Here is a 72,089-nt window from a genome sequence, read left to right on the forward strand (position 1 = left end):
AACTATGGAATAAGTAGAAGACATTATTCTGAATCGCTATCATAAAAGTTTAATTGATATTAAATGGTTATAGGCCGCAATAAAGTATGAACACTCAATCCACGTCCTTGTCAATACAGAAAAAACAGCAAAGAAAGGTAACAAAGTCACCTTTATTGATTAGAAATGTATGGAATTTTTAGAATTTTTAATCTAACACCTTAAAAGGTCGAATGATTTTTCACATGCCTTCATGTTCCATAAATACCTGAAGCAATTCTTTATAAAGTAAAGAGTGCAGAATGTATGTCAGTGTATAGTCTACATGCCGTGGTAGCTGAAGTGGAGAGGACTGGAAGTCATGCCTGCAGAGCTGCAGAGGGAGGGTGTTATTCCCTCAGACCTTTGGTATTAGCATTGACTTCCTTGTTCAAAGCCTTTACAAGAGGAAACAGTCATTTGGGGGAGAAGAGATCAGAGCTCTGGGTACCAAACCTCAGGAGGTGTGGGTTCATATCTCAGGTGAAGCACCCTGGACCAAAGCCATGGAGTCACTGTACATCAGGGGTGCCCAGCCTTTTTAATGTAATGTTACAGTATGATCTACTGTACTTTTTCACTTGCCAGTCCAACGCGATCTACCAGTGTGAATTTGAAGCTCTGATTTAGGAAAAACAGACTGTGGGCACATCAGTACAATAACACTGTCCATCACTAAAATGACAGCAAATAAAAGTATGTGACTCATGTACAGTAAACCAGTAATGTTCCCCATTTTAGAAAAAAGAGGATTGGCACTGAGAAGCTTACTTGAGAACACTTTTTGGGCGGAACGTGTAATTTTGGGGGGAGACTGATTATGTCGATGACTTAATTTTGTCCCTGCAGCTCGACAGTTAGCTCATTTAGCAGTTCAGTCAAGTCTGTAAGGAATGCTAAATCCAGTCATCTTCTAATTGGGCATATTTACGATGCTTAGACAACTTGAGAAACTCTTTGATTTCAGGCAACAGCTGTCTGAACCTTGCCAAAAATGTTTGTTTATGAAATCTCCAAACAGCAAGTCAGCAGCCTCAACAAAACCCTTTTCTATTACTTCTGGATCCCTGAATGACTTTTTGTGTTGAGCCAGGACGTGGATCACACGGAGCGATGCGATGATTGCCACTTTCCCTCTTGTATTAGGCCTTGTGAAAACCCAACTGCTGCTAGTTGAGATTTTAATTTTTCCACTTTTCCTTTCCTTACTTACTTTTATTTACACTTACTTTTATCGGGAAGTCCACATCATATGTTTTGTGTGCAGGATTGAAATGTTGTTCTATATTTCCCTTTTCGCATAGATGCTAGCATTGCAGATTTGAATGCAAAAGTAACAAAAATAATCATACTCCCATTCCTTGCGGTAACAGTAAGTTTTCAGTCTCTTTGCTTCATCATTTTCACTCAAACACTACAATTATCAAACGGGCAATCAAACTTATCAAAGGGTTGGTGAATTTATAATAATAATAATTATTATTATTATATTAATTATTATTATATTATTATATAATATACTAATATATTGTTATTATGATATAATATAATTATTATTATTATATAATATTATTATTATATTGGTGAATTTGTCACGGCCAGTCTGTTTCGCTCCACTATGCACTGTAGCAAATGTGGGATTCGTGTGGCAATAACCAAGAGAACGTTCTTGGGTAGCACATACAACACTCTCTATTTATGAAGCTCCTGTAGCCTTTTTTTAGCGTCAGCCAGCACTCTTGGAAAAGACTTTGACAACCCATTCAACAAAGGTTAAACACACATAAGGGCAGTAAAACATGTGACTTTACGTTTGACATTACAGACACAGATCTGAAAAAAGCACTCAAATAGCCCATTTATTTTTTGCCAAATATTCTTGCAATCAACTGCCAAGCACTCCAAGACTGACTGGTTGATTGTGATCGACTGGTTGTGCACCCCTGCTGTACATAGTTTGAGATAACTAATCTAGCTGTGCTTGTGCAGAAGGTGGAAGTACAGTAAAACATAAACAAACAGCACCTAAAAAAAACAATCAGAGGGTATCCTAAAATATGAAGAACAATCTAAATTATACAGTATGTTAAAGCAAAAGTTAAATAATGTTTGGTGCATAACAGTCTTTTAATAGTTGCATTATGGTTGTAAGAGCTAGAAAATGCTGCTTACTGTACATGTACAGTATTTCTGGTGATTTATTTTTGTGTTTCTGTATTATTTTGTTATTGTGGAGGAAAGGATGAGGAAAGAAGGTGCAGTCAAAAGCTCTTTTATTGAATTCCCATAATAATAAAGACAGAAATGCATGAATAATACCAGTATAAATCCAGCCACAGAAGGTAAGAGGCACAGCGCAGAGTCTTTATTAAATTGGGCTACTCCTCTCAGCTTATTTCAAAGCTGAAGCATCTCTAAACTTTCAAACAGAAACCTGACGCTCGCATACATATTTTAGGTGCAACAAAATAAAACAAAGTAAAATGTTGCACAGAATCCTACTGTTCTGATCATACATTTTGAGCTTTATTTCTTGGTCAAACTCAGTTCAGTCTTCTTGCAGAAGTAATGCAGTCTTTACATGGACGTAATGCATGCACACAATCTAATGCAGTAAAGCACAGTCTATACATGAGGTAAATGCATATACACAATCTACTGCACTCACGCACAATTTATACGTGCAGTCAGTGCATGTACACAATCTACTGCACTTATTCATAGTATGTACATGGGGTGTGTACACACTCTACTGCAGTTACTGTATACACAGTCTATACAAGGACTCGATGCATGCACACAGTCTATTGCAGTAATACAGTATACACTTACACATGGGATCAATTCATACATACATTCTACTGCAGTAATGCACACTCTATACATGGAATCAATGCATGCACACAGTCTGCAGCAGGTGCATCATGAGGTTACTGTTAGGGGATCTGCAGAGTTCTGCAATCCAGGGCATGGTTAATGGTTTACGTTGTGATTGTGTACTGCTCCAATATTATTCACAAGAGAGTACCACTGGACCTGATGCTGTATATTTTATGACTGTACCAGTGTTGATTACATACTGTACATAGACTGGTGTAAATGTATTATTTACACTCCAAGATCTTAACTGAGAGCTGAACTGTACATTTGCATAAACACAAAAGTATTTACACAGGGAAAAGCAGTTTATTATTGTTTGTTTGGATTAAATTATTATTTAAACTAATTTAAAGCTGAAAACACAATCTGATATCATTGATATAATTCTGAAATCTGTTTGGTACAGTTATTTATTAAGACTTCAAATTTTGCCCATTCAGTGTCTTCCAGTATGAATGATAGTGGCAACCAACAATATTGTGAAATCAATCAATTAAGGTCTACCATTGCAACTTAAAAGTGCATTTGAGTTCACTAAAACAACAATAAAGCTGATAAATTAACTGATAAATTAGGCTGATTCGTTACTTAAGTATGCTATATGTATTGTATTAGGTACAGAATACAAAATGCATTTAACAAATGTTTTGCTCTCTCATAAATGTTTGGTGACACAGGAACACTTAACTCATGCCTTTGTAAATTCCTCTTGGTTAAACACCCTTCTCAATCACAATGTGATAACATTACAATATTTATGAGTTTTCACATTGTTTCTTGATATGCTAAATTCAGGAAAACTTAATGTAATGACTGGATCTTTTAGAATTTTGCCACTGTGTTGCTCGGCATTTGGCAATTCCAGTTCCTGCTTGTCGAAATTGTATCTGTGTCTGTAGAGTTAAGAGGCTTATCAGCTCACACTCCTATGCTGGGACTTTACTCAGAGCTCTGTCCTCTGCTCCATGCTCCCATGACAGGATCATATACAGCATTACAATGTCATTATGCAACAGCTTGCCAATACCACATTTAACAAATGTAAACAAAAATTCTTTCACTGGGTTCTGTGTGATGAAATACACAGGACTTTCCTATTGTGTTCATGAAGACCACACCCATGCAATGGGAAAGACATAATTTACTTGGTTCATACAGCACTGCAAAGCAAATTTTCCTTTAAATTACAAACAAGGAAAACATTTAGTTTTGCATTTCTTGTTCCAAAAACAGGTTTCACAATAACAATGGTCTGAGGTTTGTGATGACACGAGGCAAATGCAGTCTACCCCTTTGACAAAGAGAGCTGTTAGAGGTAGATCGCCTATGACAGGGCATGAGAAGCAGTATACGCTGTGGATTAGACTTTTATTTCTTATTTATTTACTGAATTATAAAACTGGCTTAGGCCTTGGTTATAGTAATAATAAATATCAGTTCACCAATGGTGTTTTTTTCCACCACTGTATAATAATTACATAAATATGTTGTTCCCATCCTGGAGATCATAACGTGGTTACAAAGGTTACTTAATGCATGTTTTTAACTGTTCACTAGTTGCTCTACAAGATGGAGTCAGTTGTAAATAAAGCTCTTTCAGCTTACTTCAGCCATAAAAGCATTCATTTTAAGCTTGCAAGGTTTGAATGAAAACATTCACTTTAAAACAAATGTGTATGCGATTTCTATATTTAACGATATGAGGCCTCAATGGAAGGGGGTGAGTACTTTTGCAAGGCACTGTACATATATACTGTAATTTAGCACAAATAAAAAGCACAAATTCAGAGGGGTTTTTCATTCGACTAGTGCTGTTTTCTATTCAGAGTGCCTGTTTCTTTTGGCATGCCAGACAGAGAACTCTGCACCTTCAGGGTCTACAGTATGTGGTATATCAAACTTAATTTAAAAAATCTCACATTAGCAGACTATATTTAAAACCAGTTGGACTGAGTCATACAAACTGCAATGGATATTAAATGTCAGCAAAACTGCAATTTGAAAATGTTGACACTGGCATCTGACTTTCGTCACTGGTGTATTGAATGAACAGATCAGCACTTGGTGTAATACCTCATCTTGCCAATTTTGAGCAGTATTATGACATGCAAAATGGCAAGATGGCTACATTAAATCTCCCTTTAAATTCTTTGATCCATCAGATATCTTTTAAAATGAGCATACACCACTTGTTAATCACAAGATAAGGTTACCTGACTTTTACCTTATCATCAGTACTTGCGTTGATTTCAATACCAATCACCATTTAGAGGGAAAGTTTCTCATGGCAGTCAAGAGACTGATCAAAAGAGAGCCCCTGTTAACTTCCCACAAAGAAGATTAACAACACTCAGTTGTGCTTGGGTGGCTCTGCTCTATGAATTAAATTTCTACATTTCTTCAATATAAAAATACTTCAGTCTACAGTAGGGTGTGTGTGTTGGGTACACAATCAGTAAAGAAGTTAACCTGCAAGCATTTGCTGTCAAAGTGTATTCAATCTGTGATGCTTTTCCCAATCAAAAGTGTTTACAACCTGAAACATAAAACAAGGTTAAAAAAGGACAAAATTTGTGTGTGAATTGAGTCTGATGACAATTGTGTTCTATAGCAACATCTTCAGGAGGTTCCAGCTTTAAATCATAGCAATCTTGCTATCAATGTTGGCTGCAGTTAAACTGAAGGATTGTCACTTCCATCCAAGAAGAACCCCAAGATTGAAAGACACCAAAAATAGCTGACAGACGAATGCTGAGTACGAATGTGAGACAGCTGCTGAAGAATCTAGATGACAGTGAAATCACCGGCTCAGAGACACGCCATCTCTATTCCACTTCCTCTACTGTATGTGCTTTCTAAATGTGGAGGAGACTCTAATTCTCCTGTTTCAGTCGGTCCCCTCCCTTTCTCCCTGGCATGCCAATCCCATGACATCAGGATAATGTTTCTTTCCATTGCTGCACACACACGCTGCCGGCTCATCTCCATTTTCTAGGGCCGCTGAAATTGTCTCCGTCTGTTTGTGTTGTAAGTGACCCCTAACTCTGGATCTCTCTTCCTGCTGGGCTCTAATGTCTTTATACAACTGGAGCAGCCCATTCCAACAACAGACGCACTGGGATCAGATAGCTAATCCTAGTGCACATGGTGCCCAAGACCTTTTTTCTCCTTTACTTTTTTCCTCTTCCAAGGAGAAATTACTACCCTCTCTGCAAGTATCGAGTCCCAGGTGGCTCATTTTTAGTTATTGAAAGCAGAGGCAGTAGCAGCTGATGATTGAACCCCTGACCCGCCATACCAAAGGTATCTGCACTAACTACAATGTCACCGAGTCGTCACATGTCACTTTGGCTACTCTAGGCTGCCTTCTGCTCAGGCACAGCCTGTGGCAGGTACGAAGCACAAGGAAATATAACCCCTTCCCCCAGTAAAGAGCCCATTCATTTTATTGATGTGGTGCTAATTTTATTATGTGTTTCAAGTTATTAAACAGATCTCCCATGACACTTCCTTGCAGTCCCAAGATGAGGAACCACTACAAGTGATAGATGTTGATATGTGTACAATATCTCATATGTAGTGTCAGACAAAATTATTGGCAACCCCAGAGCGAAATGTCTTAAGTCATCTGTATTCTGTACAGTAATGATTGTATTTGATAAACTAATTTATATATGTATACGAATAGCTTATTACATAAGTTTCAGTAGAAAGGTCACGGTCATTTTGTTGAAATGCAGGAAACAACCCTAAGAAAAAGATCCATAAAAATCACTTTCCTTATTTCCTCTAAAGGTGGTATTCGTATATCAGTAAGAGAGCAGTTACTGTTTAAAAATAAAAACAATATGGATTTTTTTTTTACTTTTGGAGAGAGAGCTAATAAGAATTTTTAAAAAGGAGGCAGAATTCTAGCCAGTCAAAATGTCTCTTCCAAGATTACACAGCTTTATCTCGCCCTGTAATAGCTTATTACCAAGGGAAAGAAACCTCAGAATACTGTTCCCATGATCCTCCTTGACCTGAAGGGAAAACGGCGGATAGATTTTCAGTCCTTTCCTGAAGCAAACATCTACTTTATGTTCCTATTTCCACTCTAGTTCTTCATCTCAAGTGCCCTGGAACGGCAGCACCGCGCCGCGTGTCTAATCGCCGTGAGAAGGCGATGCAGTTATGTCAAGCTGCAAGGAAAGGATGACATTTGATGTGAAAAATTGAGGCAATGCAATGGCTTAGGCAACCAGCCGGCACACCGGATCCAGCACCAAATTAGATATTGATAGAAATATATTGGGGATCAATAGCGTTTCAGATGATTGATATGAGCCTGTGGCTTCACAATATTTGTTTCCACATCTAGAAAAAGGAGCGGGAACAGGGGCTTGAAATGATCAAAACCTGACTATCACTGAATGTGTATCAGCTCCCTCAAACCAGGGTAAACTTCTGACTTCAGTACTAAAGAAGACCTCAATCACAGTGCCTCAGTGGTTTAGTTACCTTGCATGTGCAGTTTCACTTGTGCCAAGTACCTGCTTATATCTTCCTGCAGAATCCTACCTTTTTTGATGTTCTGTAGTGTACATAATTATTTAACTGCTATAGAAAATAAATCTCACTCAGCTGGTCTTCTCTAAACCTTTCTCTCTATATCTCTTACATGTCAGGATGATTTCTACATGGCACCACATTAGGAAAAATGCAGTAAAATGGAAGCAACAATGCAAAAAATGAGCAAGTCTGTTTGGGATTTACAACATGAAGTATACTACTGTATACAGAAAAAAAATAGAAAATGTGTGAGGAAAAAAAACAGATTTGATGGTTAATACTACAGTACAGCATGTTTCAATTGTAAGGCTTTTATGCATGTAAACGGACATTGAATTAAACAGGACATTGTACAGTAGAACATAATCCTTTTTGGGAACATTGTTATTTGAACATCAATGAAATCCTTGGATCGATAAGACTTTACCTCCAGCTAACTACCTACCAGGTTGGATGGTCCAAATGGCTTCCTCTCATTTGTTTCTGCTACTTAAGCATTTTAGAGGAAAAGAATAAATAAAGGAAGAGAAAGGAGTAAAGGAATCTCTTTGCAAAAAGAATATGCATAATCAAACAGTGCAGGACAGAGATGTAAGCAAAAAGAAACAAGATCAAATGTTACAGTATTGAGTTTTCAATTTCAGGAACAACTGAGGTCCACCCTCAAATATCAGCTATAATATACAGTATATTCTTTTGTTTCTCCAACATATATACAGTAAGAGAAAGGAGAATTGTCTATAAGGTTTTTACAATTTTGGAAAACAGGAGAGTGGGAATTCAGTGTCTTCTGTGATTTCACGAATCTTTTCATGAAACGACAAGTTGCAATTAAGTTTGAAATGATGGGTATATAACACAATCTACAATGCCCAAGGGAATGCCAGTATAAATTAAATCTTGAAGCGCAAAGGAAGAGACCAGACTTTCTTCAAGTGGATGCCAAGGTACATGAATGTCAGAATTAAACCAAATGTTTAAATTAAACTTGAAGCTGAACTAGAAACCCCACAGATCTTTTATGCTGCAGAATGGAAAATATTAATATGCAATAAATGGCCTTTCTGTTTAAATTTAGAAATTCTAGAGTGTAATCTCCACCAGTAGCCTAATGGGGGAGATATAACAGAACTAAAATTTTAAATAAGGAAGCAGTTTTAATTTTATTATGGAGATGTGACATGGGAAAGAGATTCAGTAAAATAAGTCTGCGTGTCGAAGTATAAACTGTATAACTAACTTTATAAAAAAATTGTTAAAGTCGTGTACTTTGATATAATATACTAGAAAATAACATTTCTTAGTGCAATAAATGCCAGTGACCGGGCATTAATTTCCAATGACTTCATAATCTGTCAAGTAGATGATTCATGACAGCATTCATACCTGTACCTACACCCAGAATCGCATCAACAGTGGTATGGTCAAGATACTGCTTTTTAGAAAAATCTAGTTCAAATATCTTAGAAGCAGAAAGTGAAACAAAGCAATTTTTCACCTGAAATATTAGTTTTTGAATATACCAGTCTATCCTCAGGTAGTTCATCATCTCTTGAGTCCAGTACAGAAATTAGGAGGTTCTTTTACCACCCTATTAAAACCCCTTCTGATGTGTTCTCTGCAGAAGAGGCAGCTGCTACTAAGTTATGTGTATTACAAAATCTAAACATCTACAAATATCAAATTGTTTCAGATGAGACTCTTGTATCATTGCATCGTCTACAGCATGTTCTTCCTTTGAAGCAAATTTGAACAACTAGGACACTTGGTAAGAAAATGTAACCTACATATATGTCTGGAAAAAATAGAAAAATTAGTCATGGATATCAAAGACAAACAGCCAATGTAACAGAGGGGCAAAGGATGCCCTAAGTGAAAAAAAAAGAAATACAGAGTATCTGCTAGGCAAAATTGGGCATGAAATCCAATCTGATGAAGCTAGTCTTTCAGATCTAATGAATTCCTCTGTTTCTTGCGCCCATGAATGCTGCCTGCCAGAATGGAGGACTTTGAACTTCACTCCTGCACTTCTCATCTATGGAAGTCACTGGGCATGCAGAGCAAGCTGGGCTGGTTCTGCTGTTTCCTTTCAGAAGTTGCCAAAACTGAAATCCACACTAGGATTGTTTGTTTCAAGAGCCCCATTGGATCACCTCGCTGAGGTCCCTCTGTCTGGCCCATCCAATGCTTGACATCCGAGAGTCTATTTCCTCATCTATTGCCATGAGCTCCAAGCCTCCACCTCACTTTTAACCGCCACAGGAAGCAACAAAACCAATAAACAGGGCAGCAGGCAGCTGGAGCTCTAGCTCTGGGCTGGTATATCAGTCTCACTTCTTGAAAAAAATAGTCCTGGCAAATTGTCAGTGGGAATGTCTAAGCATGACACAGACACGGATAATAATACAATGCAAACTGTTTTACTGGCGGTGACTGAACTGGGTTGCATACAGGCAGAAGGATCTCTTCTTCTGCTTTTATTTCAGATCAAGTACTTTTTGAATATCAGTGGACAAAATACTAGCCTCAGCATTTCTGCAGGAGATGTATAACCATAAAAATAGCACAAAAGAGAAAAACAAACTCAGTTTCTATGGCAATGTGTACCTTTCAAGCTTCCTTTTGAATATTTCATGTCATATAATTCACAAAAACTACCTTATGACACCTTTGGGTTCTGGGCCTGATGCCACAAATTGTTTGCTCCCCTTGTAAAAGAAACTCTGATTCAATAATGACTCATGAAACAGTGAAAATGAACAAAAAGGGTCATACATATTAAACTGCTACAAAAAAAACACAATTACCAGACATTTATTTTATTGAGTAGCACAATAGCCTACACAGCCTATCATTATTCACAATAATAATTTTACAACAATAATTCACTCATGGCTGGAAATATGACTGAATGACCTCCTCCCATTGGTAATGTTTTTTATGTTCTTATGGATGAAATATGTTAGGTACATTATTAAAATGCATTCGTATCCACCCATTATCAGAAAGTCTCCAATTTTGAGGCTTGAGGAAACAGGATGCAGAGGATATAAGGCAGGAATAGAGCCCGGTCAGAACTCCAGTCCATTGCAGGGAACACCTGCACCTGGGAGACACCAGTTCACCTAACCAGTGTGCCTCTGGTACATGGGAGGAAATCGGAAAGAACCAGAGAAAACCCACACAGAAGGCTGTGAGACAGCAGGACTGATCATCACACCACTTAGGTTTTATATCAACTGAAGAATAGTTATGCTCACCTCCCATTCCAGGTTCTTATTACTTGTAGTGCAGATTCTAGAGCATACAGCTACATTGTTTGGAAAACATTTTATTTTAGATACATCAGCAGTTCATAAATTGGCTTTTCCAGGATGCAGTGATCTCATAAATCTGTATAAAAACGTAGATCGATATCAAGGAGGCAATGTTGACTCTTTTTAGTGCCTGTAATGCAATGTCAATATAATTAATAGCTTCCATTGCTGATTTAATACCTGCAAACATGTAAAACTAAAAGTCCTGCCTCCTGTAAATGTTGCACAGTGCAGAAGAAACTTGATGTAATTATTAGCTGTCTACTTGTGCTCCCGCTGAAAAAAGCCATTATTAAATGTGCCATTTTGCATCATGACACTCCTGTTTCATTGCAGAGTTTAGCATTAATGCTGTAATAAATGTCCTACTATAAGTTCGCTTTTATATAAAGCCTTGCTGTATAGAGGACACACACTTAGAAATTGTATTAGCAATACATATAGCAGTCTTTCATAGTATGGTCCTGTTCGGTATGAGTTTACTTTCAATAAAGGATTGTGGCACGTGTGTAACTCAAAAGGTGCAAAATACTTCAAAAACTGTATTGATGACAATCTCTTATAGTAATATTTACTGTATTGTTACTTTTGAGCACCTTTGAGTTTGACTCATTTTGTAGGCATGAGTAATGGTTTAGCCAACTGCTGATTAGCACACAACACCATTCTGTAAATGTCAAGGAAGGATATTTTTCCAAATTACCTTAAACTATCATGCCCTGCTGTGCTTGAGTTTACGTCCACCTGCATCTTGGATCAGTCTTTCAGGAGGAGGGAAGGACATCTGCTCTGTTGCCCTGCCCAGGGGTTTTTGCTGGTCAGACTTGAGCTACTTTGAGGAGAGGGGCACCTTGAAAACTAATGCCAAAGACCAAATATTTCACTGAACCAGGGAATAACCACATGTCACATTGGAGCATGTAAATTGTACAGACTGATAAATGACCATGGTAACAATGATAGCAACAAGGTCACTGTTATACAGTAATTGTTTTTATTTTTTGGATTTTGCACATATTGGTCAATACTGCATGTTTTCAATGTATCATTGTTTTTTGTAGTACACATTTACACGGAGTAATACAACTTCAACAGAATAGTATTGATTCTGATTGTTTAATTGATTTATAATGAGATTTTATAGTTAAATCAATATAACTAAACGACAATATTTTTGACCACTTTAAATTTTGGCTCCAGAGATTACTTACTGTACGAAGAGTACTATGAAGCACATTGTCATTATATAAATCAAAAGTGACTTCATAACATTGAATAATAGTGCATTTTCAACAAATTGGAGGTTGACTATTTAAACTCAAGGATTTCTTAAAATGACATGCATGTGATTTTACTTCTTTGACTTTACTGATATGTGATCTGAATGGCTTGAGAAATTGACTTGGGTCATATGATCAAGCACAGATATTATCTGGCCACCCATTTTCTAACTGCTGTATCCAGTTCAGGGTCCTGGGGAAGATGGGGAGTGCCAGAGCATTTCCCAGCTCTGGGCACACCCTGGATAGGATACCAGTCCATCACAGTGCACACACAGACACAGACACGTACAGTATACACTCTCACACACTGACACTAGGGCCAACTTTCCCAGAAGCCAATTAACCTACCAGGATGTCTTTTGACTGTGGGAGAGTGCCCAGAGAAAACCTATGCAAACATGGGAAGAATATACAAGCTCCACCCAGATAGCACACCAGGAATGGAATTGAACCTAGGGCACCAGCAATGCTAACCACTGCATCAACTTGCCAGATATCTTGTAGCATTATTTACATCAGCAGCTTTCACTGATATAGGGTTTTGACTTGAAAGTAATACAACATAACTTATTTTACTTGAAATAAGTGTAGTGTTTTGATAAAACAGTGCTTAAACATTCCAAGATGTAGAATTCCTCCAATTAACCCAGATTAAGGCCTAAAGCAGAGCAATTTGTCAGATTCGAAGACTGAGAGAGCTCTAAATGGGCATTAAGGTCTTAAAACCATCGAGGTGGATGCTACACATTGGTGGTGGTGGAGGGGAGTCCCCATTACCTGTAAAGCACTTTGAGTGGAGTGTCCAGAAAAGCGCTATAAACAGTAAGTGTAAGCAATTATTATTATTATATAAACACAGCAGACATACTCACTCCAATGACCTCCAAATCCTCAAACCCCCACAGGAACCCCTGTAGAAGTCAAGAAGATGACACAAAGGGAACACACCCTCACCTCTCTCCCTTAGCCCTACTACACACCTCTCACCATAACCCCTTTCATCTCGCTTTGCTCTGTATCTCAGCATCCTGCAGGTACAGCCCTGAGCATGAAACAAGAAGCCAGAACCAACATGCTTGCTCACTCTATCACTTACAAAGACGTTTTGTGGACAGGATTTTGCCGTGCTTTTTGAAGCATCTTGAGGCTGCTGCCCACTGATAAACCATTACCTGCAATAAAGTTTCCTGCTCCCCGGATCTTTTTTTTCCTTGTTCTTGCACTGCCACTTTCAGAAATGAAAAAAGCATTTGCTCATCTCATCTCATTCCAGAAGAGTAGAGTTTGCAAAATGCAAATATATTCCAGACACACCACACATATACATTATAAGATTTTTTTTTGTTTCATTCTATTATTCCCAGCCTGTAGTCATTTGGAACCTGCAACTCCGGTGTACTTTCTGCTCACTCTTGATATCCCACAGAGGTTATAATGGTCCAGTCAGGGTCAAAGATGTAGACCATTACTTCCTCTGCTGGAAGCTCTCTTTGTAATTAAATAAAACTGTAAATTATACATGAAACGGGAAAGGAGGAAAATAGGACTACAGACTTGAGGTAGCCTTGCTGCTATGTAATGATGTATCAATTGGAGTCCTACTGCTTCCTAATGCATTTAGCTCATGTCATTTGGAGGGTTTCAGGGAGATCTGAGTGGCACATAATTCACGCTGGAATTTTGATGAGCTGCTAGGTATATACTTAACAGCTCTGCTTCAGAGTTTCGTTACTTAACAGCTCTGCTTCAGAGTTTCATTTTTCTCTTGAACTCTTTTTCAACTTTGATGTGAAGTACTGTCTGAAAAAAGGGGTTAAGACACAGTTTTGAGAAAGGAACAGTTCAAAGTTAACAACGTTAAGACCAAGTGGCAGTGTAGCTGACTTTTCGCACAAAACAAATGAATCCTGAGACGCTTTATTTTTAATCCTATAAATTCCACCCTATGTATTTTGACCCCCCACTACAATTTGTACAAACTAAAGCATTGAAGTGAGTCTGGACATCAGGAGGGCTTAAGTGCAGGAAAGGGTGCTGAAAAGGTCAGAACTGAGAGTGCAGGGGCAGCTCATCAAGACATCAAAAGAAGAAACTGTGTGACACAGCAGACCCGAAGACTAGCACAGCATAAAATGTCTGAAATGGAAAATGAGAATATAAAAACTAGAAAATAATAAACATTCGAAGAAAGGCCTTTCTCTGAGTCCCAGAAGAATTAGTAGATCCTAGAAAGCTGTTTTTGGTGTGTTTTTTGCCTTCCATTTTTTGTGTTCCATCCAGAATTTATATATAATTTAATACACAGGAAATGTGTTTCCAAACCTTTTTGTATATCTTGAAAACAAACACCTCGCTATTGATTTCTTTTTTTTTTTTAGAAATACCTGAAGGTATTCTTATTCTACAGGATTGCGTCAATAAAGACGAACAAACAAAAACACAATTTTGAAAGCATCCAAGTAGGATCCATTGGCATTAATTTCTACAGCCATGTAAAGTGGAAGTAATTGTTTTATAAAGTCAATCTTAACAGCGAATGAAATGTGCCACCTTGCCTTCTCAGTTACGTAGGTTTCTATTTTATTGGCATGTTCCACCAAGTGTGCAGGATGACATTTGCATGTTTTGAAGTCGACCTTTTATATGGTGTCAGATCACAAGTTGTTTGACTGGAATGTTCAGAATTCAATAGTGCAAATGGCCAGTGGGAATAGGAGCTTATATTGGTTTACCCAGGATTACCACTATTATACATATGGGTACTGGAACCCCCATCAGAATACAATATGCAATGACATTTTCATTAAGACTATACCTATAAAATCTGGACTCAACAGACTAGAAAGAATTTGACAGTAGTCGAAGGCGGTAGTAGGCAGTCTAAGGTACAACATTATTACTATTATTATTATTATTATTATTATTATTATTATTATTATTATTATTATTATTATTGTTGTTGTTATTATTATTATTATTATGTTGTTGTTGTTGTTGTTGTTGTTGTTGTTGTTGTTGTTGTTATTATAACCACTTCACAAACTGATTTATGAACAGCATACTGTAGGAAGGAACCCCCTTCATCTAAAACTGAAGTACAGCTGTGGTGATACACAGTGGATCAAATGGAGAAATGAGGGATTAAGACAGGGTGCCTTTGTAACGAACCCTCGTGTTTATGAGCAGAATCTTTATGCTCAAGCAGTCTGTATCTCAGTTTAATGTACCTACCCAATAATGACACCCTCTACTATACTGTGTCTCCAGTCACCTTCTTGAGAAAAGCACCACCTAATGGTACACCACAATCACATACAACAGCAACCTAATTTTCCTTGGAAGTCTCCAATCCCTGTTCTGGCCAGGCCCAACCATGTTTATCTTATGATCAGGCTCCAAGGTGGTGTCGGAATCCTGGTTAATACAAGAACTGTCATTATAGTAGTATTTACTAAGTCTGGAGTTAATTGGCCTAACAGAATGGGTTGGCGCTAAATTCTGCAAATTCACAGGGATCACATGGCCATCTTGTTTGACACAGGAAATACATCTACTGTACATATGTTCATAATGTCAGGTTTCATAGCACAGTTTGCATTATGGGCCACATCTCATAAAGGGGAACAAGATTGTGTTGTGTGCAGAAGTTTCTAAGAAGAAAATATCAAAAAGATTATTTTGAATAAGTGGGTCAAACAATTATTTTTATTGATGCAGAACACCATTGCAAAGATTGAATAGCCTGTATGTCCCAAAATACCTGCTGAGTATAAAGGTGTTTGGCTACATGGAATTATCCTTACAAGTACTGTAGATATCCACTGCTAGGAAGACAAAAATACCTTAGACTGGCATAATAACATTTATTGAAAAAGAAACAATGCCAAACAACCTTCATTCCCATAGTCCTCTTAGTAACAAAAAAGTATGTTCCTGTATGTTTTACACTGGTTTATCAGAAGAAAATGCCATCTCGGCACATACTTTATTAAAACAAATAGAAAAAACAACAACATTTGAGTCCTTTATCCAAGGCACTGTGAGTAAAACTACTGAAGCAAACTATCAAAAGCAATGTTAGCTGTACCGTATCATGTAATAAAAAACTCCAAGGAGACAAAAGTACATTATGAATTTTATTGAACTTTTTTTTATAAACCCTCTGCTGAGCTGGACCACAGGAAGCTTATACAGACCTACCTTCAGCACTCCATTTTGGCAAGGCAGGGGAGATCAGCTGCCTAGAACTGATACAGTCACCACATGGTGCCCATAGGAACCTTACACTCAAGCCTCCATGACATTCCCCCACCGTCTCCTTTAAGAGCAGTATTCCCTGGCTCTCCCATCCCAGGAGACTGGTGTAACTACAGATCAATGTCTGCTACACAACAGCCCTTCACATACAGTACAACTATATTCACCACATTGTTGGTTATCCAGACTGGGATTAGGTGGTGGATGGATATGAAATATGTAACTGGTAATAATGGCCTTTTATTTTATGGCATGCTTTACGATTACTTATAACTGCACTATTTTATCATAACATGTCAATTCACAGTGGTGTGTGTGAAGATAAAAATAAATCCTTGTTCTCTGAAATTGTCCAACAGCACTACTACAGGAAGCAAATGACCTTGTAATCATCAATTTCAAGAGGCAGCACACCGTGTTGTGATGTATAAAATAGTTACGCATGTAACAGTGCACATCGTTTGTCCATAGGAGCTCTAAGGTACAGCAGCTGTTCTTGGAGATCAGAATATGTTTTTTCTCTGAATTCACACATAGCTGCCTTTCACACATCCTCTTGGGTCTCGTGTCACTGTTCCTTCACCTGAAACTCTGGCTATCCTCATCTTTCCTCCTCCACCCTTCTGCTTCTCATTCCTATCGTTCTGTAGATGCTTCAGGAAGGTTCTGGTGCTAAAATACTGTTTTACTTTCTTTTCCCTTTATAACATGGAATTTGCCTTTACATTTTCCTTCACAGTCTTGAAACAAAAGGTATTTGGTTTCTTCATGAGACATAATGTTTACAAATCGATTTCTCAGTAGATGTTTGTGTTCATAATGTTAATTTTCTCAGTGCATTTTGTACTGAAGCTACTTAGTCATATAATAAGTGTCAGAGCCAAAATCCATTGCAAGGACTGATACCGTGGAGATCTTGATGTACCAAAAAAAAATCAGAAATGACGCTGTGTCGCAGGGAGAATGTTATTTAAAGCTGTTGTGCAGGCAGAGTTCCACCTTTTCTTCTTTAAAATGTGTTGCTCTAACAAAGTGATTTAGTTCATTAACAGGCATTTTCTTCTTCACTTCACCCTTATCCCAGTGAAGTTGGGGTCAGCTTAGACTCACACACTTCAAAGCCTTACAGTGCCACTGCCTATACTGCACCAAACTCCGCTATATCACACAGATGTGACAGAATTACATCATGTCAACATTTCAAGGGGGTGACATCACCCTCTGTTGAGGGCTCAGTACACTGTTAACACTTTAACAAGTCAATGGAAGTTAATGAAAAATGCTTCACAATAAAAAATCCTTTTTGAAAATAAAATAATGAGATATCTAAAATATGTAAGGGAAGGAATGTGTCAATTCGTGGGAAAAATCAACCTCAACCCATCCCTCTTCATGAATTACAGTAAGTGAAATAGGTTAGATCTTCAAATATGATATTATTAATACAATATTTCCAATATAAAACAACAGAATATGTCGACTATATGCCTCTAGGTGCTGGTCTAAACACAAATCAGATCAAACCTGGAATTCCAAAAAGCTGCAATTCAATTTATGTATTTTGTATTGTTTGCATTAACAAGAACTTTTTTAAAACTTTCACAATGATTTCACATTTACCTATTTACCTACTTACAAATTCTTGCACTGACTGCACATTGGTGTAATAGAATAGGTATAAACTTTCTTTTGTACAGAATACATGTACTGTACATCAGTGAAGAAAATGCATCAGAAAAGATGCTTATTTTGTCTGAGGGGAATTAAGGACTGCCCAGAAACTTCTTAACAAAAAAGAAGAATGTGACCAAAAAAACTGTTTATGCTAGAACTAAATGTACTGTAACGCAGCACAAGTAGGGTATTGATCTGATTCAAATTCTTTTTGCTACCCCGGTACTTCAGACACCAACACACATGGAAAGATTAGCAGTAGCGTTAGCCGTCTCTCTATTAAAATAGCTTCTATGTCTTTTAATTGCATGTGTGACAGCTATCTAGTTGTAAGGCTGAGGTTGACATTGTTTAATAATCTTCACTCTTAAGGAAAGATAAAAATGTCAAGCACAAATTTTGCAGTATTTCTTAAACTAGTCTGGCTACTGTCTACCTGTCATTCCTGGATGTCTGCTTTATAAATTATACATATGCTATTCAAAACCCTTATTATGAAAATAAAAAACCCAAAATAGAAAACAAATTAATGCAGAAATACTTCAGAGAGTTCATTAGCATTTGCTGTAAAAATGTGCTATTTAAAGTACATCTGTGGTTACAGAGCAATTAACTTATTACATGTTTCTGTGCATCATTTAAGGGAGAAAAGAGTAAAAGCTCTTTCAAGTCAAGTTATGAAAACAACTGATTTTGTTCTATATTTTACTAACTCACTTGCATGTGTCTATTTTCTACTGAGATGCACAAAAGATATTTAAAGAAGTGCTGAATGTACCAAATGATCCACTCTCATTTCTGACCACTCTCAAGTTCTGATGCAGGGGAAAATCAGCAAATTAGGCACACTGATCTCCTGCACCCCAGTCCAGTCCCTCAAGGTGAGACTGAATTATTTTCTCATGGCTCGAAGGAGGCACAGTTCTTGAGGTGGATGACTTTGCATCCTGGCATATCCAGTCTCTAACAAGCATGGAACCCTTGGCTCATCAGAGAAATGATGAGAGTGACTGGATGCTGCCAGTTTTTTCAGTAATAATCTGCACTGTGGAAATATCTAATGGTTCTGTAATGGATCTAATGTGGTGTTACTTATGCAAGATTAGGGTATTCACAACATCCAACCCATGTGAAGTGATTTTAAGGCAGAGATCCCAGTATCCTTCTGTCTAAGCATTGTAAGTGGAACTCCTTAGAGTCAAAGATGTCTTCGGTATTTTTATTTGGTAACATGCAGCATATACACGCCACAATTTGCACAAAATGATTTGAGTGTTGTTCTCAGAATCAGAAACTGAAACACAGGATGTCCTTTAGTGACATTGCGGTTACTGCAGCCAAATCAGAAGACTAGCCAATTTTAGGGGCAAAGGAGATTAAGCCACAGCCAATATAATTGTTTAATAAGATGCCAGCTTTTATTACAAAGCTTACAATTTAAATATCATATAGACAAAATATGTCATTATGATCTCTGAGGCATAAGTTGCCTAAATGGAATGTAGAATACATGTGGAGAGTACCTTGAGTCTTTATTTTTAGTTCTTAATTTCCTGTTTGAAACTAGATATTCAAAAATTTGATTTTCTTTCACAATCTGCAGCTTCTCTGGATCACACAATGCAGAGAGAGCAAAAGGATTGGATCCAGCTGAGATAAACACTGTAAATATTTTCAGTACATTTTTTCAACAGTATTCACTTTGTTGTGCCACACAAGGTCAATGATTTTACTGATTCATGTTCCTCTGCACGATGGGGGGGGAACTGTTCTGCGACATGACTGAAAGTTTGTCGCCCTGCAATCACTGTAAAACATTTCTGTTCCTATTGAAAGAAATCACAACTAGGTTGGCACTTAGGTTTTCAAAGTATGATGTTTTTTTCTGATAGCAGTCTTGAAATTAACAGCAGTTCCTTATGAAGTCCACTTCATATACTGTACACTTGATATACTGTACAAAGAGGAAATGTTTGATCAGGCAGTCGGAGGGTTTGAAGGGAAATCCACTGAGATATCATGGTTTTTCAAAGACTCTCAAGATAGCAACAAAAAGTCCAAGTCATCAACAATCAGCAAAATTTGCTACAAGCAGAGAATAATTACAAACACATATAATTAGTCAGTGACAAAATTTAATGATTGTTGCAAAACATTAATTAAACCCTGGCTCTTTGTGCCAGCACACATTACACCTGCTAAGACAAATTAATTTTTTTGTTTTCCTAACAGAATACATGTTATTTAACTTTTCCTGAGTAATTGGTTTTATGTGAATTTGGTTGGATGTCAACTGCAGAGAGAAATACGCCAGTACAACGTCTGAATGGTTGCATTCAGCTTCCCAGAGGGAATGTCTGGAGGACACCTGCAGTAATTGTGATCCAATAACGAACGGGCCAGGGCTCAGTTTGCAGCAGGTTAGCATTTGAAGAGCACAGCATCAGAAAACACAAGCACAACACATGGGCAAAAAATCTAAATCACCCGCTGTGATATTGAAGCTTGGTGCGGTGCAGATCATTTTTCATTACTGTAAAAATCTCTGCACCAGGCAGACCATGCAATTTGATTCAAGCACGAAAAGGTGCTATCTAGTGTATTTATCTCTTTCCTCAGGTGTAGAGCACTTAACGAATTCCACACGGCACTATAATGATTGTATTCCCTGACTCTAATGTTAATTCTAATCCAAACCTGGCATTAGATATTAAAGATGTGATCAACAGCAGAGTAAATTACTCCTGTGGTTCTGTTACAAAGTGTGCTTCCTTCCTGTTTAAAAATGAAGAAATGTAGTTAGGAAGCAAATATAGTGGTGATCATTTCCATGTAAATTTAATATTGACATGAACTAAATTTGTAAATCTCATATTGTGAAACGATATTTGAAGAATAAACTCATTTATATGCAAGCAAAAGCTGTACTGTGTGTGGTGGGGATATATTGTATCATGTCTGAATTAAATTTAAATTAAGATGGCGCAGGCAACCGTAGTTATGAAAAAGAACCCCGCTAGTGGGAAAAAAAGCTATAGAAAAACCTTCCCATGAACAGAATAGAAAATAAACATATGTGGGGCTCTTAATGACTAGCAACAATTAAGACATTGAGACAAGAGGGCTGATGACCGAAAAGAATTCACATGTAAGAAAGAGAAATTATAACTACATATACAGTATACTTTCTTATTTAGAGAATTCTTAAGCCAGGCACAAACACTTCACTCCCTTAGTTGTACTTGTTTCTGCTCTTCTCTAATTTAAACAGCAAACTTGGTACAAACCCCCAATCTGTATGTAATTATAATCACTCAGATGCTTTCAACAGCGAGGAACAAAAGCTGATTTTTCAGAGTTTTCAGTCCGCACGAGCACTCAAGAGTCAGGGCAACGGGACATGTTCAGGATTAAAGTCTAAGGTTTCTGGATTTCCAACTGTCAGGCTCATTTAAATAGATCCTGTCTGAAATACCTTCAGCCATGCTCCTGCAGGGCTCACAAGCTCAGAGCCCCAGTGGCGCTCATGATAAATGAAGATCCCACAACTCCAGGGCAGCTGTGAGGAGGAGTAGGTAGGGGTGGATGAATTCTGCCTTTCAGGAGGGCAGATTGGAGGTTGCATATCCTTAAGGATATGATGAACTGTACCATACACAGCGGCTGCCCTGCTTTCTATAAGTCAAAATTCAAGGTTGCCTGCTTACTTATTCCATCGCTAAATATCTCTGAACAACTCCCACAGTCTATGTAATAATTAAAACTTGATATACATTATATAGAAAATATGACAAATCACCCCAAGGCATTTTGTTGGACTAAGATAATAATAAAGAATACTATTAAAAAGTCTTTTTTAAAGATCTGAAGTGATAAGATTGATTTTCTGTTTGCAGGGAAAATGTTTTGTGTTCTATATTGTTGTGTTTATGGTTTCAGTAATTTAATATAGAATTCTGGTATGAAATACATCCCTGTGTCTACGTGGGTTTTCACTGTTTACTACAGTTTCCTCCCACTACCCAACACGGAACACGATGGCTGTGTTAACAGGCATCTTGAAATTGTCCTTGTGTGCTTGTGTTTGTGTTAGTATGTTTGCCCTGCAATTGGCTTTGAGGTTCTGTGACCCCTGTCTGCCTTGAGTAGCTTTCTGGATGGATGATTTCCGGCAGTGTTTCTTGTTTTTCAGTAAGTACACATACAATTTCAACTACGCGGGCGAGAACACTGGGTTAGATTCAGTGGGTTCCATAATTTTTCCTTAAGACATTTTGCTCAAGCCAAATAAAAACTAACCCTCAACATTCCTGGGTTTACACAGATTGACATTTTCTACAGGAAAACCCACTTATCTCCCAATGTCACACTAACAATGAGGAAATCGATGATATGATACATCTTTTAGTCACGCACCGCATACAATGTTGCAAGAGGTGTGAAATCCTGAAAATTTGGTTTCCACGCACAGAAAACATGTACACTTGAGAAACTCAACAGGAAGCCTACAGTTACTAGGTGACATCATGCTGGAGTTCAGCTGTTTAAGGCAAAGTGCTTTGGAACAGTCACATGTCTGTTTAGTGATTAAGTGCACTTGCTTAAGTTGTTTTTCAAATGTGATGGGGTTCATAACAAAAGTTCAGGGCGAGGACAAGCCTCCCGCCATTCTCTGGTTCTAGGCAGGAAGTGTGGGTCACTAGACCACCATTTCCTGGCTTTTGTTACACTACACCCCTCCTCTGCCAGGGCAGCAGCCTCTTGTTTTATAGAGTGGGGGAGCCACGGTCCTTGTCCACAAGGCCATGGGCTTGGGCTATCATCTTCTGAATTGAGTTTATTTCCTTGCTTATTAAATGAAGACCCTAACCCCAAAACACTAATCTTGCCTGAGAGAGGTAGACTGTGGCTGCACTGACGAGCTAAATGACAAACGGCAGTCAGGTCATGGAAACATGAAACGCTACAGGTCAGATCTGATGTAAGATCAGAGCACTCGCAAAAACTAAATAAAAGAGGTCTGCAAATTCTGGTGAATTGAACCATTAAGTTCTTTTTAAAATATCCAAATTCAATTAGGAATAAGGGCACCCTCAAGAATTAAATGCATTAAATGATATTTTTTGAGTCTATAGCTAGAGTGACATTTGACTTAACCCGCTTGGCTGAGGGCCAGACCCCTGGCCACAGGACGAGAAGGCCAGGATCCCCCTGTAGAGCGAGGAGTGAACCAAGAGGCAGCAGCACAGGTGGAGATTCAATGGAGGAGGGGTGCAGGAGGCGAAATGCGAAAAGAGAGGGGTAAGTGTAAGATATATGTTTATAGTTTTGAGAAATGACATCTGAAACTGTATTGATTTAGAACAGCTGTGCAAAAGAGGCTTGGTTGTCATCACCCCTCCTGAACGTTAGGTAAGAACTTCCATTTAAATTGAGTATGGTTTGTGCTGATACAATGTGCTTTACGTTTTAGGTAGTGAAATGCAGTTTTTCAAAAATAGAGAGCAGATTTGTTTGCCACCATAGTAGCCTCTTGCAAAATTTCCATTTTTCAAATCTTAAAATTATAAACAGAACAAAATTATACAGTGGAGAAAAAGGCTTTGAAATTCTGCAGGTCTTCAAGTTTAAAATATTGACTGTCTTTAATGTTTAAGCCAGCATCACACTACATAACTCAACACGACTTCTAGTCGGAGAGCATGTCAAATTTAATGACTGCAGTTGCTGAATCTCGCTGCCCTTTCTGTCCTAGAGGGTGTCAAATTATATGACTAGAAATCACAGGGGCTGACTAATTACAAGATTCCTTTACGACTTTTCATGATGGTTTCCAATCTTGTATTGCACTGCGAAAGTACAGCGAGGTGGCCTCCTTTTGGCAGCCAATCAACGAGGTGTCAATCTCGTAAACCCCTCCTCTTAAGGACGCTCCAGCCCTTCCTTGTTTTGTACTCATCTCCTGCACCTGCCTCAGGTTCCAGCCCCCTGTGCTATAAAATAGCAATCAATCTGGGCTCAGCTTTGGAAGATGGACGCCCGGAAGCCCGCTTATCCACGAGTCCAGGAGCGACTCGGCGGCATCAGCTTCAATGGTGTCCTGACCTTCTGAGTCCAGGATTAGGGAGCATCTGGTTCCGTGTCCCCCCTTTTATTTCCCCAACCCTCCGCCGGATCCCACTTCAGCTTTTAACTCTTTTTGTCTGTCAGGATGGATCTCCCGGTTTTGAACATTGGAACATACTCAGATTTGCCTCAGACTCCTTCTGACTGTTTGCCTTGGACACAACCCCCTGAACACCAGCGCACCTAGAACACACCCCCTGTTTTCCTTCCAGCCCCCTTTGCATGCTTTTTTCCTCATGTTTTCCTTACTCCTTCCCGGATTGTGCTGTCTGCATAGGGTCCTGAAAGTACGCTTCATGACACGAGTAGCAGCACTGGAATAAGATGAGGAGCACTGGACGAAAGTAAATAAACAACACGTAAAGATTTTGAAAAATGTAACACAGGCATTGTTTTTCACAAAATAAACATCTTCAAAGGCATAATTCTTCTTTATAAATATAGAACAAATTTACAAAACTAAAACGCAGTTAAAAATATAAAACACCTTTAAAACAAATATTGTAAACAAATGAATATTGCGCTATAATGTGTAATATAATGCGCACATTATCTCATGAGTACACATCTGGCTCTCTGCCCACCCCTACGACTTGTGACTGGGTACGAGAAAGTCGAACCAGTTTGATTTTGTCGTAGCGAGTTGCAGAGAGTCGTAGGGGCTGTTAAGAGCACTATGACTGAGTCACTGGGGGTGACACACTACACAACTGACAATAACAGCCGCGCGCAGCGACTCTACAACTGTCTGTGATTTTCTTAGATTATGTAAATGAAGGCTACGACTGAAAATCCTAGGAAAAGTCATGTAGTGTGATGCCGGCATTGACGAATTCATGCTGCTACTGCTGTTTACGAATCATAACCAAAACATAGAAGACCAATGCACAGAACTAAAAGTAAAAACAAGATAAAATTGTTAAAATGTACATAGAAATGAATGTGATTAATATACAGTACATTATATTTTACAAAAACACTTACAGTATGTGTTTACTTATAAACATGTGTTTACTTATTTTCAAACATACTAATTTTTCTAAAATTGGATATCTAGAACCACACCTCTGATTATCATAAATAAAATATTTTAAAATATTATGTATTTAAAAAGTCAGTATTTAAACACATTTTAACTTGTACTGTATGTCCAAATTGCATTAATTCAAAGCCTCTAACAGACACTAGGAGACATACAATAGCATCCCTTTTAATATTTTTATTTATTCTGCTTTATGTTCAGTTTATGACTTCACAATGGGTTTTGGAAATTATTGATCTGCAATATCATATTTATGAAGTGGCTGTACCTAGAGCCCAGACATTTTATAAAGCCTGTTTGAAATATATTGTAACGCAACAGGGGCTCAGGCGGGCGCCCTTGCCGCATTAGGTCAGCCCCCCACCGTCGGGGGCTCGAACCCGGGACTCCCGCGTCTCTCTGCAGGGACCCAGCCCGGTGAGCCAAAGAGAGATCTCTCTACAGCCCAGTAGCTGTAGTCCTGCTATCACAGGGAAGGGCGGTGACGTCACCTGCTCTGGTACGCCGACTCTTACACAGTGCCTGCCGGCCGTAAGCATTACAATATTAATTCTAAATTGACCAGGAAGATATTATTTAAAGTAAAACTGCCCTGTTTTAGTCTTTAAAATCAAAGTCACAAAAACTATTGAAATTAAAAAGTACAGTAGATTAATTACATGAAAATGTTATTTAAATAAAAAGAAATAGTTCTGTAAAATATCACTGGCAGATTTAATTTGATTTTGTCTCAGTGTAAGTATTAAAGTAATAATTCTGATTTTACAGTGATATTCAAAAAATCTTTCTTGTTAACTCCCTTGTGGGAATTTAAAAATACTTTTAAATATTATGTCCTTTAAAGAAGGTCAATTAAAACCCCATATTTTATATGTCCTCAGCAACACTTCCATTTCCAAAGCAATTAGCTTCAGATGATGTAGTTGACAGACAGACTTCGGTCAGGTGCCTTGATGGAATCACTGACCAAGCATTAGAATGTAGTCAAAGTCCTGCTCTCATTGGACAGCCATTTTGTCAGCTGATTGGGCTGTGCCTTACCCTTGTTAAAAGCCAGACTACAAGAGTATTAGTGTCATTCAGCTGGTACTATTAAGAGATGAGTTGACTGTGTAGTGTGTGTGTGTGTGTGTGTGTGTGTGTGTGTGTGTTTTTTTTGTCATGCTTCTATCTGTTATTTTGAGCTCCTGTGCTTTTTTTTTTTGGTATTTTGTTGTACTCAATTTCAAAGAAGCCAGTGTCTGTTTACCACTATTGCAACCTTGCCTTTTCATTTCAAAATACATCTTTGTTTTCAGCCCTGAGCTTCTTTTCAGACTTGCTTGCCTGTCCACTAGCTATTATCTAAGGGTAGAGCTGGCTAAGAACAAATGTTTTGTGTGCTGTAATTGTATTTCTTCATATAAATATTATTCTCCAGGAGACATAGTTATAGAGGATGATATATCCTGGTAGAGTCAGGAATAGTCTAAATTTAGACAACAACAGAAGCTGTCATTATAAACAAGTAAAAAAAACAGAACATTTTGCATAACTTCAAAGACCAATGTTTTGCATTTATGGTATAGTGAAATAGTTGGTAGTTTGGTGTGATTTTGGAATGAATGTACTGTGAAGAGGATACACTAGGAAACAAACAAAAACATCCACTCCAACACTAAACTCATGTTAAAAAAGTCCCTTGGTAGTATACTGAGAGCAAGCTCTATTATTTATTTCTTAGCATGGGGTGCTTCTGTTGGGAAGAATGTTCTCAGTCTTGGTGGTAATGAGGAATAAGAGGCAAGAAAGCTTTGCTTCACACAATGACAAATGTGACACATCTGTTGTGTCTTGACTTTGATCTACACCTCTAGCTCATGCAGGTGTGTAGCATGAGCAGCCACTTCCCACAGAAGAACTATGCAGATGTACTGTATGGTGTTGAAATGTCTTATACAGCTCAGATGCAAAAGAACTGGTATGCTCAGAGCCCCAGCCATCTAGACCTGGGGATCCCACATCTGCTGGTTTTTATTCCACTTTTGTCTCTTATATAACTGAACCATTAATTGAAGTAACGAGGTTAATTGTTTTCAATTCCTAAGCAGGTTCCATTATACTGTAACTATTGTTTCATAAGTTTCTTAAGATCTTCAACTTTTGAGAAAACAAAAACATCTTTCAGAGGTTCCAATAAAACTGTCGATTGTTAGTTCAATTAAGGATTTCATTACATGAAGAGACCAGTGGCAACAAAAAAGTATACCCTGCCCAATTTTGCTAGTTTTAATGCAACTCAGTTTCCAAACACTGAGCACCTGGTGTTCTTTAATTAAGTTACACAAGTTGAGCTTAGTTTTTTTTAATTCAAAGAAACCATACAACTCAAAAACACATCACACAAATCCGTTCACTATGTCAATAACATATGTCCAGTGAGGTACTGATAGAAAACTTGGATTGTTGCATCATAAGAATGCTAGAAAGGTTGCAAACAAAAGGAGGCCATTTGGTGCATTTAGCTCATTTGGTAACTAATTGATCCCAGGATCTCATCCAGTGGTTTCCTGAAACAAGCCAGACAATAAGGCAGCACAGCTTGTTCCTTACTCCCACGACATTATGGGTGAAGAAGTGCCTTCTGTTCTTGGTTTTAAGTGCAGATAAGTGTAGTTTTTACTTTCATTCTGAAGAAGTCCACTGCATTGACTTTGTCAGTGTTTCTGGGGATTTTACAAATTGTCCTGGTAGCTTTCTCCACTCAGGTATTCAGCCTGTCTCTGTAAGACATTCCTTTAAAGGGGAACTGCAATTTCAATTTCTCCGACCAGTTATTTAAATTCGGCAGTAATCATTTATGGTATAGAAAAGTTTTACAAATTTCAAATTAAGCACAGAATGATGAACTTTGTGAAAGTACTGTATGGTTGCCATGTTGCCATAGGCAAGAGTGAGAAATCACGAGAATTGTGATGTAAAGCAGCCCTACCTGCTCATTAGTCACTGTAATGACAAATGAAATGTGATGTATGAGCAAATAATAACAGGTTGTGCAGCAGACATTTCACCACAGAAATGTTGAAATGTGAACTGCATGCAGAGTTAACAAGTATTTGTCTGCAAAACCACCTCAAAGACGAGAGCAATATTTCTATTGGATTAAAAGAGATGTATTTCACAAGCCAATTTGTTTAGAATGAAATAAGGCCACTTCGTGTCACCTGGAGCTTTGTTGCCTTGTTGTGCATTGCATGGCTCTGTGTATACCTGGAAATTTAATCTATTGTGCGATGTAAATTGGAGGTTCTACAAGTTACTGTGTACACTTTACTTTTACTTTTATTGGGGTTTGTAATGCACTCATCTACTGTATGGTGATTCTTTCTAACACCAAAATATAAAAATAGCATTGCAGTTCCCCTTTAATCCCCCACATGCATCTGCTTGCTCTTCATTGAACTGATTCCTGAGCTGCAATATCTATTCCATAACACGGCGACAAAATTGTTCCCGATGTTCCAAATGACCCTTTGCTAGAACATTGTACAATTTTAACAGAACATCCTTTGATTAAAATGCTTCGATGTCACGGATTTCACTGACCAGACACAAGCCCAGACTGTTTCCTGCAAACGCCAACGCACATCTTAATTATCCCACTACGTGCCTCGGAGTGCACCACGCCTCCCGACAACCGCTATTTAAGGGCTACTCACCTACACTCCCACGCTCAGTATTGAGTTAACCCTCACTGAGCTACCTTCTCTTCGACTTCTACGTCTAAGAAATCCATCGTCTTGTGCATCTGGCTTCTCGACCCACGCTTGCTCTCGACCACGAATATAGACTACGTGACTGGAATAAGTAAACCCGGCTCTGCTCCACTTAAACCCTTGTTTCCCCTGCTCAATCTTCAGCTAGTACCCCATAGGGTCCTGCCTAATTTTTTGTGACTAGCTATTTCTAACATTCGAATGATAAATTATAACATTTTCTTTGGCCTTTATAATTCCTTCCCCATATTGTTTAAAGCATAAACAAGCAGTCTTTTCTAAACACTTTCAAAAGTATTTACCCTTTTGCATTGAGAGTTGTTTTTTACTAATTGCATTAAAAACTCTGCACTTGTCTACAGTATATGTCATTTGAGTAGATTTTTTTTATTTAATATGCTGCTTCTACAGTGTTTGCCAATCCTTTTAATTTGATATCACCTGCAAATGACTAGTTTAATAATTATACCACAATTTAGATTATAGGTATGTAGTAATTTTGAGGAGCACTGGTCCTAGTACAGTTCCATGTTGTACTCCATCAAATACATCACCCCAATTCAAGAATTCACTCTTTATCTGTACATTGCTTTTTATTCTACAACCAATTCTCAACTTAAGCAAATACATTTCTTAAGTCTTATGCCCCGTAATGTGAGAATTAATGGTTTATGAAGTACTTAATCAAACATGTTCTACAAACCTAGATATCGTATCATACCCATGATTATTTTATTTGTTAAAATGACTTTAACTTTGTTAGACATGTCTTACCATTCCTAAATCCATGCAGTGTATGTGACCTTATAATTCAGCTCAAATAAATATAATTATAATAATTAAGCACAAATATTTCCTGAATGGATACATGTGTGAAATACTTATTAAGTACATCAGTAAATTTCCTATCATTGTCTAGATGCTTGTTTCATGTGATTCATAATTAAAACATACTATATGATATGCATATAGAAATGCAATGTGTTCATGCTATTTTTGTTTTTTCTTTAAGTTTAATATGATTCTGCTTTGGATTACACTGAAAATGTCTTCTTTCTTACATTTTATAAAGTGCCAAATGCTTTTATCTTTTACGTCATGTATTTTATCTTACTCTTCTACTTGAAAAAGTAAGAGTAATAAAATACATTATAGCCTTTGCAAAATTAAGTCCATATGGCCTTACAGACTCTCACATCTGTGTGGTGAGAGATTGCTGTTATGAGCTAGACATATAAATACATGATAAAAGATCACAGTATAGCATGATAAACATCTCAAACATCATTGCTCTGTGTGATTTTTTCTTATAATTATGTGATAATTGACTCATAAAAAGGAAAAATGTCTCCATCCTATACTTAAAAGCAAATAATTTCTGTTCTAAATGTATGGTACAGAAAGTCTGCCTGCCTTCTCAATTACAGTATGTTTAAAATAAGTTGTTGCATGTTTCAAAATGAAAAGCATTCTTGATAAATAATAGTAAAAATTATTATCTTGAATCAGGGTTATTGAGCTACACTATGTTAAAGCCATTCGATAATTTCCCGATTTTCCTGATTCAAGTGAATAAAAACAGTTACAAAGTGCATGTTTGCAGTTTTTTAATATATTTTTAAGTTCCGTAGCATAAATGAATAAAAATCTCAAAATCTCAACACTGCTATGCACTGATGGGTGTTTGTGGTGGCTAAAAGCAAAGGCAGAAGCAGCTCAGTTTCTGAAACAAGCAGGGTCTTCAATGACCATTGTCATCGTCACGCCCTGATCAAATCAATTCAATATGCCAGAAGAAGTAATAATAATCTTATTTTGGGTAAAAGTGACATCTATGATGATGTTTAGGTTCAGACCTAATACTGTATGTCCTGTAACTTACACAAAGTGTGATTTACTGAAAATGGAAAATGGTCAAACAACAATCACCACAATGTTTCCATAAATAACTGCACAGTCTTCATCCTGCTTAATCTTGCATTCAGGCTTTTCTTCACAGTGTGTTTAGTATCTGTTTTAGAATGACATTCAAAATCACACAGTCACAGAATATTGTACTGATGAGCACCCCATGACAGTGAATATTGTCCAGTGTTGGAATAACTGTGTAGACTTGGCTGTTGCTTCCTTGAATGTTCAACAACAGACACAACAGGAGACTGTACATTAACTGGACACACACAAATAGTTCACAGGTAGCTCAGTTCAAACAAAAAAAGTGTTTCTTTACTCAGAACTGTACTTAATACTGGTAAAATCCAATTGGTGCTGATATTTTGTGATGCCATGGCCATGTTCAATCACAGAGCTGCCATGGCATGGCCTGGAGATGGTGATTCTCTTTGATACTATTTTCCAATTACTTATAGTTTTTGGACTCCCTCGCAGTGTGCCAGGACCCAGCAGAAAGTTTCAAGACAGACAATCTGATTCACACAGCTTTCTGTAGCCACAAAGATGCACCACAAAGTGTTGAGATCTTTTCTTTGTTGGTGGTGTTACACAGGAGTGTTACAGCTGTGGCGCCTGTGCTCTCATTTTCAGTACTCTGAAAACTTGGATGTCTGTCCTGTATGTTTTGGAGACAGCGTGCAGCACATGTCACTACAGGCAGCTTGAAAGGAATAAGGAATGTCCCATCCTGTTTTGAATGGGGTTCTTCTAATACTGCCACACATTTTACATTTTGTTCTTAACATTTTTTTTAGTCATGTCAATTGAAAAATAGTTCTCATTTGCAACAAAGATCTGTAGAGTACCCATTTTTCAAACAAGATATGTGCTGGAGCAATTGGAGTGAAGTTCCTTGCTTTCAGATACACCAGCAGCTTCCAAAACAGGATTTGAACCCATACTGATCTAGAGCCCCAATCACTACTCCATGCTTCTGCCCCTTATCTCAACTCCTGCATCTACCCTTTGCTCTGTCTTCTCTTGAGGACTTATTATCAGACAGCTTTTCCACCACTGTACTGTAGTTTTCAGCCGAAATTCCTATAATCTATTTTCATATCAAAGATTAAATAGACTGGCAAGATTAAAACTGTATAATAATTTTGAGAAAGGCAGCATTTTATTTCATTTCTTAAAGTTGTCCCTTCATAGATTAGTCTTATCTTATTATTTTCTTGTGATATCTTTTTGAGGAATGTTTACACTATTCTGCAGAAATCTCACAAAGAACATATAGATAAGAGATTTAGTTTGGGTTTTTTTTACCAGGAACTGTTGTTTTCTATAATTCAATATCCAGAACTTTCAAGGACTTGAAACAAGACTTCGATTAGAGTTGTTTGATTATTTTGTGTGAGGACCCATGCAAAAATTAGTAAAAGACTTCAAATTACAGACCACAGACTCTGTGAAGTAAGGCATTTAATACAAAGTTTTCCCTGAAATGAGTTACATTTTAATAACAGATTGCAAAAGACAAGGGAATCAAAAATCGTTTCGAGCATGAACAGCTCCTAAGCTTTCTAAATGGCAATAATTCATTTACTCAAACAAGCAGGGGAAAGGAAATAAACACCATTAAGCTCCAAAGCGTGGGTACCAAAATTAATGTACTAATGCATTTTGATTTTCCTAGTGTGATACTCAATAAACTTTTATCATTTTGAAAGGCAGAATCAATTTCTAAAGCAATGATGCATTGTAATCAAAAGAATACAGTTTAGCCCCTTGTTATGAGGCCCCGTTATTGCAAACGCCCTACAACAGGATGATATGCTCTCTGAAGTACACTTCAAAGGCAAATTGAGATGTGACCCTTAGAAAGATCACATTGGCACACTCCGCGATTGAAGATTTTCTGTGTAGCCAAGGTCTTACTTTGGAAATGAGTTAACAGGAATAGAGCCGTCTCATGTTTGCATTCTGTTTGAAGCACAGTTCATTCGAAATATCTGAATGTGAGGGGAAATGAGGAGAAGGAAAATGCCATTTATATTTGTGTAAAATGACAAAGCACACACTACCACACTGTAAGCACCTGCAGATCAGAGGTCAGCCAAACAGTGATTTCCATATGATTTGATGTTCTCCTGCAGCATTTAGGCCTCTCATTACTGTATGTTCTGCTTCTTTTGTATCTTACTTCAACAAGGACTATTTCTTGTAAAGCACCTTAAGATTCTCTATCATGAAAGTCACTATATCCGAAAAGGAAATGGAATTGTAAGAAGAGCAATAAACTTACCATTTAGACTGGTTAAATACATTTAATTATCACATTCAGGAGTGAGATTCTGCTGTGGCAGAATCTCACCTTTGGAATAAAGCTGTTTGAACTCAAACTGTACAAGCATAAAGTATATTATATATACAGTATATATTTGAATGTAGATATTATGGTAACTCTCTTAGATGTTATTTTGTTTTAATGCAACTTAGAATGTAGAAATGTTACAACAACACCCATAAACATATATGACAATTTGGTTTGTTGACAAGATGGTTCACAGGTATAGAACCATATAAACTCTCTCCAAACGTACTTATTCTAAATTGTAACAGTGGAACTTTCTTAGGCAGTCTGTGTGTATAATTTTCCTAGGAAGGGCTCAGATGTTATTTTCTTTGTCACCTTACTTAACACTGGGGAATCCCAAGGAGATATTGCTGAGGCTTCTTAGGAAGCTACTTGGGCAAGCTCACAGTAGAATCAACAAATTGGTGGTCCAGTTCGGTTGAAGGCTCTGTGATTTCATTCACCTCAAAAATGTGTGAGCACCCATCCATTGGTATACACAGCCAGGCCTTATTGTAACTCTAGACCTTTGATACTCAGTCTTGATTCTTAAAACAGTTATTGTCTTCAAACTGCAGGGGGTATGGTTATCTGTATGTGCCTTGGAAGATTTTAAATAGGCAGATCAGTGACATGACAGCATTTGATTTTTCTGTCTATCGAACTGAAAGATGCTAGAGTCAACAGAAAGACAGTATTATTTTTAACATTAGCGCAGCACAGTGATCAGACTGAGCAAAAGCAGCAGTACATTAGGGCCTGAGAAGTTAAGAAACTGGAAAGCTAAAGTTAAAATCTACACTTGTGTTTAGATCTGAAAACTTTGTCATGTTTTAAGACTCAGACCGATCTCTTTAAGATGCATTGATTTACATTTCTTAACAAGTCATTTTATTTTGTCTCAGACTGTTATTTTCTTGTCCCTTGGAAGTCGCCTCCAATACTTACAAACCCTGAAATGTCAACGTAACAATGTTTTAAATATGTACTGACGTGCTGGTAGATAAAAGAAGTGACAGCAGCCTCTGTATTAGTTTCTTGCACATCAAGCGTTGTAGGCTCTTCTTTTGCACCGTATAATCACAAGACATATTTCTTTTAATCAATTATAGACCAGCAGAATACTGCACTACAAATTGCTTCTGGCACAGCCCACAGCCTCAGTCCCCTCATCCCTCAGACAGCCATTAGTGAGCAGAAATAAAAGCAGTAGCCCTTCTCCTCTCAAAGAGGGGGAACACAAGAAAGGCCCACTGGGACTGTTGAGAATCATTAAATTGTCGACATAGTGCTGACTGCTGGTCCTAATCTAACACATGTTAATACTAACATGCTCCTAATTACTGAAACAGAGGAAGGGGGAGAGATTTGTAAAGAAAACAAAGCAGTTTGTTCTGAGGAGTCTGTAGGCCAGCAGGTTGACATCTGTGAGTTTATGCAAATGCCGCATCCCCAGTAACAGACCCTGGTTTGTAGAAAGAGTTCTGTCTATGTAGCCACTATTAAAGTTGCAATTACAGTACGTTCTCCCAGAGCACTGCTTAAGGGAGGCTACTCTGTTGTGGGGGATATCTAGTTTGAAATGTATAGAAAGAGAACAGTGCTGATGCAGCGGACATTTACATTTCCCTCATTAAGGAGAGGGAGAAAAACCTTTCAGGCATGGAGAAGGGGAACAATATGCTACAAAACTCCACCAGGCATGGGGGTTACAGCTCTGAGTGGGGTACCCCACAGGTAATGAGCTATAACTACCGTTATGTCAGTGGAAAGAATATGCACTTTATATTTCTTTCAAAGCTCTCAGAAAGGTGTATGTAATAAGCATGGCAAAGTAGAACTCGTGTCTCTCTGCAGATTAGTAAAAAGAAAATGGTACTGATAAAATAGTTTTTAGCTTTTCTTTGACTCATTAATAGTACATAGCACAGACTTTATGCAGGAGGGTAGATACATTTGTATTCAGGTGTACAGTAATCCAAATTGAACAGAATTACCTTTGTGTGTAATTTACATTAAAACATTTAAAGGGGGGTTGACTTTGTATTCAGGAAATTGTTTCTTAGAAATGAATTGGTAAACTAAAGAAAAAAATACAGTATATACTTTTGAGGTGCAAATTTAAAATGAAAGGAAAACAATCATGCTTATATATGTTGTGCTTATACTGTATATGTTCCTTATTATTCACTGAGAGAATAGTATCTTCCTAAAAACATTGCCCTAAAGAATAGTTTGACCATTTGAAAAGATATGCAAAAGCTGTCAAATGATGTTATAAACTTTAAACAACAGAGATACCATCTTTCTCTTGAAGATGATGCTAAACATATTTAATTGTCGGCATTTTATGAAATACTCCATCTTTTCTTTAAGACAGCCTCTCATACTGGGGTGCGGAAGTTCATTACTTTAAATTTCAAGCGATGGCATTTCAGATGCAGAAAAAAAAGGGATGAAGTCTGTTGGCTCCTACACTTCACAGAGTTTTCATTGACACTTTGTTTCATGCAACTACCATTGCCTCAAACACAGCAAGAGATGAGGCCAGGAGGGTGCTGCTCTCTGTCAGGCTGATTAATGGTATCCCTCGAACCCCTGGGCTTGCATCTGCATGGAGGGAATGCAAGCGATGGCAGAGCAAGGAGCCTGTCAGCCCACAGTCAGGGTTCTCTCTGATTTACAGCTTTTAATTTGTAAACTTCAAGAGCAGGAGCTATTACTTTTACAATGGAAGCCCATGTTAGACATGATTTCGTTAACTTTTAATGCTTTCTGCTAAAAAAAGGGCAATAAAGTAGAGGATCATTTTGCAACCGATGTTAGTTAGACTTCCACAATAGTATTCCGAAATGGATATACCTGTGGCATACTCACAACAACTTACAAGTTGTACTGCATTTGTAGACATGATCATAAAATTAGCTTGCAGTGTGAAGTTAATTTTATTTTAGGGAAGATGTATCGGCACGGAGAGAGAGAGAGAGAGAGAGATAGATACTTGTATTAGGAGTTTGTCTTTTTGCATATCCCAACTTGCTCTCCATGAGACACATAGACACAGAGAGCCTGGGGTCAGAGCACAGGGTCAGCCATTTATACAGCACCCCTGGAGCACTTGGGGTTAAGGGCCTTGCACAGGGGCCCAACAGAGTAGGATTCCTTTGCCAGCCACAGGATATAAACCGGCAACCTACCAGCCAGAGGTGCAGAGCTCTAGCCACAGAGCCACTGCACCACCCATATTCTGATTATTCTACATTATATACAGTATATACACTGCTGAGCAAAGGCCATGGATATTTTGAACTGTCCTACTCATTTAAATATGATTAGTACTGTACATGTATGAATTAGTTATTACAACACTTTGCACTGGCTGCTCAGGTAAGTATCTCCTGGATTTTGATGATTCTAATCAATGTGAAACAGAGGTAAAGTTTTGTTTCTTTGCACCCCAACAGAGCTGCATTAATAATGCTAAAAGTTGTTCAAGTTCTAAAAGCCACCAGAGCAGTCTGATGAGCAAATTATTGACTCCCACAGCATACAGAATGCTATATACTGTATAAATAGTAATTCATGCCTTGTGGACAGCTGTGTACACAGTGAAATGACCACATACAGTATACTAGAAGTCAAAATTACCACAAATCGTCATCTGGGCAATTAAATTTCAAAGTAACATTTACCTTCTCACAAGAATGTTTGTAAGAGGATGTTCTATTATTTTACTTTATTAACTTCCTTTCAATCATAATTATCACACCAGCACATGCTCTGGACATCCTGTATTACTTGTTCACTAGTGAGTCCTCATCCACTCAGTCCTAATCCTCGGGATACCAGAGCGGATTTGATCAGATTTACTACAGCACCAGGATACTACCCTCTTACACTGTATGGTGTTTAAAGAGTGTTTTCAATGAAACAGAGAGTTACAAGGTTTTATAAGGGGCGTGTAAAGTTATTTAGTTAAGACTAGCAGAGGATTAATTATGCATTATTCTGCATAGTAGCATACAAATGATTGGAGGTTAATGTAAAGGAAATTCAATGATGTTCATGTGACTTGAGATGGGGCTCATGAGTGAAATGAGAATAAACTACCTAAAACAACAGTTCATCCTGATCTCCCTGCACACCCTGAGGAGTCGGACTCTCAGACTCGTCTCCCCCTCACAAGCTCATCTTTCACTCTGAAACTCTGTCTCACTTAGAACCTGTCTTTTGGTCTGAGCTTCACAAAGTTCACTGTTCACTGTTACCCTCTGGACAAGCTGATCCTTTAACGTTTCAGCATGTGCTCGGTGATCGACTGGAGAGATACACTGATGTCACTGCACTGGACTGCAGAGAGCTCTTGGGTTGGTCTTCTGGCAGAGAGGACTTGCCTGAGGCCTTCTTGGGCTGTGGATGTCGGGCAATCTGAGAGACAGCTGGTCACAGCTGGGTTGTGACCTTGAAGGCTAGTCACAAGCCTCTCAATTTCAGAGCTTGAAGTTTCTCTCTTATTTGACTCACTTATTTTTAACCGAGTCTTATGGGTCACTAACATATTGACTAACCCAGTCATCAGTCGTGTTGCAGAAGATATTACCTTTCTAAACCCACCTATTTTTTTATAGAGTCAGCAGCTGGCTGTCACGGACGTCCAAAGGGACTAACCGTGGGGAGCAGGAGAGCGGAAAAAGACCCATATGCGTAGCGGGTAGATGGGAAAAATGCCCGGGCTCATTAGTGCAAAGAGTTCAGGAATGCCGTATAGAAACCTATGCCCTCAGGGAGCGGACGTGGGGCGCCCTGGTGCTAGGCGGGTCTCAGGACATCAGAACGTCAATGCTGAGCGAGGACAGAGTGCAAGACCCGGAAATATATAGCCCAAGGGAAAGAGAGGGACAGGAAGGACAGCAGACTAGAAACTAGGGACAGGACAGAGAAGGAGCGCCCTCTGGCAGCAGAGGGCGTGACACTGGCACAGTGGCCAAGCTACCGCGAGTCTTAGAGTTATCACTTCCAGTGTAGACAGAATGTTGAATGTTCAGTATAGAAAATGCAACACAAAGATGATACAGAAACACAACACCTTGACGACTGAAATTGTGCTGTGACCTTGCAAACCATTGAAAGAGACTTTTTGATGGGGTCTGGTTGCTATGACGGCAGCAATTAACTGGATGAACAAAATAATTCAGGATTAAACCACATGTTTAGGTTAATCAGATGCATTTCTCATTTTATGTAGTAATTATTGCTTATTTCCCAAAGAAATTTCATGATCCTTCTAAAACTGATAATCTGCAGACAACCATCAGATTTAAAAGTTCATAGTTTGACAAAGAAGAGCTGTATCACCATGTATTACTCTGAGAAACATAACATAATTAAGAAGAAATCCCTCCCAGACACAGTAACCTTGGGATTTGCAAACACACACCACGAAAACTGCCAATAGGGACCCAGCTAAAAACAAAGTGTTTATTTATTTAAAATCTTTCTCAATGTAATCATAAATGTGGTTTCAATGGATAGAATTGGTTTAGACTGTTTTCGGAGAGAATTCTATTGTGCATGTTGCCGGGTTCTAAGATTCATTAAACTGCAAGACTGGTCCATTTTCTTGAGCTGCTGAATTAAAAATCTTACAAGCAACCTTCCAGAATCTAAAGTTTAGCATTGTAGAACATTTCGTTCACCGTCATCAACTGACTTTCATACCTGAGAGGGTGTACTGTAACTGACAACAACTGAGCAATCTGTCTTTCACAGGAGATTTTCTAAATTTGATTGGTTTATTTGTTTTCCCTCATCTACTATATTTTAGTTAATTTTAACAGGTTCATTTTGGTAGCCTAAGAGGTTGTAATTCCATATAAAAAAATATGTCATTTGATAACATGCTTGTTAATGCCACTTGAAATATCCTACATCGAAACAAAATGTCTCCACTGAGAAGATAATAAAATCTCATGCCACTTTATAAATGCATTTGACAGAAGCAGTATGTCTGTGACACATGTGTCTGAAATAAGTACATGACCACGAATAACTCTTAAGGTTACATTAAAGACATTTTATCTCTTTGAATTGTACAACCCAGCAATGAATACAGCTTTCCAAAACAAGATGGCATTCATCCATTCAGAACCAAAACTTCACATAAAACAAGAGGCACTCCTTTACCCAGAGAATTGTGGGAGTAAGGAAAAGCTACCATCCAAGCTGTTGAAGCCGATATCCTGTTTTCAAGAAATGGATGGATGAGATCCCTGGATCAATTAACTGCAAGCTATCAAATGGACTAGAAGGGCTATATGGCTTCCTCTCATTTGTAAACTTTATGCTCTTGTAGCAAATGAAATAGAATAAAAAGTTAAATTAAAATAATTCTGTCTGCGTGGAAAAAGAAATTGCAAGGCACCTCACAGCTACACGAATAAAATCATATCCCATTACATGGTACAAATCGGTAATGGGAGGTGTGTGAAATATATATTCCATCACTCTTTTCACCTGATATTAAATTTGACAAAAGGCGGTGATTTACTCTGTTTCATCTATTAAATTGATGGTGCTTTTGTCATGCATAATTTAACACAAATTAAACTACATATTAACACAATGTTCATGAAGTCATTAATTACACTGATGACAAAAGGCAGTTAAAAAAGTTAGGATCATTCAAGAACTAGTTTTGCATTTTGATAATGCTATGTATTCAAGTTCCACCAAGACTAGAATCAATAGAGAACAGAATTGGGTTTCTAGTCATTGCAGTCATAGATATTTTTTAGAATCCTTAAAAAAAAATTTTCACAGATATAAGAAGAGGTGTACAGAGCTTTTTCTTGTTTTGTTGGGTATTTTGTTTCACGGGAAAAAATTAAAAAAATTAAAAAAAAATGTTGAACTGTCTCAATAATCATACAGTATATTCTGGCTCAAACATGTCTTAATCTGTATTAAAATAATGTTTTTTTAAAAAAGGCAAGCAGAATACATCACATGAAGTGAACTGACCCAAATAAATCAATATTGTTATGGATTTTAATGAAGCCAGCTGTATTATAACTGCAGTTATTCCTGAATGTGTTTCTGTGAACTTGCAGGATTTAGGACATCACAATAATTAAGCCAAAGACTTCTTGACATAGAATTTATGGCAGACTTACAATAAATATTATTTTGACATATATGTAAAAAACACAGATCACATAAACCACTCCTCCCACCAAGATGTGTTTTGAGAATACAGAATCCAAAACACACAGCTTCTCTTCATAGAGTCATTTTTTGTCCTAAGAAAATAGTTCAGAATACCAGAATACTGGGGTTCAGTCAATCTATTCAAAAGTGAAGACCTAATCACTGAAGATACTTGTCTCTTGTGACTTTTTACTCTATCTTACCAACTTTTCAAAATATACTTACAGTATACAACATGTTGAATTTAGCACGTTTAAAATGTAAAAATAGAGGACATTTTCCCTCTAGTGCTGTATTCTTTTCATTCAGCTCCTTTACCTACCTACAAAATCTAAAGATTATAAATACAAAGATACTGAACAACATTCATCTTTTATTTTGAAAAAATTAATATATATACAGTATTACATGACAAATAACTCCATCATTCAAGGAAGCCGCATGGTCCTGAGTTCCACTGTACTAAACTGAAAATGAAACAAGTGCGACACGAGCTACTGCTTCATAACTTACTAATCTTACTGTTGATTTTAATATTTTGGAAAAAGGTTTTCTTGCTAACATTTATTTGATTTTATTTGATCTCAGTAAATAGGAGAAGGAAGAGGCTCTTTCTGGTGCCCCTACCCAAACCTGTTGACCTACTGGAACCTTGGTCTTTCTCGGTACACAATTCAGATTTCAGAGAGGGGTTGAAACAGTACTGCTGGGGGAATATTAATCTTCCCCCAGAAATATTTATCTTTCCCTTTCATTGAAATGCTTTTGTCTGGGAACATTGATGTTTCCGCACATTTTTGCAGCAGTCATTTTCACATCTAACACTATCTGCAGGTGTTATAAAAGGAGCAAAGTTTGTCACTTTGATTTAAGTGTTTTCGTATTTACCCCCATAGCTTTTTGCTGCCTGGCATCCTGCAGTTTTACTTCTTTGACCTTAAATATTCGGTATTTCAAAAATCAGAGTGAGTTAGTTTCAATACTCAATCATGTGAGTGGCAGGGGGTCTTTAGCTTGGTAGTACTATGAATTATGTCATTCCAGTGTTCTAAAGGAAGGACAGACTGTTACCCTGAGCCCACATTTCAAGTCTGTATCGAAGGAGAACTCTGTTGTGCTTTCATCCTGATCTCAGAAGGTGGTTGAGGCAGATATTCAGAAGTCTCTGACTCATCGTTTGAACCAAACACTTGAACCAGAACCAAGCACAACCAGCCTGTGATCATCTGTGCTGCACTGAACATTTACTCATTTGGCCATTTGCTGCTGTAATCTTCAGTTTGAGTGAAGGTCATGTACCAAAAGATAAAGACAAAAAAGTAAAGGGACTTTTCACCAGATTGTTTCACATTTTTTTAGGTAAAGAAGTAGCTTTGAAGTGCTCTAGTTAATTGCAAGGCTTTATTATGAATCTGTGATATTAAAACCCAGTCTCAGAAATGTATGATTGAAAAAAATATTTTTAAAACCCTCTGGGAAACTCCAGAACATTTTTTTATCAATTAATTTGTTTGTTTTATAAGCAAACTATTATAATTACCTGCCACTAGAATGCATTTCACATTTAATAGTAATTATAATGTATGTGGTTTAATAGTACCTTGTGCAATATTTCAAGCTCATTGAAGTGCAAATTACAAAATTTAGTCAAACATTTAACATTAAAAATGCAATCTTTCATGCCCGTTGCCTTGCATTTCTAAGTACTTATTTGATTATCTTGGAAAGATGATGAAATTCAAAACCCTCCCTAAGTAAATGAGGGAATGGCTTCTAAATTAAATGTTCCATATATTTCAGCTGTGACCTTATTTTATGAATAGTTTGATTTTCAGGCCCTTACATTCACTGATTATTAAAGATTTTTCAGCACTTAAAATAAATGAGCAAAAACTTCATATCAGTTCAATTCTGGTGCCAGATCTTGGATGTGCTTTATTTCAAAACTAATCTAATAATTTTTTTCATGGTATGACTATTTCAGTTTTCAGCCAACCAACAAGGAGTCAAACTTTCTTCAGTGAGAAAAGCAGTTACTCAACAGGATTGCTAATAAAAAGGTTCTCAAAAAACAACTATTTTGCTGTGCACAAAGAGAAATGTTTTATACATTTTCCTGTCTAGTAAAAGAGTTTCTTTCTCTCATGAAAAGTCTGTATCCAAAGTAACAGAGAAACAAGTTCTGAAAACCAGACCCTGAAGGCCTGTATCAGGGTCTGTTAGATAAATGATATACAGTGTAAACTATAAAGTTTAAATCTGAGCTCCTGAGAGACTCAGCCAGTAAAGGTGTTTGATGGAGCACAGGCTGAGCTCTCTGACCCATGACTTGTGACCAGACTGTGGTATGTAGTCCACTGTGCCCAGGATACTCCGAACAGAAGCACGCAAACAACCACTGGGAATGGGTGGGAGCTAATTGACCACTGTTGTCTTGACTCTCAGATCCAGTACCGCCTGCAGCTTTCCAAGGTGTAGGTTTCCAGTGGCGTCAGTGAGAGACCAACTGCTGTTGCAAATGGCTCTGACTGTTAGCAAGTTCCAACAGCCTCCTATTAGGAAGCAATCCTAGTTTCAGTATCTGCCAGCTGTACAGTAAATAATAACTTTGGAATTCCAGTGAACAAGAATCGAAGCAACGAAATGTTCTGTTCCCTTGCTGACAGTGTTAAAGTTTACCATGTGACATTTCTCTGACCATGGCTAGATCTGATCATAATGATTAACGTTCTTATGTGTGTTTGGGAGATCTAAATATCTAAGAAATATGGAGTTAATGCAAAATGTTAAGAAATGATTTGTTAAGGAAGAGTTTAGGAGGAGGGAAAATAGTGTTACCTTGATTTCTATAATCAAAAACATAATGATAAAGGATGGCAGAATAAAAAGTGGGAAGAGAACATTAAACATTTTAAAAGGTGTATTTGTGTCTTGAGTCAGTCCTTGTTACAAATAGATAGCTGTACCCTTTATTCCTTACAAAGGGTGTACTCCAACTTCTGACTGATGTAACACAGATTCACAGAAGAACATGGTGGTAGTGTTTGTGCAAATAGTGCAGCATTTTACACTGTGTTGAGCAGTAGTGATATAGATGTTGTTCATTAATACAGGCTCTGAGCCAAATGCCACAACACTGCAAAAGTATCAACTTACAGTAGGTCACTATTTAGAGTCCAGACTAATAACACAATACATACATTTTGTACAGCTGGATCAAGTGAAGACGAAAGAGAAGAAAACTCTCCACAGGTGAAACATTGGAGAACTCTGCAAAAGTACCACACAAGTCACTGCAAAAGGAGCAATGTAACTGAACTCCACTATTGTGACGTTCTGTGCAGTATGTAATGCAAGAGTCTTTATGTTGCTATAGTTGTAATCCTTAGCTGTTCCATACATCAGCAATAACACTGTTTTACAGGCCCAATCAATACCTGCTAGATGTGGTTTCCCAAACATGGTGCTCTAAGTGGTATTGTAAGGGATGGTGATTGGGTCAGTCGAGACACCACTGACAGAAAACCAATGTTGTAGCCTGCAATATATTATATGTATTCATCTGAGCATCACTTTCATCTGGGGCAAAGTATTACAGCTGTCAAAATACAATGCTTTATACAGTATATAAGGATGGGAGATCTGTGCAACCCAACCTCAATTTCAAGCACATAACACAGTCACCTGAGACACTCTAGACAGAGGAAAGCAGTGAGATAGAATGCCTACATCCCTTCCGCATGGAGAATACTGTCGGTATAACACTCGAATTAAAAACCCAAGACAAATGCTGCATGTCACCAAGAGATGTGTGAAAAAATTAGGCTGCCCAGAGAACTCCTGCCCATACTGCACAGTGGGAGAGAATGCTGACTTCACCCAGACAGGTGTTCAATGCTGAAGTAAAAACCCGTGACCGAGGTTTGTGAGGCAGTAAGGTTAAGCACCTTACCACCATGTGACTCTGGAGGAATATTATAAGAACCACAATAAAAGTGCAGTTTTGTGCATAATTCATTGAAAATGATTTTGGCCCAGTTGTGGGGGAGAAACACAGCAAATGAATCACAGAACCATAATACTACAAAGACACAGCAGCATCGTGGAGCAAAACATTGGTCGGCACATGTGAGTGAAAGGTGATGGCTGCAGGACCTGAGAATGAGGGTTTGTAAAAGGAGCCAGGAGGCAGTAAATATAGTGTTTAATAAGTTTATGCACTGTGCGGATTTCAAATTTATAACTAAATGTATGGTTCTGAAATTGTTTGAAATATTCATGCTTGAATGAAATTACATCAAGGCAATATATGTTTCATATCTGATCTTTCTATCAAGTGTGGTACTGAGTACAAAAATACAAATACATTTAATACAGCCAGCTAATCTACAAAAAGGGTTTAACTGCTGTGTTTGGTGTGAAAAGATAGAAACCAGGCTGCATGTTACCACAAATAGCAGTTATAAGTTCTGAACATGAATCAAATATATTTTAGATGACAAGCTATTTTATCTTGTTGGGTAACAGACTTATTGTTATGTTATTCATTTATTTTATTGTACTTGGAATACATACAGTAAAAATTGTAAGCAGACCCTTGGTCTCTAATTGTAAAAGATTACAATTAATTAAATGTTTGTTCAGATGTCATGTCTCACAGTTCTGTTGCGAATCTGTCTGAAGGAAAAGGGAAACCGTTTGTTTATTTTGTAGGGTTGGGCAGATAAAAGCTTTAGCACAGTGTCATTTTTTCACAGGTTTTCCATTAAATCAAAAGCAGACTTTCCATTTTTATTGACTAGAAAAAGACAGAAAATTTGAATGAATTTAGCCTCCCAAGGCTTTTATGAGAAGACCCATGGTGAAACCAGCTTGATTTTGCTTTGCAGAGTGACAGGAACTGTGCTAAAACTTTTATGCTTCCAGCACTTAGAGTGAGAATAATCTCCAGAGACCACAAACCTCTACAGTGAGCTTTTAGAAACTGCTTGATAAGGAGATGTATGGAAATTTTATTGGAACACTCAAAATGCAAGAGCTGTACAAAATTAACTACACTGGACTCTATGGGAAATCCACATATTAAAAGTGTGAACATGTTTCATGCCCAATGTTCACACGTGCTAACTTCACTTTGATACTCAGCCAGTAACATACAAGCCAGAGCACTAAAACATAGTCTGTTTTTTTAAAAAAACTTTTAACTTCAGCACAACCAAAAGCACATTTGTCTAAAAGGGGATTTATTTATACGAGACCTGGGGCCTGACATGTTTCAATTTGTTAATTAAAAATGGACATCTTTAAGTACATAGTCCCAAAAGGTAATGTTGGAGACCTGAAAAATAATTTTAAGACATACTGTACTATGTTGAGAAAATGAAGACTGTTTATTCATAAAATATTTATATAAATAATTTTATTTTCTTCTGGTGCAGTTAATAAAGCATGAGTATGAAAAAAGTTGATAAACTGTGAAAAATAATGAATGCTTCTTTGGTTCTAAATAAACATTAAAGCTGACCATTATATTTGGCTTCCTAACTTCACATTTAGATAATACATACAAAAATTCATAGTGCCCATACAGTAGTCATTTACTCTAGGTCATAGAGCAGACCTCGAAGAATAACTCGGTTGCCACTGTAAATGGTGTTGGTTAACCAGTTGGGGGTTCTCTTCCCTGGACTAGAATTACCAAACCAATTCCCCAGTATGGTAACTGGGGACAATGAGGTCCTTCAAAAAAGACATTGGACCATGGCCTGAACTACTGTATGTCACTGTGTCTTAGAGTAGAATTACCAACAGTGGTGTCCTGATACAATTCCACTCTGTACAATCTGGGCTACCAACATTTTCCACTAAACTGCTGAAGTAACTGCTAACTTCTCCACCTGATATGCTGTGTGTCACCCAGGTGGGACTGCACTTAAGTGATGGATCAAGGAGGTCTCCTCCTGTATGTTAAGTGATCCTTTAAGATGAAAAGTGCTATCCAAATAAAATAAATTAATTATTTATTAATTGTTAAACTGCATTTTAATTTTCACCACTCACCATGGCGACAGGCGTTTTGAAAAACATTCCCCTAACATCATTTTTTATTGGGGTTTTTTGTATATATATGTAATCATTCCATCTTTATTGACTCCCCTTTGAGCCGATTTAGTTCCTCCCTGAAGCCTCGCTTCCCTGATTCCGCAGGACATTAACCAAACTCCCTCGCTCTTCCCTCTTGCCGCCCCCCGTAACACGCCGGTGGAGCTGCTGTTTCTCGATTGGCCCTCATGTGTCTGGCTGATGTGTTACCTCACTCTGCGTGAACTCCAGCATTATTGTCTCTCATACACTTGGTTCTGTCTCAATAATTTTCTATTTTCTCTTTTCCCCACCAGAGACCCCATTTATGGGGAAGCGCAGCCACCATGATAAGTTATTGGCCTCATAAACTCCTTTTCGCAATGCGTATCACTTGACAAGTCAAGAACTGTGGAGGATTCTGGTCTATATTCTACCCGGCCTCTTCTATACCTTAACCAGCTGTTTTCCATCTCTATCCACATCCAGCACAGCCAGGCTTGTGGTTGGAAATGAAGGAGGGTCTCATGAAGATCAGCTTTAGTTTCCAGAAAAACAAGGAAATTTATCCTGAGATCCTGAGAACAAGGACATTAATCCTGCCAAAAAAACAAATAACCTTGTAATCCTAAAATAAGTTTGTTACTTTACTGTATCTGCATTTGTTTCAAACTAAAATGCCAATTGATTTTTAATACAAAATTACTTGAAGACATTTTAGAATTGTGCACTTTCATTTTTAGTGTTTAAAAGGTGCTTGTATTCATTAAGAATATCTTAATATTTCAAGACTCCTATCACTTCCAGCTGTAGCTTTGAAATCTGTTCTTTACTAAGTTAACAAAGTCTCATATAGATGTTTGAGAGGTTTTGACTACACAGGATTTCTTCTCTCCTCCTAAGGGAACTTTAGACACAATGTGGGGGCACACCTGACAGGTACAAACACAATCCAGTTCCTACTGGTCCTATGATGTCCGTCTGTATTTTCAGGCCTGTTCTAGGTGTCTCAGCTGTTAAAGAGCTCCCTCTTCTCATAGCCTTTTCCAACACCAGCCTCTGCAACACCTGTCTCTGCTGTTTATCTACTTCAATATAAATACATATGTTAAGTGAGAAAAAATAAAGAAAACATGCAAACAAAACAAATCCCACAACTATTAAATCACAGACTGCTTTGAGGGGGTTTTTTCTTCATTTTTTTGGCTTACTATTCTTTCTTCTTCTTGTACAGCTTAACTACTGAAGTGTAATTCATTATCTTAATGATACCTTGTGAAACACTACATATTTAAACGGCCTGAGAAAAAACATTTAATTTGTTGGTCACTGCTGTTAATGCTGAGCCTATCAATGGCCATTTCAGGAAATCTTCTATTACACCTTTGATTTCTTCTCCCCTGCCTTATTAAAGACGAGAACAGGACCAAACTATTCCCTTCCATTTGCAGGAATACTCAAAGCCACGGGTTTAGGCATTTACATTTCCATGTCACAAACTTAAATATCAATGCAGTCACTTTTTACTTTTCACTATGACCTATATATTCTGGAAAAAGGAAGATCAGAGAAAAGTCTGTCACCCTGGATAGAAGAAAAACATAGAGCTTCCGTCTGAAAAAACCCTTCAGTAGCTAAACTGAAAGCATTGCGCTATCTGAAGAGAAATGTTCAATTTTCATTAACTCCACTTTCATGTGCATGAGACAAAATGCAAGTAAGGCCATGTGGCAGTACTGTAGCCCATTTTTGTTTTTTACCTCAACAAGGAAAAATAAAACCAAGAACTTCTTTTAACACATGACGGTGAAGAACTACATCAACACCATTAAAGGATTTTCAGCTCTTGGAGCTCATGAAGATGCCCCTGTTTCTGCGTATATTTCTCTGCTGGGATTTCTTCCTCTAGTGATCCTGTAAGTAAGCAGAGAACTCCTCTGGGAGGTTAAAGCTATCAGCAGGAGACCACTGTCCAACAAGGACGTGGCGGGAACCAGAAAAAGCAGTTTGTGGCCAGTATAGGGGCTCAATGTTATCAGCTGGTTGTAACTTGCATATTGTTCGTGCATGTTTTATTTTATGCATATAAAATATATTCCAAAACACTTTGTGTTTTATTTACCTTCACTGTCAAACTCTAAGCCTCGGGTTTCATTAGCATTTACATCTGGGCATGTGGGATGAGCGCAGAAGGGCTAGTGGCACCGTCTTGCTCTGCCCCTGACAGAACTGGTGTCAGTGCTGAGTGCACCATGTCATCTGCCAGTTCCTGTAGGTACTCAGGGTCCCGGGGGAGCAGTCTGAGTCTGAAAGCAAGGAATGTGACACTGCTGGATGGAAATGCTGGAGCTAATGGGTCTGGTAGTGACAGCTGAGGCTGCTCTCTGGTGGGCCTGGATCAGCTATCACTGCAGCAAGGCCTGCATTCCTGGGCCTGCCAGTCTCTGGACCACAAGCCTGCCACTTGCTCCATTTGGGCCAGACTCTGGAAGGCATTTCACTTTCCCTTTCCAGAATCCTTTGCTGGATAGGGGGCTATGAATCAGCTGTTAACAAGGATTATTTCAGTGAAGGGCTTATCATGTGTCAATGTTTGTGATTGCATTTCTAAGTGCGGTATACTAGCCTGGGTTTATCTTCCATTATGTACCATAGATGTTGTTCTTTAAGAGGAAAATCAATATTCCAGACGTTCCCATTGTATTTTGCAAATGGTTAAATGATATATGTAAGGTATGCGATTAATCAATACAGTGGTGGCACGGTCCACAGTCACAAAGAAGCTTGCAGTATTTTACATCCACAAGCGTGGAGCTGTGTTTTACATCCCTAAAACCTCAGGGTGGTTTCATGCCATCCTGTCTTATTTGGAAATTTCTTATTTGGAACGACTCCTTAAGATGCTATTCCAAAAACTGAAAATACGTTTACTCTGTCAGTGCACCTATTGTATCTTGTTTAAACATACTGCAGAAAGGTCAGAGAAAATGAAGTTTTTGGCACAGTAATGTAGGCACCAATTCCCAGACAATGCTCTGTTGATTTCTTTCTACACGTGAGACACACACAGATTACAGTATTTCTAATGCTAACTGCATCCATACAAAAGGACAGTAGAGAAGCTGTTATTTTAATCTAAACATTGTAGTTTGGGAACACGCTGTAGAATAAGACAGAAAATACAGAGGATGCTATGACATATTAAGGAGCTATTAAGAGTTTTGATTGTTCGTGGACAGTCCTGTCCTCTGTGCTGCCAGTGGTGTGCCCAGAGTATGGGCGTCATGCTTTGAGAGACAGCATCCTGATTCTTTGCCATTCTGCCATTATCAAGGAAATCTGCTGGGTGTGGGTCAATTCAACAACAAAAAATACCTCAGTGTGATTGACCACAAGCATTTGGACAGGGTGTCCAACCGAGTATCTCGTTTAAGTATCTCTTTACATTTATTTCTCTGCTCAAAAAAGGGCTGATTACCTCCTGACAGAAATGTTTTGTTGTTTTGAAGCACAGTTCGTGATTTTCTTTCTGACGTAAAACTGACTGGTAAGATTTCTTGGAAACCGAGTTGTGTACAGACAATGCTTCCCCACTCGTCTTTTCACATTTGCTCTCCAAGTATGAGAGTCCTCAGAATCACCAGAACGTAAAGCCAATTACAGATACACAGTGGGCAAGCACAGATGCACAGAAAGAAGCATAATTACGCTTCATTAGAAGGGCACAGTCCTTTCTGTTTTATTTATAAAGATAATTAAATGAAGAAGAGTCATCCCAAGCCAAACTGCTTTCTTCTGCATTTTGTTTTGCTATATATGAGACAATGGGTATTCACAGAAGAAGGAGCTGTATTATAATGTTGCTGCCATGTCTTAATGTCTTAATGACTGAATTGAAATGCTGCAGCTACTGCTGAGTGATCAAAAATCACTTGTGGAATTCTACATTGTATATGTTGCTTGGCAGCAGTACAAAAGTGTTTTAAATTTGATTTGCTGAGGGAAGCAACAAATCACTGGAATTAATTATCTGGACACGAGGGAGGAACGATGATCCAGGCAGAATGGAGGATAACATGGAGGAGGGACTGATCAAGTTGCCAAACCTTTATATGCACTACAGGGAATAGCAGACCGAGAAAGATTTGATCTGGAGGCCTTGGGAGTTTCTTTATTAACTGACATGGTGTTTGGCTACTAATGTCCGTAGTACCTCAGAGTTATCAATAACATAACTTCACTGCATCACACACACAGATACCTCAATGTTTCAAACATGCTGGCAAGAGAGCTCTTTCTTTTCTATGCTTTGAAGGGCGTGGTTTCTGCGGAGCTCGGATTGTATATGCCATATGTCTTCTGCGGCTCCTTTTTAATTGAAATATGCCATAATGATTTCAATGAGTAATGTGCTCTGAAGCCTTCAGATTAGATTATCCTCTTTAATGGCTTCTGTTTTTTTTTGTACTAAAACTGTTCACTCTAGCTAAACGTCTTCTCAACTGTGTGAGGTCCATGATTTAAATAATGTCATTCAAACATTGCCTTTTAAAAGTAGATGTTACTAGTTTGCAGTTACCTCGTGTTAATTCACATTTTCATGTATTTCCAAGGTGAGAAGACAGCTGTATCTCATATGTGATCTCCTTTTCTAAAGCTTTGTGATCCCCTCCCTCACGTACGCACAGTGTAACAACGAATATGACTTATCTTTTAGTCCCATTTTTACAGTAAATTAAGTTTTATGCAGTATTACCAAGTTTCTAGAGAAAATTAGTTTAATCTGTCATTAAGTAGAAAAATGTACTGTTTTGAAAAGTCTTTTGACAACATAAGTACTAAATTAAGACCAGTTTCAGGATATGTGGCTGAGTTGAAGTCTACTCTATGGAAAACTATATTAAAATATTATTTTAAGATGATTAAGAAACACCTTTGTGTAGCTTAAAGCCATATTTCACCTGAAGGTTGGCAGATTTGTGAAAAACATATTTTCATATCTTCTGAACCCACTTAGGAAATATAAATTAAAGAAAGCACCTTATGGACAGTTCCCAGGACATAAATCAGATGACTAAACATCGCTCTAGACTGGAACTGAACTGCTGCACTAGCTCTGAAAAAGTGTTCACATTAAAATAACTTGCTCAGTTGTTGCTTCAGTTTCGGATGGGGTCACAAAGTCAACAAAATGCACCATCTGTTCCCCAGAATTATCGTCTTATTACTCACTTTCTGCAATCTGGAGACTCTTAAGAATTCTGAGCTTCTGTCTTTGGAACCAGGTGTTTACAGGACAAATGCAATGATTGATAACATCACAGTAGAAGAGGAAAGGATCAGGTTTAACAGACATTGTTTATCATTAATTTCTAGTCATTATACATGAGGAATGTCTCTTGAATTAATTGGATATCCAGATTGTCTTCTGGAGGTATCATCTGACTGAGAGCTGTGTTTTGTATTACATCATCACACTGTAGCTTTACTTTAAACCCCATTTAAAGACCCAAGTTCCCATTGCATTCAGATGCTTCCTAGAATATTTCTATCCCATTTACTTCTCTTTGATTCCATAGCCATTATAATAATACAAACTTTCACAGTTTTATTGTTACTTAAAAGTATTTTCTCTGCCTTGAAAAATAAACTTCATCTTGTGGCTAAACCTAAGATTAAAGTAAAGATTTATCAGGTAGTCTTGTTTCTACACTTTTCCTTTAAGTGTATTTCTGTTTTTTATTTGTTGTTTTAATCTATAATTTAGCAGCATGTTTGAACATTAAGCTAGTATTGTATTTCTGTTTTTAATACTTTATTTTATTATTCTGTGCTGCTGGACTGGATCCTATAGAGTACAACGTTTCATATTAAGACTATTTGTCTACAATCATGTTTATGATTATGATTTCAAACAACATGAACTTTAGGATGTGAGCTGTTGTGTTTCCTGCTACAAATTACATGGCTATTCATACACAGCAGTTAACAGGCACTAAATAGTAATAGGCTTTTGGACTACATCTAAAACTTATGGTGGCCCATTTAGGTAACCCTATGATTATTTTTTACTCATTGTTGGTTACTGAGAGCAATTCTGAGCAGACTGATTTCACGGACTGAGGACAAATACCAAGGTGGAGTATTTTAGTTGACTGACAGCTTGTTCGTTTTCTCTGCTGCTGGTCTGCAAGAACTTGTCCTTTGTAAGTATTTCCAAATCTCTTTGTTGCCACCATTCTCACAGGTTTTCTTAAATATTGGTGATAATAATGTTAACATGACATAGCTCACTATTTCTGAACTACAGTTCAGTTTTCGAAGGATTGTTCAAATAAAAAGTAGTACAAATGGCTTTGTCGACCAGTAGGGGGTGCTCTCTCAAGGACAGAAGTGCAGTGTAAAGGTCAGCTCCTAAAGCAGGCTGGGAGAACTGCTGGAAGAAATGTTTCCCATTTGCTTCATGTGGAGAGTAGAAATGCAGTAAAATAGTAAAAAATTCTTAAATGAAAAATATGTATAAAATCCAAAATGCTCTGCACCTGTTAAGTGCCACAGTGACCACAATCATGTTTTCAAATTTTTAACACTGTTGGTTTAATGTCAAATGGTTTGAATGCTAATTGCAAAATATGTACATGTGCTTCTCAAGCACTGCCCTAGCCGCCCTCATGCAAACCACACTGCCAGCAGCACTAATTAATCTCTGCAATGGCTGCAGAAGTAATAGTCGACTTGTGGCCGTGACTTGGCCCTTTTCATTTACATGCTCTCAGCAAGCAGAACAGAAGGAAAACAAAAATCAGTGAGCATAGAAGACAACAGGGAAGAGACAAAAGAAGGAAAGAATTGATTAAGTCACCCGGCTGCTCTCCTGAGAGAGAGCAGGGAGGTCTGGACATGCTCCAGTACTCGCAACAAGCAGGAGTCAAGCTGGAAAACAATACACTGACAACTCTGCTATGCAGATGGGTGCAACAGGAAAGTCTCCCACTTATTTTATTTGCATTCTGTCTGGTGATTGACTGGAAAGGGATTTGCTGGCTGAGAGTTAGTATACAAGTATATAGTGCCTGTAGACTCCGGTGACCTGTAGTATATGTTTCTTTCTTATTTGTCAGTCTTTTTTTGCTGACTACAAAAATAAAAAATACAATTCAGTGAGATTCTAAGCCATCACACAGGCCAGCTTCTAATTGTTTGATCTTCATTCCGACTAAGCGCGTCCTACACCTGGCCTCTTACTCCTCTGCCGCAGTTTGGAATTCATCTACTGTATGGAACTTGTCGTCAATCATCGTGACAGCACGAGCAGCAGCTGTTCTGCAGTTATCGAAATGTTACAAAACTAAGGCTTGAATCCTCACTGTATTAGAACAAATAAACTGGTTGAGCGTGTAACAAGTCTTTGAAACCTTTCTCCAGTAAATGATTTGAATATGCCGAAAGAGGCAGTGTTCAGTTAAATGCATAGGTTTTTTGAACTCTCCTTTTTATATTCAATATTTAATTATATTTTGCGCACTTCTTAAGAATCTCTTAATTTGCTGTTTCTTTTTATTTTTTAAAATAAATAGTAAGCCGTTCCCTCTATTCTATGGATTTTTAATCAGATGGGTAGTAATTAAAGAACATCCTCTAGAATGGATGTACTGTATTCAATGAATACCCTTGACCACTGATTAGATGACAGCAAGTTCTGAAGCATTTTGAATTACTACAATAGTTGTTGTAATTATGAGCTGCTTTTAAAGGCTGGGTGTAGGATGCTGTGTATATAGTTTTCAATTTACTGAAAGACAGATGAAGCATGCAGTCTCAAAGTCCTGTTTTCCATGGAAACAGTGAGTAGATTTTTTTTCCATCAATCTATAAATATCAAGGTTTAACAAATCAAACATAAGACTTTATCCATCCATCCATTCATTTTCTAAGCGCTGCTTCCAGTTCAGGGTCACAGTGGATGGGACACCAGTCCATCACAGGGCAGACACAGACATACACACTGACACCTAGGGCCAATTAATTTACCATTATGTCTTTGGACAGTTTGAGAAAACCAGCTCACCTGGAGCAGAATCCATACAAACATGAGGAGAACACACAAACTCCACACAGAAAGCACCCCAGGTCTGGAATTGAACCCAGGGCCCCAGCACTGTGAGGCAGAGATGCTAACCACCGCACATGGGGATGACAACCTAGAGAATCATGTTTGAAAAGAAGAAGAGCAGAGTTGAGGAAAAAGTAAAAATTTCAATGTGTGGTGATCAAGAACACATGCAAGCAAAAATTGTCCAAATTACTTGCCAAGAAACTTACTAAATAAAAGACACAGTGATAGTCTTGTCCTGAGATCTTAAATTACTTAGAAATCATATCCAGCACTTGCTAGGAATACTAAACCCTCGTTTCTCTTTTGCAAGATGTTTTCCAGAATTTATGTAATATATCTTGTGCATCTTCTAAATATTAAAGACATGGCTGTGACTTTGATTTCAGCTTTCATCTTCGGCTTTATTTTTGAAAGTGGTGCAAATCCTGAGTCTGTTACCAGCAGTGATTTGCAATCCGCACCCCTAGTGACTAACTACCAGGGCTTAACAACAAAAGGTTGCATTAACGATAATCCTTATCAAGAAGAGGTATGATTTCTATTAACAAAAAGGGAATTCTGTTGATTTTCATCTCTTAGACTCTTTTCTTGTCCATACCACATGTTTTACATTTGGGGATAAAATGTATAAAGGACAGTAAGTACATTAAAATCCCCTTAATGATTCTTTCTCTGGAGCAGCAGTAAGCACACATTACAAAAAGAGCTTTTTTTAAGTAAGTGTCCACCAGTGCTGATTAATGTGAATATCATTTTACATGCTGTACACGAGTGATTTTAATCCTGATTAACCGCAGAGTCTGCTTTACAGTCTCTTGTGGTTAATTGGTATTTTTCATCCATCACTGTATTATCACAAAGAAAATCACAATTAAACAATGCATTTCAGTACATGTAATTTTAAATTGCCCTGAAGTAAATCTTGTAGTCGAAACCTGAGTGAAAATTAATAATAAAGACAATTCTCCACATGTCTTAAATTTCTCACTTTCTTCAACCTGGTAAGTGAATTCATATGTGACTTACATTTCAAAATGATATATGTACTGAAATTATACCTCAATCCACAATGTAAAATATAAGCGTTCCATGTAGTATATCCTAGTTGTTTCCAATACCAGTCATGTTGCTCCTTTCCTTTAAAATGATCTTTCAAACACATAGTTTGTCTGAAAAAATGTACTTTTACCATACATGACCTCACCCTATATCACTACCATAGTAGTACTCAGTTTCAGCACCATTTGAAAAACATTTTTTCAATACAAACTAGTTAATGAAAAGTAGAAATGAGATTCTTAGTCACTGGACAGCTGTAATATTGTTTTCCTTGATTTGTTAAAATCACTGAGAAAGTGCCTTGGTGCAGCAAACAACCAATTTAAAAAATAATAATTTATGCTGGCTTGCTGTAGGTTGTTTTTTTTTTCAAACTGAAAGTGATTCACTTATGTGAGAGAGCATCAGAACCTGTTTCATGTATCAGACAATAGAGCAATTAATCAACTGCATAAGACAGGATGTACCTCACCCTTGAGCATGGCATCATGCTTCCACAGCCTCTCCATTTTTCTCGTCCAGCAGCTCCTGATGATGATGTCTGCCTCTTGCAGCAGATGTGGTTAGAGGGCCATCCTTGCTGCCTCTTGCCATGATGCTGCGATAACACTAGGAGCACATACTGGATAATCTCAACACTGGTCCTGGAGCTCCCCTGTCTCTTTTGGTTTCTTTTCCAACTAAGCTCTTAGTCAATCAGGCTAATTGATCCACGGCTCTTCTGTGAAACCTTTTCAGTTCACAAGAACATGGATGGGCTTATTAACTAGTATCAGGTTCTGACATAACTGACATAACTTTGTGGTTTCACACCTGCCCTCACGCAAGTACAGTATGAGGGTTGTATCTAATTGGACGTCTGCAGCACATAGTGGGAGAGTCTGATACAGAGTCATTCCTGCCGCTGTATTTGGACATTGTTAGATTGACAAAATACAGAAGCCACTACATAATTAGGTTTAAGAGTGAATGGACAGAGTTCTGTTTATTGAATGTATTCACAACACTACTATAGCAGAATATTCCTGGAACCAGAGACTGTGTGGAGAAACTAGGTAAAAAGGTCGAATCAGTAGAGAATGTAAATTATACAGTAGGAATCCTGAGCCACAGAGGTAGAGCACAGCTGGAACAAAAAACTACGAGACACCGCAGTTCTCCAGGAACGGGGCTGGGATGAGCTGGATCCTCTGCCTCAGAGAAACCAAGCCAGTATTGTGGTGGTGAGGGGGTTGCCCACCCTCTCATAAGAACACAAGAAAGGCTACAAACAAGAGGAGGTAGTAGCTATTTCAGCAGCCAATCCAGCTGTTTCTTGAGAGAGGCCACAATATGGGCTTCAAGGACAAGGCTGTGTAGCTTGTTCCAGACACCCACATCTCTTTTCTGTGACAGCAGTTACTGGCATCTCTCGGTCTTCCTTGTTATTCCATTACTGTTATTTCTGAATGACAGTAAAGCTGTCAAAACTAAAGCGTTACAACAGGTACAGTATCTAAGTGGAAGTAGTTGATGTGGTTAATCATTACAAGAAAGTTTTGTAGGGAAATCCAATGATTCATTTTACAATTTTGCCATTTCTTTCTTGGTTTTCTTTAAAATCAGGTATCCTATAAATACGTGTTTTTAAATATCAAACCAATTACTACTAGTATTCTACTGTATAACCATCAGATGTGGTTATGTAATAGGGTGAAGTTTTCTCTCGATGGAAAAAGGAGTCTCAGGAAAGTCAGGGGTGATCGGCGGCTGTAATTCTGTGTGGAATTTGAGAGCCGAGTCTGCTCAGGGAGAGTGAGCAGTAACTCTGTCATCGCTGGGAGACGGAGACGTGTGCAGAATGGGGGTGCTGGGAAACAGGCTTTTAAGAGGCGAAAAGAAACAGCAAGTTCCAATACTTTGTTGCTCCCCTGACAGTCACAACACTTAAACCTTTCTACTGTTCTCTCCGTCTTACAACTGCGTCTCAGCAATAACCATCAATTACTCACTCTGCTGCAATCAAATTCTCTTCACCTCTAGTGCGTCATGATGGCTTTACACAAGCTGAGCTGTATCCTGAGCTGCTGGCTCAACACCAGAGCATCGGACGCTTAGACTGATAAAGTTTATTTTTGTTTCTTTTTCAACCTATTCACAATGGACAAAATAATAACAATGCCTAAGAACCAGTGTCAACAAGTTTCATCTATAAAAAATCACAATGTGACAATCAGGCAAAGACACTGGAATAACTTCATTTAAATTAGTTTTAAAGTGAGATGCATAGTGTTAAAGGTCACTGTCCCACTTAAGATGGTCCTGTAATACAGATGTGGTCTGTATGCAGGAAGTGGTAAAGAGACATTTTTCCCACAAGACACCACCTTGTGAAAATATTTGTGAATTTCAGGCCTCATTCCTGAGAAAAGTGTCAACTTGCAAAGAATGGAAGCGTCCCCAAAAACATCATTTATAGTTATTTTTGTGAGGATACAGTTCTATAACTATAGTTGTATAGTTCTGCACTGATAGTTTTTTTTTCTTGTTCTTTTTCAGTTCCAGCTACACTTACTTTTCTGATTTAGGAACTGTTTTGAACATCCAGCATTCAGTCCCAGATTTCACAAGATTTACTCTGGCCATGTGTGCAACAGGCTGATGGAAGATGGCATTTCAGCTTAGAGCCACAATTCTGTATTAATTCACGTAAACATTCATGCAATGAATCTCTTCCCAATGCTCTCAATGATGTTCTTAGTTTTCTGGATAAATTAACTAAACATAACAAATTGTATTGATCTTACTGCTTTTAAGGTGCATTATGAGCTAATATTGCCCCCACCACACCTCCATTGTGAGTTAAGAGAATCAACTTTTTCATCTTGCTTTGCATAACCTGTCATATCAACACCTCCCTACAGACAAAAACACAAAGGAGATAGAATAGAACACAAAGGGCAGATGTTCTGCTTCTCTCCTTTTCTAGTGCCAATTAACCCCACTGCCCTCGGCAGTAGTAACTATTTCAGCTGCTCAGGGGTTCTTGTGTTTCCATGAGGAATCTGTTCCACGTCTCACAGATTTGCTGTCCCATTTCAAATGCTGAAGCCACCAAATAAATCAAGTTAAAATATAAGCAAAACATATGTTTGTGCCATCATAGATCTTTGTACTATAAAATTGGTCTCAATTTTCAACTTTACCTAACAGCTGTAAGTGGTATTGTTTGCTAAGGTTCGAGCACATCAATGAAACAAAGGCCCAGGGACATAAGACAGGTGTATAAGATCACAGACTGAAAGCAAACAGGACCTTTTCACTGGAAGGTTTGTAAAGGTGTTGGTCATACTGCCCAGCCATGCCCAGATGGGATTTTTTAAATCAAAAGCTGCTGGCAAATGAACAGATGTTATATTTCTAGTGTTAAAGGACAGTGACTCACAGCTCACAGGCCAGCTCAGAACAGCTCACAGGCAATATCACATCCATCAGTAGACCCTAAATATTTTTAATTTGTTGTCTAGAAACATGAACAAGGGGCTGACACTCTGTCTGCTTTGATCCAAGTGTCCACAATGGTTAAAGAGTGAATTACGCCCCCTCTCCCCCCTACATAGTCTGAAGTCAAGCTCTGCTGTAGCCAGTTCCACATGTGCACACAGCATAGAGGTTTGGAGGGAAAGAATAGGAAGTTCTACTTGGGTTAGTTTGCTAAGACTGTATTCAGTAATTATATTATGTAAATAGTTCATCATCTCCCATCTTTGCCAGGCTTTTCTGTTCTCTGTGCTGAAAGCCGCTGGCAAGGAGAAGCACACACACAATTAATTAGCAAACCCTTTTCACACAACATCATAACGTTTTGTAATAAATTGTCAGCATTCACACTTTCTGAAAGGCTCAGGGCTCAGCAGAACTTCAGTGGAAGTAATTTCTAACATGTCTTTGAAGCATCGCTGTAGATCCAGAGAGGGTTCAGATTTCTTTATCTGTCTCTCCTGCTCTGCCTGCTATGAAAGGAAAACTTTGCTGAGAGGTTCTGAGGGATAGTTGTGGCACAATGGCTCAGTGGATACATCAGGTCTCTGAGGCCTCCTTGACCTTTTTAGTTGCTCTTTAATGAGCCAACTGATGAAAATTTCAACGCATCCCTTTCAAGTACTACACAGCAGTCTCCCAACAGCTGCCTGAATCTCAGAGACTGTATTACACGCAGTCTCTGTTCAGAGAGTACATTCTCACTCAGCTCCCCACAATGCTCTGCCTGCAATAATTAACCTTGGAGAATGCAATTACCAGAACCCTATTGATTGTAAGGTATTTGTGCTTAATGACTCGGACCTTCTCAACCTCTCAGTGCCTACAAGCAGGTATATGATTTTGTTCTTCTTTTGCTCTTAGAATTGGTGCAATCTAAGTTTAGCTTTTTGAGAAGTCACGTGGTCAATTTGACCTGAGCCTATGCATGAATAAATCTTTTCAGCAGGTTCATTCTTCCTTTATATAACAGGCTTCTCTATAAGTGAGGAGACCGGGTTAGCGTCAGAGTCACCACTGTAAAGAGATGTCAACACCCTGCACTTGCAGGTACTGTATTGTATACCCAGATTTGGATAGCTGCTGATCTAAATGTGCTAATTGTGCAGTACTTCTGAACATACAACTTTTACTAGATTTGTTTGATACTTAGGTGTTAAGGTCAAGGCTATGTTTGAAGCTTTGAAAAATTGATAGTCCTTAGTGTAATTGATAGTAGTGTATTTGTTTTGTTCAGATAATTAGAGTTTGTTGTGCTCTACGTACTGTATAACAGACGTCTTGCAGGTGACATACAATGTGACATACAAACAGATGAAATAAGAAATATGATTTTTTTCCACTTCACTTAAAGTAAATGTGTCCCAATAGTTATAGTCATTTTTAATCAGTATGTTGAACACAAAAGAATAGATCGTTCTAATACAATTAAGTCTGTGTATGGAATAAGAAAAAAAAATGCCTGATAAAAAAGTGACCTCCTCCTGCTCATAGCCGTTACGACCACTGAAAATATTAAAGGTCTCCATGGTTACCACAGAATAGGTCTATTTGTTTTTCAAGAATGCTTGGACCTACAGTATAGTATGCTTTTTCATTCATAAGCTCATGTTTGGGCTTCCTGATTATAATAAAACATACGCATTTATTCACACATAGTTTCTTCATACTCAAAGACTGCTTTGCTTCCTGGTACAGAGGCCCTGAAGGGTTCCTATTGTAGTTGAGTAATATCACCCCCCCTTTCATGAAGACTTTCTGAAGCCTGGATTTAAAGACTACAGCAACTCTGACCTAGAAAACACTACAGGACTCCTGCAAGAACAATTCAAGGTCATCCTTCCACTTTTATTTGGAAATAGAAAGCTAGATCATTTTTTTTCTGTTAAAGATCTACTTGATGCCCTGCACACAGCCTTGGGTCTAGAAAGTTTAACCAGCTGCCTGAGGGTGTTCCCATTTTCAGTTGTAGACTGAGAAGCTACAACATTTATTCTATTCCAGACGAAGGATCAAAGGTTTTATTTTTCTTTTCAATATTGTTATCATTATTTTGTAAAAAAGAAATATTTAGGATTTACAAAAGTTTAGATTTAAGTTCCAGTCCTTTGAATTCTGAAGTTTAGAACATTTGTCAATTTAAAAATAAATGTGATTCTACCTTGTAAAGAACATCATGCAAGTCCTGAACATAAGAGAGGGATGATATAAAAAGAGACATCTCATAGACCAGTTAAGGTAAAGGTTTGACTCTTGACAAAGAATGTTTTCAGAGATTTCTACATCTAGGATACAGTAAGCTTACTGTGGTCAACACAGGTATTGAATTCAGTGTCATGACTCATTTTTGAATCTGCAGTGCTCTTATTCTCTTTGTAATTCTAAATTGTCTTTACAGCTGTGAGTCAACAGCAATTATTCTGTAGAGAATGTAGAGAAACCTAAGCCTGCTACAAATGCTAGCATTAAAGTAACCAGTATTTAAGCAAACCAAATGAGCAGCATAAGTCTTAAAAACTCAGTCCTTCCTCAAATCCATGTTGTGCAGAGAAAACCAGAGCCAAGCAGTCATCGCCAGGAGCATAAGATTTACTAAAGTGATGCTATAATTAAACTTAAGTGACCAGATGTCAGAAAAAGGAGTGTTTTCTACTGTAATAAAAGTGGTTTTGAATTTAACACCTAAGGGTAAAGGAACTCAATCTGAATGACCCTGAGGCCTTGGACTGTTAAAAAAAATCCTTAAGTGCTCTTCTACATCCCCCCTGCTTTCCCCACCCCAGCCCCCAGGCCAAGGTTGCAACCTTCTGCTACCAAGGGGGATCAAGTGTCTGTCCTTAAGTGCTGCTACAATGTAAATGAAACCAAGATGAACAATATTTGCATTGTACCTACAACATGGCTTCACATCTCTCAGCTGAAATTCAATAGCTTTAAAAAGCAGCGCTAAAAGTGAAAATCTGCAATATGTTGGCTGCCTTTTTGAAAAAGAGTAAAGGACAGTCTTGGGGTCTCCAAAAAGGGTTCAGTGATGAAGCTTCTGGAAAATTCCAGTATGAATCCAGAATCCGCTTTTGACTGAATAATTTTTAGGAACTTTTAGTACAACAGTCCATGACTGGGTTTGAAAAGCATAGGGTCCTTCAACAACATAGATCGCATGATGCTAAATGAGGAAATGTGTAACTAAATTTGGTCTTCCATTCTTTCTATACAGGTCATTACATTTAAAGAGCAAAAATAACTTTGAAAAAAGCATCTGATCTAACCCATTGAAGTTAAGAATTCAACTTTTTTATTACATAAAATATTTATAGATCAGTGGTAAATTATATTCAAAAACCTAAAGTCTTGACATTCTAGATGCAACTTTCCAGGACCCTGTTGTACGGAGAAGTCCATTTTATGCTAGGTCAATCTGATAAAATGAAAATTGATTCAGAACTGTTTAAACGCAAGTGGTGAGGAGTCGAGGTGGTGTACTGTTTAAGTGCTAGACCTTTGAAATCTGAAGCCTTTCAACAGCTCACAGTGCTCTTGTCCTGCAATTTGAGGGAATGCAAGTGACAGATGCTCAGGTGAAGACCTGGCAGGTGCAGGGAAAAGGTTTCCTGTGCTGTTTTGTTTCTTTAATTCCCTTCTGTCCATTATTGGCCATGATCTCCTTTGAGAAACCTGTGCCAGGGATGGGGAGAGTGAGTGCGAAGGGCGGAGCTGTTCAGTCATGCAGAAGATCAACTTGCTGCCTAGGAGAACGAAGAGAAGAGCCGCAGGGCAGACATAAAGCAGCCTTGCTCACATACAGCATGTCTCAGTAAGAGGTGATGGGAGAGCCTCTTGTGTTTCAGCCATAGAACTCCTCAGGGCTTCACCTTGTGATAACATCACACAGGCTACCTGACAGGTGAGTGTCAGAGCACTGGTAGTCTCCCCAGCCCTCCAGTACACTGCTGTTTACAAACTGCAGTATGAGCGATAGTGTTTCACTGCCCATTGTCTTTTATGCATGAGCCTCATCCGATCTCATAAAATAATCAGTGGATTCAATATCATTTCACCTCATGGTTTTAGAGCCGCTCTACAGGAACACTGAAAAAGTGGGGACATTCGTCAACCAGACTCTTTGAAAATAAAGCCAGATCGCTAAAATGTCCAGTCATATTTAATTTCATGTGCTAATTTGGAATCTGTGCATTTGAATAAAAAGAAATTTAAAGTGTGGAGGAATTAAATAACATTTAATTGTTCTGTGCATAATGGCTAGAATGACATTAAACAAGACGGCTACTAATGAGAGAATAGTGTAGTTACTTGTCAATAGCCTTTTAAACAACTTCATTTCCTTTACATAGGAAAAGCTTGAGTATCTGCTGCCTGGATGACTAACTGCTTGTCTCCTCTCAGACTATACAGTTATACCACCACAAGCCAAAGACATTAATGAGAAGTCTAGCCCACATCCGTGAGGTCTTGAACACTATGGTGTATGGTTTTGCCTGTGTAGACTGAGTGGGAGAGGTATTTTAATGGACAGCTGCTTTAAAGCAAGGCATGCATCATCTCCAAAGACAGACAGACTGAGAGACAGACAGAGTCGAGACAATATGCACCCTGGAGTATGATTTCCTTGAGTTGTATGATGTTTCTCTGAGCTGGTTTCTCCCTCATGCGTCACCAAGCACCAGCACCTCCCCTCACGCTCCTGTCGACGATGTCCAATGCTATGAGATGTATTTTGTTTCATCATGTGATCAATCCAGATCAATACAGAGACAAATCCACTAAGAGCAGACAGATCCCGAGTAAGTTACATAACAGGGAGGGAAGAGAGATTGGTCGGCTAGTTTTCAGTATGTGGTTCTTATGTTTGTCTTGTGCGATCTATATAAAGAGAATACTAGGGCTTCTAAATTGTTACTTTAGTCTGCTGCTATAAGTGAGCCAAAAACAAGGGAGTAAAATTTTCCAAAAAAGGGAGTAAAGACTTCAGTTCTTATTAATTTTTTATGGAGCTTATGTTTGCTGATCGCCATTTTTTATATTTAAAAATATAAAATAATTAATATAATCTACACGTCATTGCTTGTTATTTCATCTTTTATGACTAAAAAGAAACTACATTCAGCTGTAATGTAGGAAAGGTGTAAAAGGGGGCTTCAGTATGGAATTATATCTTTAATTTGGGGTTATAATATATTAGTTTATTGATAATTAATCAATAATATTGTCAAGCACACTTGGACTTTTGGTCCAGGAATATCATCCTACAGCATTTTTAGCTGCTTCGGTGCCTGTGTTTCTCACTTTTCAACTTGCCATTATATCAAGTTGAAAAGGATCTAGTGTACTGTACCTATATACAGTTTTATTCCACCATAAAGCAACAAATAGCAAACTTGCAATAACCTCTTGGAAGATGGATGGCCAGATGAAACTGAGACATTTGCTGGAATAAGCTGGATGAAGAAAGACAAAGACAGATGTTCACAAAAGTACTAGGGAAAAAATCAAAGAGGTCGTTATACACCCAAATTTAGGAGATTATGTTTGAAAAAAGCATCCCGAATGAGTATGTACTTGAAAAATAGTTTTAATTTGAAAATGAATATCTGTAGTTGCACTTTGTTTCTGAACTAGAATGAATCACTGAAATTATCCACTGAAACACTGATTAATGAAGTTGTATAAATCTTTTAACCCCAATAGTAGATTGCTTTATTTATCTTTAATCCAAATTTGACTCTGCAATGTAGAAAAATTACTGATGCAGAAAGATTTACTTCTCATTAATTATTATTCTTATTTAAACATTAAAATACTGCAGTTAAACAGCGCTCAAGAAAACCCATTATGTGCATTTGTCATTCGACCTGGTGGAAGGTCTGCACATTGTATATTTTTCTGGTAAGGGAGAATAAACAATCTTCCTCTGCTTAATGACTCAAACAAAGCTCTGTATGTTTACACTCACTGTGAATATGATACAGACCACACTACAGCTACCGGCAGTGTTTAGGCAGGCTGAAGTAATTGTTTTTCAGGCTTTTAAAGGAATGTGCCTTATGGTGGAACTGTTTCTAAAAGTGACCTCCTCCCCATTTTAGCAATTAGCATTTCGGCTTAGAAAGGGCTTGCACTCCCTTTACTTCTTGCAATGAACACACAGTAATGCCTTGTTAATGCATGGCTTTATCAAATGTTTAGAGAGCTGCGAAGTCTTATTTACAATGATCAAAATTGCCAAGAAGCTTATCAACGTGCAGGATATGTTGAACTGGGAGACACAAGTGACAGATGATTCACTCAATACCGTTTTAATCACTGCAAATGCTGGAAGGTACTGTATAGTATGTCCTGGCTGACATGTGAAGGACAATGTTTTCCAGGTATAAAAAAGCTGAATGCCTTTATACTTTGAAAGCACATGCAGTTAATTCTGCTTGGTGGTGTAAGTGCAGTGAATGGCTCAGCATCAGCTAGAGCACTGCTTTTCCAATCCCAGCATTGGCACTGTCTGAAGATCCCCACAAACTGAACAGTGAAAGATCAGGTGCATAACAGATTGCAAAAGAAGCCGACATCCCAGGGGCTCCAGAATGGCTCAGCTCCACTTATAACACAGCATGGGCTTGGGACACTGACTGGTGTCATTAGTTGCCTGTGACTGAGGCTCCCAAAGCAGCCACACAGCAGGGCTGGGTGGGTTTGAAGGCAGCCATGGTTTCCATGCCCTTCTAAGCCACAGACAAACTTGTTGTTCTATCACCTGTGAGCTTGCAGTGTCACAAGCAAGAGTTGCATCAGTCCTCCATCTCATTCTTGGCTGTGCTGCATGAGCTGTGTGTGCACATTTTGATGGATGTGCACATTTATACTGCTACGATCTCATAGGGATCTCTCATATTGCTACGAGAGTAAAGTAGGAACCTAGGCTGATTCCATCTTCACAATTTCCTTTACCAAGATAATGAAATAACTGGTGATATACAGTACGAAGCTTGAGTGGGGATTTGTGTCATCGTACGTTCATTGGCTGCAATGGAAAAAGTCAAGGTTAATACAGTAGGTTAAAAGCAGAAAGAGGAAAAGCAATGTTTTGCCTGTTGAACCTTCTGGTGTGAGGTAGAGAAACGTAGCAGGAATATAATAATTGCCATGCTGCAACTTTAAATGAATGGGCAGAGTGACACAGTCAGAAATAAAAATGAAAAAGAAACAAGAGAGAAGCCACCTCTGGCAAGCACAGCTCTGATCCCAGTGTGCTCTAGAACAGCAGTTATTGTGTCTGGCCCAAGTCAGCCTGGAGGAGGTCTCCCTGCACTCAGTTTGTTCTGTGCAGTCTTATCAGTTTCAGTGCATGTCTGCTCTGTGTAGGGGTGATAGAACAGACTTGCCAATGCGGCAGAAAACATTTTTTTTTGTCAGAGATCATTTTTCATTCCCATGGGACTGTGATGTATCAGGACATAAGTTATTTAGCTTTGGGAAATCCCCCGTCACTGTGCCATTGTTTGACGCAGCTGCCAAAGATACAGATATGGTCTAATATTACACGTCTGTCCTGCAGAGGACAATTTTGCCATTCAAGGTTGACAGGAGTGCAACACATAGCAGAATTTATATTTTAAACCATATATTGTTGCACTGTGAGGGACTTGCGTATCCTGCCTTGCACCCATTGTTTGCCAGGATAGGCAAAAGCACTTTTTGGATGGTTGGAGCACAGATCAGTCCAGGGAAGAAACAATCCCCTGGACTGATTTCTGCGAGAAATGTCACTAGCGGTACAGTGTGTTTATTAAGTTTCCAAGATATAACTTTCTTAATCTAAGACTTTTAAGAATTTCATTACAATTGGCACCATCACACTGCCTTTAAAGGCAGTATATGCACAGCCCTGCCTTTAAAGATTTGTAAATACGCAACACAAAAAATGCTCAAGTCCAGTATCTTAAATACAGTGTTTCAGGCTCTTTCCGTCTCTATCACACACACAAAAAAAATTAATTCAACACATTCTCGCCTTTTTCTCATCACAAGCATTTCAGAAGCTCTTTATAAGTGCCTGATATGTTTAAAATGTGATTCCTAATAATGCCTGTCTTTCACAACAGCCGTTCTCCAGCTGCTTTTCTCTTGCATTTTCAATGCAGGAAACCTGCTACTATAATTTCAAATTTAATTATTTTCTCTGGAACTTCTAAGTATATGGATTTATTGTCATTTATTAAAATAAGAAATGATTCCAAAGAGTATTCTGTGGTGTATTTTTAAATCCATCTATCTACTCAAAGTGATGCGACTGTCCTTTGTCAGTCAGGAGATCGCAGGGGTGCTCTTTTTCAGACTGCTGAGCCAGGCACCACCAACTAATTGAGTAGCAGGCTCAGACAGGCCCAGGCTGTGAGCAGGACCCCTGCAATCACCTGAGACCCAGCCTCCCTTAGCTGGAATCGCTGGAGGAAACAAAGCACAGAACACCTCCTTCAGGGGCTAGATAGCGTAATTAAAACTGGTCTATTTTTCTTTTTGTTACTCCCGATTCACTTTAACAGTCTTACATAGAGATTAATAAGCGTAGTTGTTCCGAGTGGAAGGAGAACAAGGTCACAAAGCTTTGGATAGTGGTGAGAAAGTAGGGGTTGTCCCTTTCTGTAGGCCCATTGCTCTCCAGTATGGTGAGCCTGCAGGTATCAGAATGAGCATGTGCACATTTTAAAACACCCTCTCCTTCTTTAGGACCTGCACTGCTCCTGCTGCACATACAGCACAGACACATCCCTGGACCTTGATTACAGCTCTTTATTCCTGTGACTTTACCTCTAGCATTAAATGAGGACAGTTATGAAGTACACAAGAAAATTTAGATATCAGTTTTTTACAAGAAAACCCAGACACCTTCACTTGTTTTGTTAATTTATCCTGGTATTCTTTTTTTTCAAAAGCTATTCCAGCAAGAGGTCGTTGTTCTCGTTTTCAAGAATGTGTTTTTTTTCTTTCTGAATAGCACATTGTCTGCTACTTCTTTTTTATCACCAGGAGATAACCGGAAAAATGCTAGACAGGGTTTCAAGGCCACCACCGTAATCTTATCAGGTTGAAACCAAAACTCTCACTGTATTGATTAATATCCGTTTGAACAGCAATGTTATCAGCCGTGTCTTCAGGGGGCCGTTGGCAGGAGTGTCCACTGATTCCAGAGCTACTTTTCTCTTAAGCACCTTTTATTCTGCAAATCAACACAGATGTTTAAAACATTTCCGGGCATGAGAGCTTCCTTCACAGACACTTAATTTTTTCATCTCAAGAGATAATTTAGGGAAATATTTTGATGCAGTTTTTGCTCCTGTTTGCACATCCCTTGCAGACAAGCCCATTAATGAGGTAAACAGGTTATTCCCAACACAGGAACTGCCTCGGCTGCATTGGCAGAGACCCGAGAAAAGGAGAAGATAATATTACCACTGGGAGGTGTGATGTAAACGTTCATTTTGCAAGTCATTCTGAGTCAATTGAAGAGGAAAAGGAGAGGCTTATCCTCCACTTCAAATAGTATTGGAGGCTCCTACTCCCCAGAAGAGCCCTGCGATCACAGGGGCCTGAAAGATCTCATCTCTAGAGACAGAATTAAAATTCAATCCGTCGAAACTGATCGCAGCTCCATACAGAATGTAGGCTGTCTCACCCCTGTTGAAGTGGGACCAATCGCAAACATCACACCCTGGCTTTCTTGCAAAAGAATAATGCAATTCAATTCTTTGTCATTAGTTCAGGGATGTGCACAGCAATAATCGACCAAAAGCCTTGATGCTACTTCGGTTTATTAAATGATTGTAAAAATAATTCTAAAAATAACATGAAACAGACTTTTATCTGTCTTTTTTTCCTCTTCCAGTTTAGAACTGCCAAGCCTAATGCAGCCTTATACTGGTGCAGAAGATTCATTCAGCTATCACTAGCTACAGTATCACATTCATTCAGCTATCACCAGTCACACTGCACAAAGGTCCAGTATAAGCCACTGGGGCTGACATGAATCCCCAGGCAAACCCAGTCCCCTGAGCCCTGGGCAAGGGATTCCTGGTCACATCCGGCTCATGACAGAACCAGCCTGGAACCGGATATGCCTGACCTATTGGACCCCTCCTGTGCTCAAAACTGATGTCTTTGCCTGTCAAGCCTGTTCTAAATGATTTGACACTGAGACTGTAGGAAACAGGTGTCAGCCTTCTACTGTCATCAAGCTTTTAAAGTGTTAAAATTGAAGAAGCCATTCTTGCACAGATGTTAGAAATGTTCCAGTATATCTTTTTTCTTAGTGTTGCAAGTGATTTATTAAAAGGAATCACTATATTTTACTCGCAGTAAAAACTATGACTACATTCTTTGTGAAAACTTTGTTTCTCCAACCATTGTGCCGATGAACAATAAGCAACTGAGAGGCTGAGGACTTAAGAAACTTTACTTTGCTTAAAGTAATATACAGTAGTAAGAGGACAATGACAGAAAAATGCTAATTGTGCTCAAAGGCATCACTTCCTCTCTTACACCGATATGCCAGAGGCCATTGAATGTATGCTATCAGCACATTTTACTTTTTTATTTTAATTTTCTTTGTAGTTTTTGCTGACATTTAATTTCTTTCACTTATATAAGTGTTCAATCTGAGCATTCACGTTTTGATTCAAAATATTCCGTCAATATCAATCTATCCACCCATCTTCTAGCCTCTTCTTCCAATTCATAGTTGTGGATGAGCCAAAGCCCATCCTGGCAAGCAATGAGCACAAGTCAGGATACACCCTGGACAAGACTTCAGTCCATTGTAGGACATAATACTATCAATTTATTTTAATAAAACCATAAAAGGGGCAGACTATTTTTTGTAATTAAAAAAAGGAGACATCATTGCAAGTGAATACTTTTGCAAGGAACTGGAAATAAAAACAGGTACTTGAAAGTCTGATAAGTACTTCACACATCCTTGCCTAATAAACATAAAATAAGACAGAGGAAATAAGTGAACAAAAAATGCTGGACAGTTGAGAAAGAAGTATAAACATTAACACAAGAACATCTGGAGATGGTGTGTTTTAAATAGGTGATGAAGCTTTAAGACAGTATGAATATGTGTGGTTTTAATTTTCATTTTAACATGAATAATTGATAGACTAGGACTGGGGATCACTGTCAAAAATTATGGGCACGGGATAGAGATGGAGAGCTAAAAACCCGTGGAGACACCCTGCTCTAAAGCAGTGCTCATTAGGGTCTGTGGGTGCGCATGACAGGTCCTGAGCTGAGAGATGGAAAATTACGATGCTCTTTTGCATAATTTTGATGTAGTGCTCAGTCAGCCTGATGCTGTGGTTTATTATATTCAAAGTGTTATGATACATATGCATCACATCATGTGAGTTAGGCACGTGCTTAAGAAAAAGGAAACACACATGAAAAATGCGTCTTGAACAAAATGAGTTTCTTTTATGCAGTTTCTGTTGGACCCATTTGAATATACAGTATACTGTAGGTACTGCCTATGTATCTCCCTCTTGTTGAATGCACATTTGGAGTTTGCTCATAGTTTATAATGTCATAAAGGGTCAGTGAGTGTTCAACAAGCTTAAGAAGTACAGTTCAGCAAACAGCACTCACCCCCTGGTACTCAGAGAATCAGAGATGACAATGAAGACCTAGTGTGTGATTGTTGTGATTGCACTGAGGAGGATCTTGAAAGTAACTCAACCTTTCCTGGTCTTTATCTAGTCCTACCCAGAGACTTAATCCTCCTTTCATTCTTTCTCCATCTCCGGAGCCTGAACATCTCAGTTCTTCAGGCTGACACTTGTGTCGAAAACAAAATCAAAGCAGACACTCCTACAAGCATATAACTTTAGTCCCTCTGAAACCATTCTTTTTTCATTTTCTACATTTATCATTGACTGCAAGTTTCTTGGTTCATTGGTTTTTCAAATAACATTAGCTGCCTCACAGCTTTCCAGCCCAAGATGCACCTACCTGGTAGGATATGACTCATCTCCACCAAAATTAAAAGTTACAGCTTTGCTATTCTCATATAAAAGATGTTTGGATCTGGTATGCATACATACGTTAGGGTTTTTAAATCTAATAAGCTAGTGTTGCACTGCTACTATTTCAGCGGTTTTACACAGTTATTTCATTCTTTCATGAATCTGAGTACATAGTTAATAAATCATCATTACAGAACAGCTTGGCGTATGGCTCGTAAATCATAGACACTGTATTTTCTTAAGGGTAATTTGATCTCTGGAAGTACAAACATCCTTCAGAAGTAATGAAAGACAAGGCATCAAGGCAAATGGGGAAAAGCTTCCACTTTTTCTTTTTTAAAGAAGAGGGGGTATAATCTGTGAAGGTAATGATAGACCTCCAGAAAGGGAATGCTGCAGTTTTGAGAAATTCTAATCTGTTCTTTCTAATGCTATGAAACTGCAAGGCAGCTGTGTGATTTATGCACAGTGTAGGAGTGCTGCATTGTCTGGGAAAATATGCACAAACACAACTGGTGCGTGACGGATTTTTGAGAAAAGAACAGTTCAATAGTAATAGAAAAATACTGACTTCTACAGATACAACCTTGTCATAAAAGCAGAAGACAGGGCACTGCCAATCAGGAGTCTATTGGCTGTATCAAAGGCCTTTCATCCAATATGAATATCAATGTGTAAAGACAGTGTCTCTGTCTGAACAAAGGAGTTCAAAACCAAAGATTGGGAGACTGGTATGGAACAGAAGTGTATAATTAAAAAATATTTTCTTAATGATAGTATAATTTTCCAATTCAAAGGTGAATATGAGATTTAACCTTTGGATCATTAGATTATTCATGTTTAAAATAGAAAAGACAATTACTATCATGAAAAGCACTACTGTACTTATTGCTCTGAGTATCAGGTGCATTATTTACAAATGAG

This window comes from Lepisosteus oculatus, chromosome 3 (assembly GCF_040954835.1).
Source record: "Lepisosteus oculatus isolate fLepOcu1 chromosome 3, fLepOcu1.hap2, whole genome shotgun sequence".
Classification (NCBI taxonomy): domain Eukaryota; kingdom Metazoa; phylum Chordata; class Actinopteri; order Semionotiformes; family Lepisosteidae; genus Lepisosteus; species Lepisosteus oculatus.